Raw genomic sequence first — 67,995 nt, 5'->3', positions numbered from 1 at the left:
TCAAGGGTGGTAACTGTCTAAGCAGGGTTCTTTGCTAAAATTGTATTTTGCAAAAAGTGCACAGATGAGCCTCGGAGAAGGTTCAGGAGCCTAATTAAAGTTTGGCCAAGCGATGAATCTTTGTTGTCATGAAGAGGATATGAAGCTATTGGCTGTTTTCTGCTGATGCCACCAAAATAACAATTATAATATTATTACTGATATATCTCAGCTTTTATATTTGTTCATTTGTGTCTCTTCTCCATGGGGTCGGGGACCTTACCAGCCTTGCTCTTCCCGTATCATCAGCTCCCAGCATAGTGTCTGGCACAAGGCAGGTACTCAATGAACACTTATTAGATGAAGGAACTTTTCAGTGGTATTGTGTAAGTGAAGTACACCTGTGGGACAAAAATATTTGTATGTCGCTTAATTTTCCTCAATAAACAACTTTTTCACCCAAAAATAAAATAAAATAACAATTACACTCTTTGCCCGGTGCTTACCCAAATGTCCGCAGCATTAAGGCTTCATGGAAGTCAAAATGTCATGTTCCTTCCTAGTCTGATGCTGGCTTGTTTTTGTTTGTTTGTTTGTTTGTTTTGTTTTTTTCATGTGTCATTTCTTAAGTTAATTTCTCTCTTTGTAAATTCCATTGTGATCTGCTTTCTACAGCTGCACAATAGTTCACCTTTCTCTCATACTAGACACTCTGTTTTTCTCCCAACTTTATTTATAAATCATACCTCACTTTTTTCTTTAGTTTTCCTAACCCTACAAGATCACTAGGACACAGACTTGAAACCCAACAAGGCAATTTAGCATAATAACAGTAGCTGCTACTTCTTGAGCACTTGCTTACCAGGTACAAGGCACTGTTGAATACTCTGCATGGGTCATCTCATGTAATCCTCAGTAGCTCTGCAGTAGGCATTATTATCGGCTCCATTCAGGGGATAATGAAACTAAACCTTCAGAAAATTAAATAGAGTGTCTGCAGTCACATAAGTAGTGTGTGGCAGGGCTGGGATTTGAGCCCAGTTGTTTAAACTTAAAGCTCATATTTCTAAGAAGTATTATTTCTAAGAATCCACAGGCAAAACAACAGATTTAGATTCAACTAGAACTAGGGTTGAGCTGTCACTTCTATATTGGAGAGCAATTCAGAGCCTCTATTTGCCCACTTTATGGTGGGCTCCCTAATTCCATAACTGTGCTGAATATCCTCTGTTTTGAAAAATTATCAAAGAGTTTTTCCATTTTAGTCATTTATCTTTTTATTTTTTATTATGAAATGTAAGTGCCTACATCATAAACTATAAAAAGAAGAAAGAAAGAGAAAGAAGAAAGAAAGAAAGAGAAAGGAAGGAAGGAAGGAAGGAAGGAAGGAAGGAAGGAAGGAAGGAAGGAAGGAAGGAAGGAAGGAAGGAAGGAAGGAAGAAGGAGTTTCTTTTCCCAAAGTTAGTTTCTTCTACTGTTGGTCCTGCCAGGTCACAAAGCTCCAGTGACAGGGCAGCGAGGACCCCAGCCTGGTCCTGCTGCAGAACCATTTCTTGTTTCAGGTCCCATTCATTTATTTTTATTTTTTATTTATTTATTTATTTTTATTTTTATTTTATTTTTTTTTTTTTGAGACAGAGTCTCACTCTGTTGCCCGGGCTAGAGTGCCATGGCATCAGCCTAGCTCACAGCAACCTCAAACTCCTGGGCTCAAGCAATCCTACTGCCTCAGCCTCCCGAGTAGCTGGGACTACAGGCATGCACCACCATGCCCGGCTAATTTTTTCTGTATATTTTTAGTTGGCCAGATAATTTCTTTCTATTTTTAGTAGAGATGGGGTCTCGCTCTTGCTCAGGCTGGTCTTGAACTCCTGAGCTCAAACAATCCACCCGCCTCGGCCTCCCAAGTGCTAGGATTACAGCCGTGAACCACAGCGCCCGGCCATCCCATTCAAAACTGATACCCTAGGGTTGCCCACTAAATGAGTCAAAGCAGCTTGCCCAAATGGGGCATATGTACCTCCAAACTCCAAGGAGGCTCACCAAGCTTTGTGCCTCGTTGCAAGGCAAGGTATAACAACATGTCTCCCAAGTTACCAGAAATATCCCAAATACCCAGATCACTGGACTCTAGAAACTCACCAAGACACCAAAGACCCAAACTCTCTTGGGGTTTATTTTCCTTCCTGTGGCATACATATGTGTTGCTAAGGCATCAAGGGAGCTTGCCACTTCCTGATCACCAAGTCACATTAGCATAAATTATCACCTATGGGATATCAAAATGATCAATAAAGCCTATAGGATGATAGAAAGCAGGAGAACACACAGCTCTAGGGCTAAGCATATGGGCCAGGATATATATTCCAAATACAGTACTCTGGAAAATACAATCTGCCATATCGTGGCTGAATCTAGATTTTGATCTGCCACTTTAGCACATTATTACTTCAACTCCTAGGAACTAAAGCCAACACATCCAGTCCTAGAATTCTGGGTGAGTGCTCCTCTCTTAATAAATTAGACCAAAAGAAACTTAAATGTTGTCCTTTGGAATCCACTCTCACGTGTGCTCCCCATACTCTGCCAACACTGGTCAGCACTGTCTTGTAACTCTGTGTGTAAGCTCTCCCCTCCCAGACCACCAGGCTTTGTCCCTCTCCATCTGGGCTTTGTTGGGTTTTAATTCTTATTAGAGGCCTAGAGGTGATGAGAGGTACCATTAGCATGGGAGGCAATTGCCAGGTGTTCTCATTTAAGACTTCTAGCAGAGAAGGGCTGGCTCCTGTGCTGGCAAGGGGATTAAGAGGAATTTACAGGCCCGAAGTTCTCAGCCTTGTCCGTATCTGCCCACAAGTCTTCATCCTGTGTCACCTGTGCCTTACCCTCGGGTAAGAACCCTTGCAGGTTTCATCCTTGACCCCTCAGCTGTATCAACCCTGCAAGTACAAAAGATGAAGGATTCTTTCAAAGCCGTCATGGAGGCCTTCCGCTTCCCTATGCTATTCTTAATTCTGCGTTCATAGCTTTTCATTTCTCTTATACCGTCTAGAGCCATCAGAAGAAGCCAGGGGACTCCACAATTTTTACAACACCACCACATCACCATAGTGACAAAGTCCCACGGCCACTGGATCTCCCGGTGCCTTGCTCTCCACTGCACTTCACGGCTTGATACCTTGCAGTGAAGATTTGAGTAATCATGATGCCACCACATGCCACGAATCACCCTTGTCCCCTTCTCCCCTCACCCCTGTCAAGGACATAGTCTCTGTGCTCTTGAACATAGACACAACCCAATCTCAAAATCCTGCTTCAAGAGTCTAAGACTGTGGCTTTCAATATTTTAATTCTATTAACCATTTATGCATGAAGTCACTTATACAAATAAACCATGTAGATTTTATGCTTTTTTAAAATAAGGGTCTATTTTCTGAACATGAAGTGAACTAATATAAATAATAACTGGGCGCTGTCCCTCAGTTCAATAATCCCACACAGAATGCCAGAAATACAACGCAGATGGCAACTGTTCCCTTTTTTACATAGACGGCTGGGTTTTCAGCCCCATGGCAACCAGGGTGCAAAACTTAGTCTCTCTGTTGGTTTCCATTTTTAAAAATCCAATCACAATTATCATTTTTTAGATTTTGGATAGTCTTTGCTCAATATTGTGGCATCAATGAAAGGGATCATACTCTATAGCTTTTCACCCTAAAATCACCAATCCGTCATTCCTTGACTTCCAAACACTCCTTTTCCTCCTACTTTACCACCAGAAATTTCTCTCCACTTCCTACTCCAACTCACCTATTAATTAAGCTCTTTCTTGGGGATCTTGCTTTCCACCAGAAGCAGAATATCAACATACTTGTTCCAAACAAATTGAATGTTTTTCCAAGAAGAATGTGGGTGAATTAAATTTCTTTTCTCTTCTTACTTTCACATCCAGAGTGTACAGATCAATGATTGTCACAGAAAACATCAAAATTGTGATTATAATAATATTTTATATTTTGAATGTTTGGTATGTGTCTAATGTACTTTATCTTACTCAATCTCCATAACAATACCATGTGGTAGATACTATTATTGCCCCCAATATTATGAGGAAATTATGAGGAAGCTGAGGCTTGGAGAGTTGAAGTAATGCTTAGGGTTATACCCAGCTGGTAACGGACAGAACCAGCTCTATTTGATTCTACAGCCATGGGCTCCACAGCTCCTTTCAATAGTGTTTATAGAAAATGAAGAGCCCCAATAAAAGGTACACATATTTTTTTAATTCTTATGAACTTATTTCTACATTATTTTGTTGACCCCAAAATAAAATTCCCTGACATAATCACTAACCTTTTTTGCCAGGTGTCTGCTCTTTATGACTCCATCAATGGTTTCATGTAACAGAAACCAACTCTGGCTAAATTAATGAAAAATAGAGGGATTTGTTGAAAGGTAAAGGGTGGCCCATGGGACTAAAGCAACAGCTGATCAGCAAGTTTTGAAAAAGGCAAAATCCAGTCGAAACCAGAGAATGATGTAGCAGGGGCTAATGGACAGCCTCTTCGGGCCTCCCCCATTGGGATGAGTCAGCTTCAGCTATTTTCAGTTCTTGTGTCACCCAGCTTCAAGCCTCAAATTCCAGCAACAGTCTGAGTGACATCATTTGGATCCCCTGTCCAGCCCTTGGCCAGGGGATAGGGGACGAGGGGGGTGGGGCACTGAGATTGACAGTTCCACCAAGGACTGCATTCCAGAAAGAAACACAGTGGGGCAGTGACCAAAAGAAGGTCTCATGGGCGCTGGGCAGGCAAATACAAGATGTCTGCTGCAGTGGCTTTAACGTGTCCACAATCTGGGAGCAAGATTTATACTATTAAAAATATCCAACAGAATACATCATGGAGTCAATTCCTAAAGAAAAAGATCCCAAATGTTTAGAGCATTGTTTCTCAAAAGGACCACTTTTAACTTAAATAAAAATAAAAATTTTTAAAAGAAAAGCTCTCACAGACCATCTAGTGCTGTCTTAACATACTTTTTACTGCAACATTACTTAGGTGTGTACAAACATAAAACCAAGGCTAAAAATCCTTGGAGTTATAGCACTTATAAAATTCTAAAGCCACAATAAATTTTAATGCAATTCAAACAAAATGACAAAACCAATATAATTTAAGTGGCCTATATAAGTTTATCTTAACCGATGATATTTTTCTGAAACTGATCTGCTGCTCTCAAAGTGAATACAATACAACTGCTAAATTGCAAGTATTTTGGAATTCAGCATCGCTGTGCTGTTGCATGCACTGTGATGACTCCATTCTCGCACCACTTTATCCCTCCAATCCACTGGGAAATCTTGGGACAGCAGGGCCAGGTCATTACTCGGCCTTAATCTGGTATGAAAATATGGCTTCTTTTTTGTTATTAGCCCATGATAAGTAGTGTTATTTCATGTTGAATTGAAAACACAAGTGTAAACAGGCGCATAAAAAACTTGGCAGTACTCAGTTATGAGATGGTCACCCATCCATAACATGCTGATATTAACAGTTTTGAGATTACTTTAAAAATATTAATGCAAATTTTTAAAATTCTTAGGGAGAACTCATGGTTATCCAAAAAGATATCCCTGGAGCACCAGAAATCATGACACTCAGTTTGAGAAATGGTGGGTTAGAGCATTGGCATCATCCTTAGAATAAATGTATGGCCTCCTGAAATGAATCTTTTGAAGGGTATTACAATCATTCACTGCTATAAATTCCTAGTTATGTATTTGATGTAAAATTTCCATATGCATTCTCACAGCTCTTATGTCTTTGACTTTATTATGCATACTGTCATTTAAAGAGGAAAAATTGGCCAGGTGTGGTGGCTCACACCTATAATCCTAGCACTCTGGAAGGCCGAGGCAGGAGGATTGCTTGAGGACAGCAGTTCAAGACCAGCCTAAGCAAGACCAAGACCCCATTTCTACAGAAAATAGAAAAAATAGCTGGGCGTAGTAGTGTGGGCTTATAGACCCAGCTACTCGGGAGGCTGAGGCAGGAGGATCACTTGAGCCCAGGAGTTTGAGGTTGCAGTGAGCTATGATAACACCACTGCACTCTAGCCCAGGCAACAGAGTGAGAACCTGTATCAAAAAAAAAAAAAAAAAGAGGAAAAATGCCTTATAGCCTCTTGATAATCTCTATTAAGTAGGTGAAAGCTTCACTTTCAGTGAATACTTTAGTACATGTTTTTTTCCACTAACATATGTGCATGTAAACTTATTTAGCTTCACTGTCAAATGATATAAAAAACATGTAAATTGAGATCATGGGTATATGTTGGGAATCAGACCATTCCTCTAGTTATAAAATCTGCAACATATAAATATAAACAAGTTAATAAAATTAATTGCTAATAATTATCTAGCTAGTCTTGTGAGTAAATGCACACATGGAGAATTCTACTGTCTACTGATTGTGAAATACAATACTTGATTTTGAAATATTTCTGAGCCATTAAGGCTAAGTTACATTTTGCTTTATTTAAAAAGATGAACTCAACATAACCAAATTTCACATGTATTGACTTTCTAAGTAAAGTATAAAAATTATTCTAAATTTTATGGCTGAGTTAGATTAAGAATTATGGCACTGAAAACTAATAGGGAACTGATAATTGAAAAGAAATGCTTTCATATGTGAGATAAAAATAAGAATTCTACAAGAATATTTAAATTTGGCATTTATATTTCTAAAATAATCTCAAAAAGATTCACATCGATATGTTATGGATTATCTGGGTGCCTACCTATAGTCTAACAATGAGAAAAATTTTGATTGTCACTGGTGAAATCAGTCTCTTTAATTTATAATTATGCCTTACTCACAAGTGTATTGCAAACATAAACAAATAGCACTCAAGAGTATTTCAGTAGAGAATAGCTCTCATATTATCTATGTAATAAAAAGCAATATTTTGTATATTAGTTCCAAATACCAAAATGATTCTGATTATGTAGATTAACAGAACTACTTAATGTACTTGGTTTATGAAGAGTGGTTACACAGAAACCTCTTCCTAATGTTTAGTTTCATTTTACATACAACATAATTATCTTTAATGTCTACAGTCAGAAGTTCAAAGAATTTGCCTTTAACAGTAATACATTTAGGGTAAAATGTTCTGTCAACATTTTCTATCTCTGTATGAAAACTCCCCTGATGAAGCTGGTCACACTCAAAGAATGTGAGGTTGGGCAAGTTCAAGTGTTTGCACAATTCAAAGTGAGTTAATAGTTGGGTAACAAAATTGTTTTAAAGATTTCTGCATCTCTCACTTTTAAATGTCACATTTTGCAATACCTTATGTGAGAACAATTGGAAAATTTTAGAAATATAAGGAAATCTATGGATTAACCCTCTGTTGGTGTTAAGTTGCAGGTGGAGGGAGCATCTTGCAGAAAGTGACAAGCATGTCACGGTCTTCATCTCTTAACTGGACGTGAGCTAGCTCATGAGCACCATGCGAGGGAGGAAAATGGGTCTAGAGGCCAGGTCTAGAGCTGAATACAGGCCGTTACTTTGCCGTTTACTAACTGTATCTTGGGCACGTCATCCTTAATGACTCTGAACTTCAGTTTCTTAACCCAGGTAAAGAGGATGATAAGACGTACCTGCGGGAGTCAGAGGTCTTGGTCTCCTTCCTGGCTCTCTAATTTACTCTGTAATTTTAGCAAGTCATCTGACCTCTTGGGCCTACCTATCTTCTATCAAAAATGGAGATGTTAGTGGTTCTCAACAGGAACAATATTTTTTCCCATCCCAGGTGCATTTGGGAAGGTGTGGGGTGTTTTTTGGTCATCACAAAAATTAAGAGAATCAGGGATGCTAAATGGCCAGTGACGGGGAGGACAGTCCCATACAACAAAGAATTGTCTCATCCTAAAAACCAACATAGCCCTATCAGGAAAATAAACTAGATCATCTCTGAAGTTCTTTTCACTTCGACATTTCATTGTTTTATGTCATTGTTTCTTTACAACTATTTTGGATGAACCAGATAATTAAATGCCATCAGCCAGCATCATGCACATGAGCATGTTTATCAAAATAAAGGTTTATGGAGTATAGAATTGGCTGGCTTTGGTTGGGATGGAGTACTCAAGGTAAGTCTAGGAGTGTGTGAGACAGAAGCTTCCCTAGAAACAGTTCCTAAAGTAGCTCACTAGAAAAGGTAAAAGAAACACATCTAACGACTGTACTTACAGGTACTTTGACATGGGCTGTCCCACTTAATTCACACAGCAACCCTATGTAGTATGTCCTATTTTCCCTATTTTATGAGATGAAACCTATTTTTCTTGTTTTTTGGTCAATCAAGTTGACCAGAATAAAACTTAAGATGTATGTGTGTGTTTCCAAAATCATGGAAAAGAAGTACAACATAGAGAACACATTAAAATACCACACTGTGTTCTGGGTCCCTTCCCATCTGTCTCTAGGTGATAGTCTACCACTCAGCAGCAGCCAGGGCTAAGTAGCCTGGGGCCTCAAGGAGAGGAGGAAGCTCTTCCTCTAGCTCACTCTGAGGCCCCCCCTCTTTGCCCCAACCTCCTCCAGGTCTGACCTCTTCGGATGGCTGGTGGTTAGATGGTCTACTCCTTTCAGGGGAAACTCCACCTTCCACCCACAGGACTGTGGTGTTGTTCTTAGCCCCAAAAGACAACAGGACACATTTTTATATCCCTATGTTTGCCGAATAGGTTATTCAATCTTTCATAACACCATGTGGGGTCAGCCATAATCCCATCCAGGTTCCTTTGCTCCAAGCAAAGATCCTTGGCCCAGTCTCTCCTCCAGCATAAGGAAAGAGAAGACTGTGGCCTGCATGTGTTTCCAGACTCTTGGGGTCTCCGCTCCTAATCTGGGATCAAGGACATGCATTGCTCCAATGTCCCACGCAGTGACATACAAAGCAGCACAGACTGGATCTAGATCTAGAAAAACCTCCACTAAAGATAACAGGCACACGGTAGGTTTGCCCACAATAGTGGCCTCTGTGTACAGAGTTAGACACATCATGTAGCTCTCACCTCTCCATTCCAAATGAGAGTCTCTGCTCCATGTTTCATTACTTAAGGCCTCTGGTGACTAGTGCCCCCAGCCCAAAGGGACAGCTACTCAATAGACTAAAAGGAGATTGGAAATGACATTTTTTCCAGTTTCAGCTCAGCAAGTGTTCAAACATTGTGGGGTATAATATTAGTCAAGATCACTTGTTAGAACTCAACATTCACTTGGGGGTCATTCATCGATAGCCTATCATGTGCCAGGTGCAATGCCAAGTCTTAAAAACTAAAAGTAATTGTGAAACAAAAGCTCCAGACTCAGGAATAAACATGTATAGAAATTCACTCGCAAGTTCCTGATAAACAAATTCTAGCAGCAAACCTTCACAGCTATCCGTCTCTTTGGCAAGCCTGAGAATTTTGATGACAGGGAACCCAAATCAGTCCTGCTAGGCATATGTAGAAAAGGAAGAGTAGGGGTAGAAGTGGATGGTTGAAAATAAAAAATGAAGACAAATCATGCAGGATTTCTGCAATGAAGCCTAGGAAGATAAAGGAAGCTGAGAGACGCCTACTTCCTCAGGATTGTACTCTGGGATTGTGCAGCGGGAAGGAACTAAGACATACATAAGAGGGTCTGACAGCCAGGGCTGAGCAGTGACACAAAGAGGCCCCAGGCAGGCCAACGATTGAGCATGTCTGCAAATCAGTGCTATTTTTAAAAATGGCTCAACATTTATTTAGTGGGGTTCAGAGTTTTTTATTATTAAAAAGTACATGTAATTCTTCTTGTTTCCTTCTCCTTCTTCATCCCTTTCCCTTCTCTTTCCTTCTCAAACCATTCGGTCCTGCAGTGACTACATGAAGTGGAACAAGGTAGGCATCCGCGCCAGAAGGGGAAAGAACCATGATGGCCCATGGCAGGATGCCGGAGCCCAACGAGGAGAACAGCCTTCACACGCGAGGGCAGCCCAGTGGCGTGCATCAGGGCCCTGGCATGAGGCGGAGGGTGTCCCGCAGGGGACGCTCCAGGTGGGGTGTTGGGCAAGGGTGAAAAGGAGGGGCAGCTCGGCAAGGCTGTCGGCACCCTGGGAGGAAGAAGGGACTACAGACTGGTTACATACAGGGGGGTTGATCAAAGGAGGAAATAAAGTGAAGCTGTGGGAGCCAGGCTTCTGGTGCAGACGAGAGGCACAAAGATGGAAAGGAATGGATGATGCCTATGGTATTGGGTTGGAATTGGAGGTATTGGTGTGAAGTCATGGTTTTTAATAAATATAGGTAGATATAGAAATAAATATAGATGTAAATGTGTGTGTTTGTATACATACATACATGGATCAAAAGAAAGAGTATCCACTAAAATGGCCTTAGAGCAGCAACACCCAACAGCAATGAGCACACCTAAGAGCCGGGTCTTGAATTCTAAATACCATTCTGCACTAAAAGGCACTGGGCTCTGGTGGGAGATGAGACAGGGAGAGGGGAAGCTGGATGTAGCTATAAAAAGGCAACCAAGAGAGATCCTCGCGGCCAGGGAAATGCTCTGTGCCTTGCCTAATGTCAATGTCAATAACCTGGTTGTGATGGTGTACCATAACTTTGCAAGATGTTACGACTGGGGAAAACTGGGCAATGCAGGATCTCTCTATTACTTCTTACAACTGCATGCAAATCTACAATGATCTCAAAATTAAAAGCATAATATTTTTTAAAAGGAACCATGGTTCCTTGAGGAAATCACTGATTTCAGAACTGGGACAGGGAAAAAGTATATGATGAGCCTGGAGCCAAGAAATGCTCAAAGAATGAGGGGATATGTTAAAAGGATAGATTATAACCCAAACATATGAACATGGGTTCATGTTCATGAATTATAAGTTTAAGGAAGTACAGGATATTTGCAAAGTTTCAGAGTGTCTCCCCACAAAATGTTTATTAAATACAAAGGGGGAAAAGAGAAGCCTCAGGGTAAAAACAAAAAAAGTTCTCTGTACTATGCTTACAATTTTTCTGTGTTTGTGATTATTTAAAAATTATATATCTATATGTACACATCATGTAGAAACAAACACCCATTCAATTCTGATTGCAACAGAGTCAGTGGTCTGAAAAAATTCAACAAAGCATTCTCAGTTTTTCTGATAGCTATGTCTTTTTGGAATTTTCTAATCCTAGCCAATTACTGGGAGGCATATCAAATAATACAATAAATCATTTCCAAGGAAGTTGCCTGTGCATGCTTCAGTCGGTTTCAGAATTTCAGTTGCCTGGGACTGCTGACTTTCTGCTGACTGGCTGAGACTGCATGTGGGCATTGCAAAAATATTTAGGAGACATAGCTGGCCACTCAAGTTATTTTATCTCTACCCAAGGGTGTTGTCTGTCGGCAGAACCTACTTACCATTGCACGACTGTGTTCCTGCTGCCTGAGCACCCTGTGGATTACTGCCCTGAGCAGATGCATACTTCCACTTCCCCTTCCCAGGCTCTGTTGGGGGCATCATATTTGGAACCATGGGTAAGTGTGAGAAATGACTGCCAACAGTCCTGACTTGCAGACCATCTGAATAGACACAGACACAGAAGAAGAAAAATGCCTGTTACTGTACGTTCTATCTCATCAAAGCCAAACAAGTTTATATGCATATTATTGCAAGTGCAGAGGAAAGAGATCTTAAAAAGTTTCTAGCAAGCAAGAGGTTGCATATTTAAATTGTATTGTATTCATATTACTATTTTAAGATGTGTAAAATGCTATGGATAATCCATCTCAGAGCTATGTATGGTCGGGCAGGTTATGCCCTGCACTAGGGCACCTGACCAATGGGCTGCACCCACCCACACAAAGAGGTGCCTTTTAAATTTCACACAGAGGAGCTGAATGGCCCGACAGCAGCCCTGGATGTATTCTCCTTATTGTTCTAACTTAATAAGCAACAAAAAAAAATGTATAAGACTTTTATATGTTCACTTCTGACTCCATTCCCTCAACTCCATGAAGTCTTATGTTTTTCAACTATCAATTCTCCTACCCTGCAGGGTGTCAGGATGTCCTTGCAATTTTGAAAGACTAGAGAAATAATACAACATGATACTTGCAGAGTAAACGTACAAAGTACTGGAAGACTAGAAAAGAAGAGGTGGGGGTGGGGGTTGGATTAAATTTCTAAATGTTACTTTTAAATTTCCCGTAACATCTCGTGTGAGGCAGAAATGTAGAACTGGTGAAGTTGGATTATCATATGATTATTTTGATAAAGTCCAATTCACTATTCAATATTATCAGAGTGAAGAGAGAATTCTATATTCATTGTAAGATTTTTAATTAACATACTTTTCATCTACTTTCATAGAGAAAAATAATGTCTGTTGCATAAGTTTGAGGGAGAAAAAAATTTTGAAACACTGACTTTATCCTTCAAAAGCAAGTTCATGCTGGACATACTGTACTAGACAGGTTTGTAGCAAGACTTAGTATTGGTATAAAATCCCTATTTCCTTTTCAAGTGGAATTTTGCATAAAAGAAAAACAAGAGAACACATTCTCACTGACCATCCTGTTTAGGAAAACAAGTAGGCAAGTTGCTAATTTACCAATTATATAATAATTGAAGAGCTTGAAGTTTGGATGGTAAATCAGTTTTTAAGTCAGGTGCAGTGTCGAAAATTATAAATCATTAATTGTCTCAGTATGTAGTCTAACTCCATAGTGAAACTAGTTGAATTTTCTTTTTAACATTATATTATAGGAAAAATATTGCTTTTAAAAATAGTCCAAGTAACTACAGTATGCCTAGATTTTTAATGAATTATTGCTTCATTATTAAATATTTCAAGCTATACAGAGAGTAGAGAGAATGATGTAATAAACACATGGTGTCTACCATTTAGCTAATATTTTCATTTTGCCATAGTCACTTCAGTTTCTTGTTAAAGACATGAAATTTACTGACGGGGCTGCCGTCCTCTGCGTGGCCTTCTCCAGTCCCATTCCCTCCCTCCTGTCCAGCCAGGCCCGCTATTCTGAAGCCGGAGTGTTTCCATCCCAGGCATATTCTTATACTTTCACCTCCTGTGTACATATCCGTAAGCAATATAATTTTATAACTTGGAGATTTTTTATTTAACCTTATATTCTTGATATTTTTCCATATCAATATACATACTTCTAATCCATGTATGGTAATTACCATGGGTCTATATTTCTTTGTCCATTCTCCTAATGAAGGAAATTTTAGTTGTCTGAGGCTCTTCACCATTACAAGCAAGACTGTGATCACATATTTTTCTTGGAGCACAGGTATGAGAGTTTTTCCAGAGGGACCTTTCGGTCCCATTTGCTTTTCTATAAGTTCTGCTTAAGTATAACAGATTTATAGGTCTAGCTAGCAACCAGAGGTTGCTGAGAAATTCTTGCCTCCATGAAGGAAAAAGTAATGGTTGAGGAGGTCTCTCTGGGTCACTTAGCAACAGCTTTCACAGAGCCCCCCTCACTCGGGGACAGCATGTACCTTCTAGCCCCATCCTCCTTCACAAGGAGAGTGAATAGATCCAGGGCACACAGCTCCATCCTGGTGGTACCAACCTAAGCAGGTGCTTATAAAACCTGGAACAGACCAATGGATATGGAACACTGTGGATGTGTGTGTACAAATATCCAACAGCAAAGCTGTCTGCGGGTTTAAAGGTGAACGTGACAACTGTGGTGGGCTGATTAATGGTCCCCCAAAGATTTCCACATCCTAATCTCTGACACTTGTGGATGTTTCCCCACATGGCAGAAGGGACTTTGCAGGCATGATTAAGCTAAGGACTTTGAGATGAGGCGGTTATGCTGGATTACAAGGGAGGGGGGAAGGGTGTACTCAGAAGGGTCCTTACAAGAGGGAGGCAGGCGCCCAGGTCAGAGAGAGGTTGGAAGATGTTACGCTGCTGCCGTCAAAGGTGGAGGAAGGGGCCACGAGCTGGGGAACGCAGGCAGCTCTAGGAGCTGGAAAGCACAGGGAAAGGGTGTCCAGAAGAAACACAGCCTTCCGGACAGCTCGATGTTAGCCTAGTAAAACCTATGTTTGAGTCCTGCCCTCTAGGACTAATAATAATTTTGCATTGTTTTAAGCCACTAAGTTTGTAGAGATCTGTTACAGCAGCAGTAGAAACTAACAACAACAAAGGTGGGTGAGGATCCATGCTTTTGTGTGGGTAATCGCAAAAGAGGAGGCACAAACACACTGCTCCTCACTCATCCTGAGAACAGAGCCGGCTAATGCGAAAGGCAGGGGAAAGACAGGCTTGAAGCAGACCTCCCGTCAGAACTGAGGCTGTGGGATGGCAAGTGCCCACGGCATGCCCCATCTGGGATTCGGCAACCCGGTCCTGCAAGTAGTCAGCGCTAACCTTTGGAATATGTGGGTATCATTGGCTGGAGGAAATCAATGTGTTGTTTGTGTTGACTTTCTCTTCTGGCGATTGGAGGAAATTCTCTCTGGCATCACTTGGCTCCACAGTCAACCCCTGATCCACTTGGTACACACTTGCTTCCTTATTTTGGAATCAGAGGCATTGACCTCTGTCTCCCTGTTCTGTCTCTGAGGACTGACAGCTCCCTGACCTCTGCCAGGCTGGGAATCTGCACTCCAGCCCAAATACATTCATCCAGACCTTGCTTTGGGCTGGACTTTCTGCCTGGTTGGACCCTGTGCCCTCTCACTGAAACTGGGCCTCTGGCTTGACCCCTGGCCTGTTCCATGAACATGTCTATGCTTTATGACACATTTGGCTCCTGCTGCCCTTCCCTGACCTTGTTTTGTTTGTCTGCCAGCTTGGCCTGACCTCTCAGACCTAGACCTTGACCTGGCAGCCAGGTCTTTTTCAACTCTGGGACTTGCTATGCAAAGCTGCCTTCCTGGCTAGTTCTCCCACCTGCTTAGTTTAGCATCCCCACATTAAAAGGAAGGTTTCTCTTCTGCAGCCCGCCTAGAAGAGTAGCTATGATGAATCAACGACCTATTCCAGTGCCAGGAACCATGCTGGCCTCTCTACACACATATCTCATTTGATTCTAAAATTCCCTGAGTGTGTTTGGAATATTGGTGCTCCAGGCCCATTCTTCTGGAAAACACACCTTCTTTCTTTCAAAGAAACGCTTCCACTGAGACCATCTGACCACAAGGCCATAGTGGGTGTCAACACGGTGGTTCCTCACAGCCCCCCACTCTCCTGGTTTGTGAGCTGAGCTGGCCAGAACACCCCAACTGCCCCTCCACCCTGGTGCTCATCCCAAGATGGGACACACGACTTCACTCCAGGAGCTGATCATGGGCCTTCACCAGAATATTTTTAATAGGAATTGGAGGGGAGGAGCCCTTTCCTGGGAAGGAGGTGAGGGGGCAGGCTGGGAAGTGGGAGCCAGGTCTCTAAGCTCATGGGTAGAGCTGGTTGAAGAGAATTCAATAGACCCAAGAATGCCAGAGTTACACAGAGAAAATAAACTTTGACAGCATAAAAGTCCCAGGAGAAGCACAAGGCTAGTGGTTCCAAATGTGGGCTCAGAGCCAGACTGCCTGGGTAACCTCGGGAAACTTTACCTCTTTGAATCTGAGTTTCCTCTTTTGTAAAAAGAAGATAATAATAGTGCTTAACTCATGGCACTGCTGTGGGGATTGAATGAATGAATGCATGTGAAGCATCTTGAACAGTGCTTGGCACATGGTCACCTCACAATAAATATTAACTATTATAAGCTACTCCAGTTGTCCATGAGGCTATCTCCACCCTTGTCCTGGCTTTGATTTGGTTACCAGAGCAAATGGTTTCCTCTTTTTGCCTAAGCTGGTGCTTGGTCTCTATTATTTGCAACCAGAAGAGTCCTGAGGAATGTAGTCATATCTCCCTAAATTCCTAAATTCCACGAGATGCTCTATGAAAAAACATTTCCAAAGTTGAGTAAGTTTGGTCACCTCTTAGATATTAATTGCATTTTCATTTATATGTTGCTCCCTTTTTGAGTCCAATTATATTTTAATATTTTAAAGGCTCTGAGGGACCCTACAATTAAAAAGCCATTTGAATTTCTCAACTTATTTAACTACGGTTCCCTTTTTCTCCTGTGATCTTTTTTTCCTATTCTGCAAAATTAACATTCCATGAATACACTTTGGTGTGATGAACAGAAAACCTAGAGGAGAAAACCAAAGGATCAAGTTGAATCTAGATCTGCTTGAATATCTTTTAACAGTTCTGCACATGTATGTACCTATATACACATACACAACACAGTCGTCATTAGTCATTTCAAAGGTAAGTTCTAGACACAATGATTTTGAGTTTGCTTTTCCATTTTAAGTGTAATTTTCCCAGAAAACACAGCTTTAAGTGCTTGCCCTTGCGGGTTCACATATACCATACAAAACTAAGTAGCAGAATTAAGGTTTCTAAAAACAAATTTGAAGGAAAGTTGTCAGACATTCAATGGCCTCTTCAGTGCAAAATTACAAGAAAGATGACTTTCCTTGTGTGGTAGTCAGAGCCAATTGCAGAAGAAATACTAGCTTGGGAGATGTTTTCATTCTAATTCACATTGTCAGATACCTTTGTCTTCATTTGTAAGATGGCCAAATTATTGCACAAGTCATTCACATGTCCCTCTGGGCCAAATTCTAACTTCTGATTATCCAAAACTGTGGGTCTTGAACTGTAGCTCAAATCTGGGAAACAGATATCATTATTATGATGATTATTATTATTGATTGATATTGATTGTTGGGGCCTAAGAATTGTCAGAGGGGACTTTTGGACCAAGGGAGAGACCTGGTTCCCTCTGGCAGCCTTACAATCTAAATTAGACTGAGTTGTATAACAGTTTTAGGCATCTGATATGGGACTTGCCAAATTTCATGGCTTCAGGCACACGGAATGCACATCCCTGTTCCAGGGAGGCTAAATATTTTTCCAAATCAGTAGATAAAACAAACTCCCTGACCTCAACTTACTTCCTGGCGCCTGGAGTCCTGAGTAGCTGATGAAGACTGTCTGTCTGCTATCAAGTGACAGGACACATTCAGGCTGGCTCCTGCGCTCAGGACCATGTGGTACCTGATCCCGTCTCCATCTTCAGAGCTAAGATTTTGGCCACAACTTAAAGATCTAAATCCAGAGGGCAGTGAGCCAGGGTTAGATACCATTAAATGCCATTGAATCAGCCTTGAAGGGCAACTGTGGCTTCTTAGTGCATGAGGCAATGTGCTACAGCCAGAGGCCGGTGAAAGCAGTGATCACAGACCCCAGGCAAATCATGTCTCTAACGTCATCCCTGAAATGGAGAGGTGTCTACACCACAGTCTTAAGTAAATACTATGCACAGATTGTGGACCTTACAGAGCCAACCAAGTAGGGAGTTAATCCGTCAAAGGGAACCTGAAGCTTTTGACCTAAGGGCTTGTGGGGTGGACACCTTAACAGTGACATCTACCGACTGCGTTAAACACTGCCCGCTCACAGATAAAATAAGAATTAACTAAGCCTTGAAGACTCAAAGGAATGTTAAATTGGGGGGGGGGGGGTTTCCCGTGGACAGTCTAGAGACAGATGGGATAAATTAATAGCAGAAGGGAGATCATAAGGATTAGAAAGTGTTTTAGAGTGTTATAGACTTAATAAAAATTAATTTGATAACATCACGAAGTCCTGTGAGTCTTTCCAGGAGAGCTGCTCTAGACTCATTAGGCACTGTGTTACAGCCTTTCTAAACCGTCAGCCCCTTCCGATGGCACTCATCTTGAGGATTTCCCTTTCCAGTCAATTCCATCTGCCGTTTGGACTCTTATGCATCTGCACTGATGTTCATGTGCGTGCATTTCTCCCCACCTTCTCCTCCCCCAGCCCCATCCTGTGAATAAGCCATGTTTGGTCAAGAAGCCTGGGTTCCCATTTCCTCTTTTTATTGAGTCATCTAAATAACTTTCTTTCCATCTTTCTTAACCATCTCCTGCTGAACCCAGGAATCTGTGCAGCCATATTTTCTCCTTCACATCCAACTTCACATAGCTGTAAATCACCCAGTGGCTCAGGTCCTGCAAGACACAAAAGCCCACTTTGTTGCAAACTTCTCTAAGGTGCACAGCCTCCGTTCTGCCCACCACGGCCACTGCGCTGAACCACCTGCTGTGGGCTCCTTGAGGGAACTGTTCTCCCCAGTGTGGGTCCTGACTGTAAACCCTCGGAAGCAAGGAGAGTGCCCCTTGCCTGTCCTGCACCCCTCAGGACCTATCTGGTACACTGCTATTGCATACAGGTGGCCTTTGATAAACGCGTTGGATGAATGAATGATGGAGAGGCTTGTTCTAATTCCAGGACATCAATGGACTGAGGTTTTGCTCAGAGCTATCATCATGCTCAAATACCTAAAATTGGAACCGTGGAAATTAAAAACTTTCAAAGAAAAACTGAGTTTGTTTTCCTGACCTTTTATATCATTGTCTATTTTAAAAAAATACTCCTTTTGAACATTTATCTCGGATCAGAACACAGTGCTCTAAGTTTCTATAGTTTTCTCTTTTAGAAAATGGGTCTAAGTTCTTCAGGAAAATGTCCAGAGAGGATCCTGAGCACTGAGAGTCAGGAGCTGGACTGGACACTGGCATCATCTCCCCAGATCTAAGGTAGGGACCTGCTTTGAAGAGTGGCAGCAGGAAACTAATTCAATTAATTTAGGAAAATAAATAAAACTTTGGTTTTTATCACTAAGATTCTCCTTTACTGCACTAAAAACTTTTCTACTGATTTTTGTGTAGTAGACTAAAATGTATGTATGAAAAACTGGTTTTATTAAAATGTCACAAAAGATTGGATGCTCATAATGTCTAAGTGCAATTATATATTTTTAGTTCTTTTGTTATTGCTTGCAACTAAGGGTAAGCCTCTAGGGGTTTTAGGATGGATTTTCACATTGTCTGATGTTATTTAGCAATTAGGAAAAATAGATTATCCAGATAAGCTCTGTTATAATTATTCAGTCTCGTCCCTTTTGGTATCTTTATTGGGGCCACTGGATGTCTGCCATTTGGTGGGAAGAATGATGTAAGAGTGACTAGATGGAAGTTTAAAGGGAAGATCTTCTAGGGCTCAGATAGAAAGATGACACGTGAACAATTTATTCCACAAGGGGTACCCAGCACATCTTGGTGCTTAATCCTGAACACTGGAGAGACAAAGATGACTCACCCTTTAGCCACATCCGTGGGTACAAGATAATGATGACTCCCAGGAAATGGCCATCCTGTTACTAAATGTTGAGGGCATTCTGACATGTTTACCATGTTGAGCTTCTGCCTCCATGGCCGACTGTGGCCTCCTCCTCTGAAGAGGGGTAGGTGGTCACTGCTTGTGTAACCAGCTGGGGGAAAACAGGAAATAGGGGAAAAGAGCTTAGGCGTTCTCTTGGGACAGGACTTGGAAGGTTTAGGTGTCGTTAGAGTCGCAGGAGCTGGGGAGTGAGGAAGCTCACTCCAGTGAACCATAAACAGGGCAGATGTGTCCAAAGGTTACTGTGCTCCCTGCTGCAGTCAGTAACGCTCTGCCTTTGGTTACATTGTACCTTTCAGGAAAGCCTCTCCTAAACAACATAACTTGGCTTGGCTGTGCTATACAGAGCATGAGTGAGAGGCCATGCTTCCCTGTTTAGGCCAGCTTTGTTAACAGGGAAGTGATGATCCCCCACCCAGAGTGGAGGTGGTGGCAGGGGAACATGGCAGACATCCCCCATAGGACAGTGACCCTTGAGGGACAAACATCAAGGATATGAGATTCTGCTGCTCCTCGCCCCCAGGAAATTCTCTTTCTAGCATTAACCTTGAAGGATCTGGTTACTATTGATTATAAAATTGAGAGTGAGAGGTAATTACTTAATAGGCACTACTATTTCCTAAATGAAATGATCTAATATGTGAAATAAAAGAAAGCAAGTCCCAGAGCAATCCTGCCCTGTGCTGAGTGCCCATTAAAACTTAATGTATTCATGCACTAATGTGAGTTCTCCCAAACACTGATCACACTGGGGGAAAAGGCATCTCAGCAAACTCAGTACTGGTCTGAACAAAGCACAGTACATGCTCCAAGGCTCCAAGGGGGAAGGGACCCGCTATTGAAAGATGATAGCATGTTTGTGGTTTAACAGCATTTCCTTTTCCAGAAAACATCAGCATTCTGAGATAGAGTTTAATTCTTGTATCTATAAACACCTCGGTGGTATCTTATAGCATTGCTCAATAAGCTACATATTTCATTTTGTATCCTATAATGATTTTCAAATCATTGACTGTCACATGGAACACACTAGGCCCCCAGTCAGTATATGTTAAATTGATTTGAACTTCAAAAGAAAATGTCAATGATGGTATTTCTGAATTTCAAACCGGCCCAGAGCAAAAATGAGAATTTGAATTTATCCCCATATGCCAACCCAAGGGCACATAATAGAGGCTATGCAATAGTCACTCAATAAATGTTGGCTCATGCAATGAAATTTAACAAAACAAAAACCCAGACTTTTGAAATATCTGATGAAAACTCTGAGTTCCTTCCTCATTTGGATGAAGTTTGCTCATGCTTGCCTCAGTTTGACTCGAGTTTCTCAATCTGTTGGGTTTTGTCTTTTTTTATATAATGTTCCTGGCATCATGTCAAAAAAAATCATAAAACAGCAGTCTTAAGACAATCAGCAGAACATCTGAATCATAACTAAAGCATAATTCAGGAATTTGAAATGCAAATAGACCATTTTTCTTGAAGTATCTGAACGAAAAAACACACAGTAAGTACAATGTGACAATACAGAAAGTTAAAGAGACTTGAACTTTAAGATATAGCAATTTTTTGCAGTGTTGAATTAATAAAACGGATACTTTCTGTACAATGATCTTTACTTTTGGTAATTTGAAAGCTGTCTCTAACCCTTGTAAATCAAAACAATGGATTAAATTGGATATGTAATAACTGATATCACCTAACAGAGGAATGATTATTCATTAAGATGACTGACATCTCTGTAACCAACTAAATCATTTTCCCCACATCCATCCCTTTTATTGAAATGTTTGTGTTGTTATTTTGAGATGTATTCCTGTGCTATGATTTGGGGTCTTATAATGAAAATTTAGGGGGCAACAAATAGCTATAGCATAAAGTTCTATTGGACAGTTCTGGTCTTGACCAAGAAAGATTGGTTTCCTGATTGAGAGATTTCTAAGATTGAGAGATTTTGTTAATCACATGCAAATGTTGGTCTATTTTATTTTCCCTGGGATAAGAACAGGCATCTTCATTGTAGAAGCTGTTCAGGTAGCCCCTCCATGCCACAAGTACTCCATAGCTTACTGAGCAGAGAAGCTGGTCAGGCCAAACAAACACCCCAAGTTTTCTTCCTCCCTCTTCTACTCCCAGTGACCACTGCACAGAAAATCACAGAAAAGTCATTTACATGTTGAACTTAAGAGCAGACAAGATGACAGATCTTCAGAGCCTTCCTTCCCTACTTGTTTGCCATCTTGCCTTCAACTCGCTTGAGACCACAGAGGGGATCTGTCGGAAAGCGGAGAGGGAACCTGGGAGACATGATACATAGACCTCTCCTCACTTGCCGGGCTAACCTGTGCCAATATGTATTCCACATACTAGCCTAGAAAACAGAGTAAGCCATTAAGAGAAAAAGACAAAAGACATTTCTATGAAGCGGGCATGGGTTGTTCTTGGGCCTTTTACTGAGGGAAGCCAGGGTCTGAATGGGACACCAGTGGAAGGCAGTGACCCTCAAGAAGCAATAGCAGCATGGGGACAGCCCCAAAGGCACAGCGGAGTGCTCAGGGAAAAGAAGAGATCAAAGGCAGACTTGCTTTACAATGCCGCCTGCACAGAGCCCGTGGTTTCCTACAGTAGGGCAGTGCTGTGCTTCCATCAAAATGCTTGAAACGGAAGCTCCTTGGCTACTGTCGCCTCCTGCTCCTAAAATATAACCAAAACCTCTTCTCTCAAATCCTTCTGGGTAAGTATAAAACAAGTTCCAACCAAGGAGGAGTTGGAGGATAAGTTCATGAACACCGGTGTATATGGGAATATCGCTGGTTATGTTACATATTGAGTTTGTTTGATTAGCTGCTTGTCTTACTCTATTATCCTAGCTCACTGAAAAGCAGAAAAGAAAGATTAATCCTTTATACAGTATCTATTATATATCCTCCTATAGGATAAACATTCATTTCATGTATCCCTCAATAATACTATTACTAATATCATCCCCTTTCCACAGCTGAGAAAATTGAGGCTCTGAGAAGTTAAACAACTTGACAAAGGCCTCACTGCCAATAAGTGGCAGATCCAAGACTCAAATCCAGATCTCCTGACTCCAAGTCCTGTGTTTATATCACAGTGAGGACACTGTAAAGAAGACAACACTACACAGGCAAACAAAGTTCTCCTCTTATGAAAGCGTGGGGTCATTTCTGAAAGCAAACGCCAGGAGTATACATTGAAACCATGTGGATGAATTCTAAGGCATTCTAAAGCTCCCTAATGTCTTGAAAGGCAGACTTGGTCCCTGCAATGCGCTGGAGTCGAGGCAGGGCCTCTATACTAGCCACTGGGCACTCACACTGTATCCTACGTCCCTGAGAGCTGTCGCCCCACTCCTGACTTCAGGGAGTCCCTGCAACTCTGAAGCAAAGCACATGCAACCTCTTGAGTTTCATTTTCAGAAGTTTTCAACTTTCCCTTAAAACATTCCAGCTGCTGGGCTGAGAATTCGCATTTATTGAGTTCACTGACGCAGAGAAGCATTCTTTAATACTTGGCCCTCCTCACAGCGCACATCCCAGTACCCTGAAGGAACCTTGCCTTGTGCACATGCTTGGAAGTGTACCATGGATTATAGCTTATTTTCTGAAGATTTCCACGAAATTTCCTCACTCTAAGACTTGTGAAACATTGGAAATTGAAGTTCTGTTGCCAGAGGAGTTTGTGGAATTCTGTTCTGTGAAAATAGAATTACAGAATTTTAAGGCTAAAAGAAATCTTCCAAGTCCACTCCTGCCAAAGGCAGGGCTGAATTGAAACCCTCACTGAGAGATACTGTATTTATTAACACGCTTCTCCTTCCCACCCTGTATCTTTCACGGCGCCCCCCCCATAGACACATGTAAAAAGAAAATACATAAATATTTTCTTTACTCAATTCTCTGCTTCATCTTTTCATTTCATTATTTATTTTCCTTTTGGAAACAGCAACTCCACTGTGATAGGTTTTCTAAGTGGATTTTGCCTTGTCCCTGCCAAATCAGAGGAACTATGACGTGACTGAGAAGAGTGGGGGTGGGCAGGCTGACTCATTCCCTCACTCCACTCTTAGCCTCCCCCAAGGAGGACGTTCCCATCTCCTCTGAACCCCCAGGTCTGTGAAGCACTACCAAGCCAGAGGCTTGAGTCTGCCTCTTCCTTTGGATGGATTGATCACGCTGTGGTGGCCTCAGCCAGAAGCTTTGAGGGGGATGGAAGCAAGACAGAATTTGAAAGAGAAGTGGGTTTGGAATAAAACCTTTGAGCACGCTCCTCCCTGTTCCTTGGCCTCCTGTGTGGATAGAATGGGCCTGAGGCCTCCAAAGAGCAAGTGGGAGACATGGTTGCAAATCACTGTCTACCAAAAACTTCTGAATAGTAGCAGGGAATTACTCTTGGTCTTGGCAGTGCTCTAGGGAATTAAGGGACATGGGCAGTAACACTGATGTGTTGGGGTGGGGGGTGGTCAGCATGGCTCCCCATAATGCCAGGGAAGTAGTGACAGCCATAATTAGCAAGAAAGTCTCCAGGGAGAAATGCACCAGCCAAGGGGCAGCCCTGCAGGGAGATTTCCTCCATGCCACCTCCTGGACAACCTGGGTGGACTCTATCCAGGACATTCGTGGGTTTTGTGACAGGTCCTCATGTGAAAAGAAGAGTAGATCTTACCTTTTTAGCTCCCAAAGCATAAACTAGGGTGACCCTATGGAGCAAAAAACTATAGCTCAATATAGAGAGAGTCATTTGAAAAACATTTCCAAAAATAGAATCGTCTCATGAAGTCATAGTGACCTCCTACTGCTTCAAATGTTCAAACAGAAAGCCAATCCAGGGGCTGGGGGCAAGTAAGGGAGGAATAGGTGAAGCACAGAGGATTTTAGGGGAGTGAAAATACTCTGTGTGACACTGTAATAGTAGATACATGTCACTATACATTTGTCCAAACCCACGGCACGTACAACAGCAAGAGTGAAGCCTAATGTCAGCTCTGGGCTTTGGATGATTATGATGTGCCAATGCAGGTCCACCAATTGTATCAAATATTCCGCTCTGGTGGGGAGTGTTGATAATGGGGGAGGCTATGCATGTGTAGGGGCCGAGGGTATATGGGAAATCTCCATATCTTCCCCTTAATTTTGCTGTGAACCTAAAACTGCTTTTAAAAATTTATCTTGAAAACAAAAACTCGATCTGACAAGCAGGTAAAAGAAACAATTCCTGGGTCAGTTGCGAGTTTTGACTGGTTGGCCTGTGAGTTTCCTACATAAATTAAGTGAATATTGGAGCTAGAAAAGTGTATCTTAGAAGGTAATCCTTCGAGATAAGTTGTCTGAAAACTTTGATCCAGTTTTTCTAAACAACTAGACTTCTTTGTTTCTCTTTACCTAGCTAAAAGGCATGTGCCCTTCCTACTCTGCTCATCAAACCCCAGGATTAATTGGTCAGCCCTGAAGAAAAACCATGAAGAGTAAAAGAAAAGACAGACCTTGTATGGGACTGATTCTTGCCTTCGTGTCTTGAGCATAGAGGAATCCAGTCACCAGAAACTTGTTTGTTGATTGACAGCAGAAAGTAGACTAGGTTTCACTGAAAATTTTTAAAATCTCATGTTATATAAGGTTTTAGGTAATAGGCTTATCCTCTGAAAATCTTAAAGACTTAAAAATATCTGTTATACTCCTTGTTAAAAGTGAGTACTATAGTAGGATGACTATAATCAAAAAGACAGATGATAAGAGTTGGTAAGGATGTAGAAAAGTTGGAATTCACATACATTTCTGGTGTGAATGTAAAATGGTACAGCCACTTTGGAAAGCAGTTTGGCAGTTCCTCATGTTAACTTAAAAAAATCACACAGTTTATAAATTTGGAAAGGAGAGGTTTATTTCTTATAAAGGGCTGCAGCCTGCCAGGTGGTCACTCTGACAAGCTGGGAAGCACAACCTCTAGCAGAGCCTAAAAACAGGCACTTCAAAGGAGGAGGGGCTGGGGATTTATGCTAAATGGGTTGACCAAGTATACATATTTAACAGGTGACAAGAGGAGCTATGAATATTAACAAAAGGGGGATTCCTAATGCCTGTGCATTGAACAAACATGCATGTTACACATGACCCATGTTTACCTTGGGGTGGACACCTAACATTTAAATGTCTTACCGTTAGGCCCTGTATATCAGAAGATCCTTTCAGGACACAAAGGCATTCAAGTGTGCCACCTCTATAAACCAACCAGAACCAGCCCATGGTTGGTCTCTTATCAGGAGTAAGTTACTGAAATCAGTCTCTTGTCCAATCAAAACTGTAGCTATTGCTTATGGAAGGGGGCGTCAGTTAGTCAGCCTCTGCGGTAGAAGAGCTGCAAATTGTTTTAGTATTGCTTATCTCAAGGCCAGTGCTTGTTTAGCTGCTAGAGAAAAAGAAAAATCTTGTGGCAGTTAAAATATAGTTTACTCTGTAAGTGTAGGGGTGTGTGACTTAACCCTTGCCTGGCATGGCCTTAGGTCCTATTTATAATTTGGCATCTTATTGCCATGAATAATCTATTCTGTCAGACTTATGATCTCTATTTTAAACATTAATGCTGATTAGTTGTGTGTTTAAATCTCAAAAGGGTCAGAGTATAACTAGGCATGTCCAACCTCTCATCCCATCATGGCCAGGAACTCAATTTTTAAGATTTTTCTTGGGTCCCCTTGGCCAATAATGGGTCTGTTTAGTTGGTTGTGAGCAAAGGGGATTAGAATTTTATTTTTAGTTTATGCTCAAAATATTAAGAGTTACCATATGTTACCATATGATAACTGTGTTAGTTATCTGTATGGGTTTGCTTACTCTAGCCATTCCATATAAATGGAATCATACAGTATGTGAACTTTGTGACTGGCTTCTTTCACTTAGCATAGTGTTCAAGGATCATTTATGTTGCAGCATTTACCAGAGTTACCAACAATTCCACTTCTAGGTATATACTCAAGAGAACTGAAAATACATGTATAAAAAATACCTGTACACAAATGTCTATTGCAGCATTGCTCGTAACAGTCAAAAGGTGGAAACAAACTAAAAGCCCATCAACTTAAAAATAAAGAAAATGTGGTATATCTATACAGTGGAATATTATTTGGCAATAAAAAGGAATAAAGAACTAGTAAATGCTACAACATAAATGATCCTTGAAAACTTCTTATTGAGGTGATGAGAATGTTCTGATATTAGATAGTGGTGATGGTTACACAACCATCTACTAAAAACCACTGAATTGTATACTTTTAAAGGGTAATTTTATGGTATATGAGTTTTATCTCAATTTTTTTTTGAAGCCTCCAACGGCTTCCCACAATACTTCAGATTTTATTCTAATTCTCTGTCATGGCCTACGAGGCCCTGACTCCTAACTCTCCTCACCACACTCCAACCATGTTGCCTTTCTTTCTGTTCCTGCAAAACAAGTTTATTCCTGCACCAGTGGCTCTCTCTGCCTGGAACACTATTGTCTCCATTTCATCCCACAACTGGCTTCTGTCATTCGGTCTCACCTCAGTTGTTGTCCCTGTAAAGTCCTTCATTGGCCACTGGAACTAACATTGCCCTCCTCCCCATGTTACTATCACATTATCCAGTTTAATTTTTTTGTATCACTTATTTTCCAAAAGTTTCTAATGTATTTGCTTAGCCATTTGCTGAATGCTCTAATGTATTTGTTTAGCAGTCTGCCTCAGCCACTACAACTTACCTGTCCAATACCAAGGCCACTAGCCACATTTCAAGTGTTCAGTGGCCACATGTGGATAGTGGCTACTAAATTGGACAGCACAGTACAACCGCTGTCATCTCAGAAAGTTCTGTCGGATAGCCCTGCACCAGAATGCACGTCCATCACAGCAGGTTCCTTATTTGTTTTGCTCACTGCTATTTCTCTGGCATCCAAACAGCGCCTGGCAAATAGTAGGCTCAGTAAACGGTAAGTGATAAATGAATCAATGAACTGGAGGGTGCATTTGGTGGGCAACAGTGGGATAGGAAGTGAAGGAATGCTGAAAACAACCTGAATGGGAAGGAAAATAGGAGCAAGAAAACAAAGTATTTATTTAGGTTCTTCTCATCTCTTTACTCTAATATTTTATAAATTAATCATGATAGTCTCAACAGAGAATGTTTTAATTATTTTAATTAGATTTTAGTAATTTTCCTGTTGGGAGAATGTGTTGAATAATGTAATTTGATACCAAATGGCATACCATTGTGAAAATTTATAGAACACTATACATTTTTTAGTTTACCATTAATTTTATTTTCATTTCCAATCTCCAATTCCAATTTCCAATTTCCAGTAGAGAGTACTATTGACAGGGTAGAAATTCAGTTTGATAAAGAGCCTTTGACGCTTAAAGAATTTTTTAATAATCATTCATTTTATCAAACTTAAGAGGTATGAACTGTATTTACTCTATGACCTTTTTTTTCCTTTAAATCATACTGAGTTCTAAAAACATGACTTAGCAGATAAAAATCATATGTTAAATAAACAGGTGACATTTCTTTGTTTTCCTAGTTTGTTCTCATCTTTTGGTTTGGTTTGGTTTGGTTTGGTTTTTACTGAGTGCTGACAATTTGAAAAGTCATTACCCAAAGTCTGATTGTAACTTTGCTACCACCTTCTGGCAAAATAGTGAACATCTTAGAATCTGGCTAGAATGAGTTTCCACAATTTTGTTTCTTGTTGTAAACTGCTTTCACTTGCATCTGCTGCAGCTAAACATAAAAGCTATTAAAAGGCAAAGATAACAGAGGAAAACAAGATCACAGACTATTCCGTCTCCAATACTGAAGAAATAAAGTTTTAAAATGTTTTTAATACCCAATATTCAAAAGTGGCAATATAAGAATAAAACAGAGGCCAAGAAAACAAGAAGAAAATTCAGAAGGAAACATTTTGAGGAAAACTCTCAACTGCGGAATCCCCCATGGCAGACTTGCCAGAGGCAGAAGTGATGCCCGGCCTCCTCCAAGGACCTGGGTTGAGCTGGGGGAACAGGTGAAGCCCCTGGGGTGGAACACACCAATGGCTGGGGGGGATGAGTCCCAGCAGGACATGTCAATGGCTCAGAAGAGAACGAAAGCTCAGGACTCCCACCAATGGCTGCAGTTGGTTCCAAAAGAGCTGACCCTGCCCACCACACCCTCCTCTCCACAGTGAACATGTACTGTTGGTATACAGAAAAATGAAGGTAAAGCAATACTCAGCTATCAAATTATCATTCAAAGGGAGTAAGACAAGTGGGTCCTAAACGAGATGGAGAAAATGTCAAGGAGAATTTACCCACACTACATAAGAGGAACTAGTTTTGGACAGAACTGCCCACACTATACATTGTATACAGAGAAATGCCACAGTGGTATACTAAAGCAATCTATAGCTACACACAACATGAACGAATCTCACATACAAAATGCTGAGTTAAAGAAGTCCAATGCAAAAGAATGCATCCTATAGATTTTATTTACATATCATAAAAACACACAGGCAAAATTAAACTATACTATTAGAAGTCAGAATACTGATTTCTCTGGCAGGAAATAGATGGGAGTAGGGCATGTCTGTCTCTAGTAACAGCACATACAACCCTCCCAATTCCTGACAATTTCACTCAAGTTTTTAATGGCCTTCCTATTGGCATTTCCATTAAAAAAATTCTAATTTTTGGTGCATATCAATTCTATAATAAATGCTTTACCTATTAAAAATACTATAATATGGTATTGTGTTATCCACAATTCACTCACTATAAAAAAGACCTCATTGTGCCGTATAAACAGTGTTGATTCTTGAGAAAGTCACATGTGGAGGGCAGCTACAGGAGTGAGGGCAGTTCAGCAGCGGAATCCAATTGTCTCCCTCCTATGAACTTGCTGGATCCCATCTCTCAAAATTGCTTTGTCTGTGGTCCCATTAGGAGAGAATCAACCAAGGCACACCCACAGGTTGCTGCCCATTTCATCTAATCATGGTGTATTGCCGTGTCTACTCACTTTGAGAGAGGAAGTATAGTGGTCAAAGTTCTTAGTTGCAGACAACAGAATCCAGTCCAGGTGGTTTTAAGCAGAAAGAGATTTGTTTGTGGGTATGTAGAGCTCACAGAATCATTGCAAGGGTTACAGAAACAGGGTGTAGATTGAGCTTCCAGGAATGAGTGCCAAACCACACCGTACAACCACCAAGGAAGCTGCTACCTCTCTCATGATCAGGAAATGCAGAATCAGAAAGCTACTTCTCCTGTTGGCCAAGAACGGCAGATTGCTTGACTCACTGATGCTATACTCTGGCGCATAGGCTGTTGACATTAGTGACAAGCCAGCAGCATAGCTGCCTCTTAAAGTGTTTGCTCAGAATTCTCTTAAGACAGTGCTTTTAAAACTTTAAGATGCTTACAAATCACCTGGAGATCTTGTTAAAATTGTAAATTTGCTTCAGAAAGTCTGAGGTGGGGCCTGAATTCTACATGTCTAATGAGCTCCCAGGTAAGGCAGATGCTACTGCTCCCAGAACCACACTTGGAGGAACAAGTCTAAGAGACGACCAGCCTAATCTCATCAAGCCTCACAACCCTTTCACCTTAGCCACCACCAGCGGTCCAAGCCCCCAGAGGATCTGTCATTATGGTCTCTTACCTACCCCTCCCCATGCTGGCCTATACACCCCCCTAATCTGACCCAATCTTTCATTTCTTCCACTGGGCCCTCTTTAATCAGATTCTGTCAGCAGTAAACTCTCTGGTATTCTAGTCTTCCCCAGAGTAGGAGACTAGGAGACAGGGCTGAGACTGGATGCAGAGGCTTAAAGATTGGGTGCAGGTGTTATAACCAGAGAGTTGATAACCACAGACAAGAACCAGCTTCAACCAGCTTGTCAGCTATCTCTGTCACCTTACGTGAACTCTGGCTAATTATAATATCATTTACATTGTGGTTTGAAAATTTCCCTGCCCTTGAAATCACCATGACCATTCCAAAACAACCATATATATAAAGTATGAAAATGAGAGGGAACCCAATTCTAGGAATTACTACCCAAATTCTTAGTAAAAGCCAACCCCTTAGCCTTGAATATTCCTCCCTTCAATTATTATAGGAAGACTTCAAAAGACCAAAAACTACTTTCCAGTGCAGCTGCTTTTTTTTCCCCTCCTCGTTATTGTTGTTATACAGCTGCTCTTTTTGAGCCTGCTTGTCCGCTCTCTGGACAGTGCACTTTAGCTTTCAATTTAAAAAAAGCTGGCGCTTGCTTGGCTTATGTGGTGCATCCTGAAATTCTTTTCTCCCAACTATCACCAAGAACCTGGAAAAAACCTCCACGTGCAGGGCACTAACACCCTCATTTGCCATGTATCTTGGAGGCAAGAGGCAAGACAGAGATTCTCCTTGCTTCTTCCAAAGTACACTTCTTGTCACAGTTTTCCTCCTTGGCCTCTTTGAAAAATTACACTGGAGAAATCTGTATCTTTTTTTTTTCTCCACTTTTTCCCTTTCTGGCAATACACTGGAGAAATCTAGCAGACACCACCTTAACCAAGCTATCCAAGTTGTCACCAGTAATAGAGCAAGTAAATATCATGTACCTCCTGATAAGCTATACTAAGAACCTACATCCCTTCTGTGGTATCCTTGCCAAAAATGCATAACCTGAATTTTAATCATCAGCATACATCAGACAACCCAAATTGAGAGATATTCTACAAAATAAGTGACCAATATGTTTCAAAAATGTCAAGCTCAAGAAAGATTTAATACTTCAATTTAGAGAGAACAAAGAAGACACAATGAAAAAAAGCCACTCCAAAAATTCTTTGATGTCATTGAGATCTCCAATCCACCAACATTATCATTTTTCAAGTATCCATCACTTAACCAGGCCCCCACATGTACTATCTTCCTTCTTTGCCCACCTTATATTCCACATCCAACACTTTAAATAAATATTCTCCTGTAAACACTTTTAACTTTCTTGAGTAGCTCACCCTCTGTGCCACTCACCTGCAAACTCAGTACTGCTTAAATCCACCCGAACAGTTGCATGTTGCTGGGAAAAATAAAAACAAAAACAAAAACATGCTGACTGGTCACATTTAAAATCATGAACACAAATCAGCACTAATACTCAAGTGGGCATTAACACTGCCAGATAACCCCTCGTCATGTCCCTGGCAAACGTACAATCCCACTGCTGAAGAAATCAAGTTTGGATCACATTTGGATCAGTACTTTTAGAGACACTTCATTGATGACATTCCAACAATTGTCGGGAGAGGGAGAAAGTGAAAGTTTGACATATTAATAGAATGTCTATGTGCCTTATTTTCTTTCTTATCCTGTATAATTGTAGTGTATTGTCATGATGCACACACAAAAAAACTGTCCTCTGGATTTGTAAAACATAAAATTCCAAAACATTTAGGTTACATGTTTGTCTTTATTTTCATGCACCAACCAGTCTTTCTTAGCAACGCTGTCTGATATTGCCTCCAAGATCAAGTCCCAAATTCAGAAAGGTCTCCTGGAAAAGATAATGATATTCCTTACACCAATGCTGATCAACATGTGTTACTGATGCAAAAGGAATTAAGTATAGAAATTGAGGTAGTGCCTAGAAACACTTACAGTAATTTGATATTGTTGCAACATCAAGCATGGGATCTGTTGTAAAGGACATAGACCAGTTCAGGTGTTGTCTAGCACTCGCATGGAGAGCTGCATGTGTGAGCTGAGTAGTAGGCATGAGCAGCAGGACCCTGCTACGTGTGATATTTTACATTTTTCTTCAGCTGTAGAAAAATGTTAAGTATTTCTTTTGATAACTTATTTTTATAATAATTTTAATTTGTAATCGAGTTAATTGTTTTAATTTATGGTTTACACTACCAGCTAAATCAAGGAAATAATTATATTAGCTCTTAATGTATTTGTTTATAATTTTTACCTTTTTATTAATGTTTACAATAATGATAGCATACAAACATGTTGGCGGTTTGGTTACTTCTCAGGAGAATAATCATCTATTTTTATTTTAAGTTTGAAATTACCTCAATCTTTCAGAAGAGTTGCGTGAATAGTATAAAAAATTCCCCATATATCCTTTACCCAATTTTTAACATTTTGTCAGTTTGCTTTACTATACATACACATATATACACACACACACACATAATTATATGCATGTGCATGTGCATGTACGTATGTTTTCCCCTAAGCCACTGGAGATCAACATGCCTTTCCCCTTTATCCCCTTGAATTTCCTCTGGTCACCCCTGTGAGCTGGTTTCTCTACTATGCATGGTATTAAAACTTAACACAGGAACAGTTTAGATACACATTATCCACTGGGAGTAGCACTGTCATCAATTCAATCTAGAACACATAAGTTTTAACAAGTAAGAAACAAGCTCATTTACCACATTAAAAACCAAATATTGAAAAAAATAATAAAAACCAAATATTGGTATATATGACTTTTATTCAAAACTACATTTAAGCATTTAATATGGGGAAATAGCTATCTCACTCTAACTTTCTGTTTAGTTTTGTTTACACTTAAAACAAACATGTAGCTTTTATTTTCTTTTTCCTTATGTTTGTTCTGATTATATTTATCAAAATGTTATTCCTTGTGTTTAAAATAAAACATTGAGACTTGTATCTTGCATTTTTTATATATTTTTCTAATAATTTTTTGTTGTATAATATTTAACAAAAATAGTGGTCCACGACCAATTGGAAATTAAGCCTTTCACCACAGATACTAACAATTTAGGCAGCTGCGGTCACCTTTAACATCTCCTAAACGGCCACCAGGTGGAGCCCAGGACCTTCTCCCTGACTGCTTGCATGACCCTAAGAATGGCATACTCCAGTTGAGTAATAATAAGGCATTTGGTAAGCTACAAAGTCTCCAGTGTAGACTGGCAGATTTGTCAGACCTTTCCTATCTATCATATCCACAGAGAAGGCACTCAGTCTTCCTTTTATGGGACGTTTGTAAATACTGAATATACAAATGAGGACATGTATTTTCATATAAGTACAGGTTTTGCCAATTGTTGGGAGGCTTCCCAAATGAATAGAATCATATCTATACACCAAAGCTGTTACAACTATTGTTATATCAAGAAGGCTGTTTGAGAGCCCTTTGTTCAATAAGTGACAAGAGCCAGCTACATCTATGCAAAATTATAAAGGAATGTATAAATAAAGCTTTTTCAATGCCCACTTCTCCCAGAATCAGGAGGGCAGTGGAATGGCAGAACAGAATTCTGAAAAACAACTAGCTGAAATCAGTTTATAGACCTTGAGAGGCCAGATGCCTTGTATGCAGACCTCATAAATATGAGATCCACAGCCAACAGAAAGACTCTCCCCCACACAGTATTAATAGACAGCCCAAAACACTTCCTGTTTTTCCCTCAGGAGCCACTCACAGGACATTCCTATATTCAATGACATGTTGAATGCTATGAAAAGGCACAAACAAAATATGTCGAAGCCTTCCATTCAGAGGTATAAGGATCCAACCCTGACGAGCCCTGCTATAGCTACAATCTACATGGACGTTCGTTCTCTGGAGAAATTCATTCCTTCAGCCTCACTGGGAGAATGATAACTAAGACCTATCTATCGCCAACACTTTTAAAAATTGCCAAGGCCTTTAGCTCTCTATACATTCTTCCTCTGTAAAAGACTTCTGCACCACTGGGGCAGACAGCAAGAAGAATGAAAACCTCTCTATGGCCAAGGTTGACACTATCTCCTGTGATGCATTGTCAAGGTTTCCAGGCCTGCCGCTGTGACTGGGAGTCTAATTTGCAAGTTGTATACCTACCTTGAGGGTTTGCTCTGGTCATGCTTCAAGCCTACCAACACCTAAGTACTCAGAAACTTCCGCATCTCCCTATCCAACTCTGATCTTGTTTTGCTTAGGCCACCTGGCAACCAAGTTTGTGGGTTGAACATGCTAGGAATGCCCACTCTGTCAAGGAAGAACACAGTGGAATGGCAGCCCATAGTAATCATCCATGCATAGAAATGGCCGGTAACTCATTGCTATTGCCAAAAATCTCAATCTCATATTCTTCCTCATCTTGATTCTCTCTTTGGGCTTGAGACAGTACAAAGAATATGTGGGCTTGGAATGGAGAGGAGTTTGCCTATTAAATTAGTGGGTCAAACTTTGAAGAACCCTTCTTTTTGGATTTATTCACTACATGATAACTTTAGCAGGTGGTTTTGATCATTCCTTGACTGTTTTTAGAGGCCTCACAGGGCAAGGAGGACCAAACCCACTAAAAATAACCAAGCAAAGTTCTTTTGCAAGGCCAAAGACAGAGGTCTGAAGACTTGGTCATTTGATTGTCCTTTGACTTTAACCAGGAGGGCCAGGTAACACAGGTTTTTAATCTGATCCATAGCAATTCTTTCTGCTAATCTTATTTGCCCATTATTAGGTTCCCAATTTGGAAAGACATCCTCAAATTAAGCCAATTCAAGGAGTGTGATTGATTAAAATATGCCATTTCCAAAGATACGGGTGAAGGTTTAGGAAAACCAAAGGGTAACCCAGAGTAACATCCCACAGCTGAAAGGCGAGACGAAGGAGTAGCTAATGGCACTCAGAAGAAACTCATTCAGAGGAAGTCACCTTGAGAGGAGTGGTGATAAGAAACACAGCCAGCGTGAGGCGACCCCACCCCACCAGGCCCTCTTTCACCATGAACCAAACTCAACCATATACACGTCACCCTCCCAGGATAGACAACAAGGTAAGAATGGACCAATGGGGACAGATGGAATATATATACAGATGGAAATTATATACAATATAATAATAATGTATATATTCCATCCAAGCCTTTTTGCCTTCAGCATCCTCTCTTGTCCTTCACCTGGTGGAAAGACTGAGTCCCTAACACAGAGTGGGAAGAAGTTTCCACCAACTACCATTTCATTGCAAGTTGATTATCAATTTTCTCATACATCCATATGAAACCTAAAACTTGAGCCAACATTGGTGTTATCCATGTAACTTTTACAAGAAAAGGAAGGAAGCCACAGAAAAAAGGGAGGGAGAAACAAGTGACATAAAATGTTGTTGCAACAATCCTGACTTCTGTGAGGTCATTCTATGTTGATCATTGTACTTCATAGCTGCCTTTTCCCATTGCCCATGCCAGGTTCTCCTTAGCCTCTCCCTGCACCTTAACGGGCCAGGGTTCTGTACCAATGGGCATTCCAAAATCTTCATTCTTACAGTGTCTGCATCTTTGAAGGTCTTCTATTCATAAATTACTGTTGCAGATTTTCATTCATCAGGACAATTGGTCTAGGAGTAGAAAAGGTGACCAATAAATCCCCTGGCTACCAAACATAGTTCTCCTTGCCACCATTGTGTAACAGTCCAGTTTCCCTTAGACAATCAAGATCAATTAATTCAAACAGTACAATAACCTCCTTCTTTGCCAATGTGACATGAGAAGCCCAAGACGGCCAAAACGCAATCTCCACTGCCAATGCATTGGAAGCACCCCTCTCTTCCACGATAGGTTCCCCAAACTTACATGCTTTTCAAAGAATTAAACATGAAGGGGCAAAAAGACATCTTTATAATAGAGAGATCAGGCAGTCACCACCTTAAATAACCTAGTGATCAAACCTCACATGACCAGTTGTTAAGCAACCAGGCCTGATGTGCATTCTGGTGTGAAGTAATAAGAACGCCAGCACACCCTATATAGCATTTGTGCATAAGACATTTGACCTGATCTGAGCCATGAAGAAACACACAGACAAATCCAGAATGTGGGACAAGTGGCCTGGACTTCTAATAAAAGTCCATCTTATGGAAAACAAAAATAGCAGGGAATTAGTCTAGATTAAAAGAGACGAGAGATTAATAACCAAATGAAGAGCATGAACTTTGATCAGATACTGGATCAGGGAAAGAAATAAAGAACATTTGGGGGAACTAGGGAAACTAAAATATTTACTGAATAGATGGACTTCTAATAAAAGTCCATCTTATGGAAAACAAAAATAGCAGGGAATTAGTCTAGATTAAAAGAGACAAGAGATTAATAACCAAATGAAGAGCATGAACTTTGATCAGATACTGGATCAGGGAAAGAAATAAAGAACATTTGGGGGAACTAGGGAAACTAAAATATTTACTGAATAGAAGAAACATTATTGAATTAATTTTTCTAAGTTGTGATAATATTGAGGTTAGGCAAAATGTTTTTATTCTTAGGAAAGGCACAGTGAAGTCCAATGGCTATCTCAAGGAAAAGCATTGGCAGAAGTGTTTGAATTGTGAACTGAACTAGTTGCTTTTTCCATGGAGCATCATTTTTACTTGCAAAAATGACTGACAAGCTGGTATTCAGACATGGATGTAGCAAACATTTCTCAAAAATGAACTGAGCCTGTCATCTCAAGGAAGACAACTAACAGCATTTATTGCCAATGATGGATTTCAAGTTTTCAAGGGAAAAATTACATACGGCAATTAACCTTTAAGAAACTACCACTGGCCGGGCGCAGTGGCTCACACGTGTAATCCTAGCACTCTGGGAGGCCAAGGCGGGAGGATCGCTAGAGGTCAGGAGTTCGAGACCAGCTTGAGCAAGGGAAAGACCCTGTCTCTGCTAAAAAATACAAAGAAATTAACCGGACAACTAAAAATATATAGAAAAAGTTAGCCAGGCATGGTGGCGCATGCCTGTAGTCCCAGCTACTTGGGAGGCTGAGGCAGAAGGATGGCTTGAGCCCAGGAGTCTGAGGTTGCTGTGAGCTAGGCTGACGCCAGGGCACTCTAGCCCGGGCAACAGAGAGAAACTCTGTCTCAAAAAAAAAAAAAGAAAAGAAACTACCACTTGTCAAGTTTCATGGTTGTTATCAAAGAATATTCACAATTACTTGAGAAAGCTATTAAAAAATTCCTCCATTTTCCAACTACTATCTCTGAGGCCAAATTTTCTTCACATACTTCAACCCAAACAACATATCACAAAAGATTATCTGCAGAAGCAAATAGAATCTAGCTATCTTCTATTAAAGAGATTGGCAAAATGACTATAAACCTAGACTTCACAACTATGCACTATATCCATGTAACAAACCTGCCCTTGTACCCCCATATATCTATAAAAATAAAAATTAAATTAAAAAAAATAGATTGGTAAAATATAAAATAATATCATTCTGATTTGTTTTAGAAATTAAGGTTATTTTTTATTAAAAAATGCTAACATGCCTTTATTCCTAGGAAATGCATACTGAAGTACTTAAAATGAAGTACAATGTCTACAGTTTACTTTCAAATATTCATCAAAAGATTATATGTATGTACATCCATGTGTATATGTGTATAAATACGTGTGTATGTCTAAGTGGTATCACAGATATTTGGTCTTTATCCCTGGTTCCTGGCACACAGCTCCTAAAACCAAATTTCTTGAGTGAGAAGTGATAAGTATGTTTTGGTCTTTCATTCTAATGAGGTGACTTTTGGCAGGGCCCCTAGATAACTTCAGGGTTGGAGCTGGTTGCCAGAAAGACCAAACCTTGATTAGAAGGTTAGAAGTTTCAGCTCCACCTCCCAACCTCTGGGGAGGGCAGAGGGACTGGGAGTTGAATCAATCACCAACAGCCAAAGATTTGATCATCCAGCCTATATAACGAAGCCTCCATAAAAACACCCTAAATGATGGGGTTCAGAGACTGAAGCTGGTGAACACATACAGGTGCTGGCAGGGTGGCACTCCCAGAAAAGGCATGGAAGCTCCACACCTCTTCCTCCATACCTTGCCCTATGCCTCTCTTCCACTTGGCTGTTCCTGAGTTGTATCCTTTATAATAAACCACTAATAGTGAGTGAAGTGCTTTCCTGAGTTGTGTGAATCATCCTAATGGATTATTGAACATGAGGGGTTTGTGGGAATCCCCTGAACTTATAGCAAGTGAGTCAGAAGTACCGGTGACAATCTTGAACTTGTGACTGGCATCTGAAATGGGAGCAGTCTTGTGGCACTGAGCCCTTAACCTGTGGGATTTGACACTAACTCCAGGTCAGAATTGAATTGAAGGACACCCAGATGGTGCCGGAGAGTCAGAAGTGGTGTTGGAAAAGACACTACACATATGGTGTCAGAAGTGTGAGTAAAAACAGCTCTGTATGTGTGTACACATGTATCTACAATTTACTTTCAAACAGTTCAGCAAAAAAGAGAGAATGTTGCAAAATATTAGCAATAGGTGAAAGATATGAGTGTTTCTTATACTAGTCATTCAACTTTTCTCTGGGTTTGAAATTTTCAAACTACAATGTGGGGGGGAAATCAAGTCCAAAGTCAATGAGATGGGAAGCAAGCATTCTTTAAGTAAGAGTGTTTGAGAGTGTGAGGGGCCATTTCCACCTATGACCTGTGGTCTAGCAGCCTCTAGGCTCCTCCAATAGATTGGAGAGGTCTTAAAATTCCTTCCTTCATTTATAGGCTCTCCTCCAAGCCCCTATAACTCTAACAGGGAATTCTTGAGCTCTAATTTTAGTAATGGAACTAGAAGCATTTGGGAGTGGTATGGCCTGCCTCTGCAGGCAATGAAGGTCCAGGGAAATTTTGCAGTTCAAAGCTCTGATCCCAAGTGTCCCTATCTCCTTTCCCAACCAGTGCCCTTACTTTAACACAAGAGATCTAGTGGGGCCAGGAGTGGTGGCTTACCTGTAATGCTAGCACTCTGGGAGGCTGGGGTGGGAGGATGGCTTAAGGCCAGGAGTTCAATGAGACCAGCCTGAGCAAGAGCAAGACCCCATCTCTACAAAAACTAGAACAATTAGCCAGGCATGGTGGCACATACTTGTAGTCTCAGCTACTCAGAGGCTAAGGCAGAAGGATTACTCGAGCCAAGAAGTTTGAGATTGCAGTGAGCTATGATGACGCTACTATACTCTAGCCTGGGTGACAGAGGGAGACCCTATCTCACCAGAGACAGAGAGAGAGAGATATCTAGTGGGACTGAGTACTTACCTGGTGCTGCAACTCTGTAGTCCTTACAACTACCCCAGGCTTGTCCCAGAACTTCCCCACAACCACAGAAGATGAAAGACTAATTCAAAGCTGCCATGGAGGCCCTCTAGCTCTTTATTTTTTATTTCTACGTTCACAGCTCTTTTCTTTCCCCATGTGCCTATCAATAGGGCTGGCAGTAGGTGTCTACAAAATCTTTATAGCCACAACTCACTATAATGATGAAGTGCATAGCCATTTGATCATCAAGATCTTGCCCTCCAACTGCATTTCATTCTGTGATATTACAGTGATAGTTTTAGCTGTGGTGCCACTATAGGGTTGCTCGTGTCCCGTTGCCCCCCTGCTCCCAAATAACATTAGCCCTGTCTTTTCCAAATACAATTTTGAGGGCCAGTTTCCTGGGGCCATTCCTGGTATCTATTACTGTAGCAATCTTGGTGCCAACAGGAAGATGTCACACTCAAATCACAAGGGGGGTGTAGTAATTAATTTTTGTATCAACTTGACTAGATTAAGGGATACACAGATAACTGAAGTATTACTTCTGGGTATGTCTGAGGGTGTTTCCAGAAGATACTGGCATTTGAATTAGTGGGCCCACTAAGGAAAATCCACCATCACCCATTGTAGGCAGGTACCATTCAATTGGCTGAGTGCCCAGACAGAACAAAAAGGTAGAGGAAAGGCAGATTTGCTTGCTCCCTCTCCTGGGGCTAGGACACCCATCTTCTGCCCTCAGACATCACAACTCCAGGTTCTGCAGCCTTCAAACTCCAGGACTCGCACCAGTCGTCCCCAGGTTCTCAGGCCATTAGCCTCAGATGGAGAGTTATACTATCGACTCCCCTGGTTCTCAGGCCTTCAAACATGGACTGAGCCATGCTAGCGGCTTCCCTGGATCTCCAGCTTGCAGACAGCATATCATGAGACTCAGCCTCCATAATTGTGTGAGCCAATTCCCCTCTTAAATGCCCTTTTATATACCTGTATCTGTATCCTACTGGTTTTATTTCTCTGGAGAACCTAATAAAGAAGGTGTAACGGAGACCATTTAAACATATGAGTACAGAAACAGTAAGGGAAGCAGGGTTAGTTAACAGATTAGACCCAAAGGGACAGTTAAGGGAGTAGCTACTGTAAATCAGGAGAGAACTGGATAGAGGTTGTCTTTAGTTGAGGGACACAGCCAGCCCAACGTGACCTTGAAGGGCGGGAGGGAGCCAGAGGAATAAATCTCTGAGCTCATGTTCCTCTCTCTCCAATTTCCCAGTGGGGCTTTGCACTGGCCAAACCCAACCAACAGCCAGAGAGCTGGGGAGCATGTTGCTGTGCTCACTCTGGGCAGCCTATCAGGGCCAGGAGATGGAGCGTGAGTCAGGAGGGGCACCAGGAAGACACCCATCACAGTGTGGAGAACCTCTGGGTCCAAACCCTATGACCTTTTCACTGCACCTGTTAATAAGTTAAGAGGACGGGAAAGAATAAGGTCAGAGATTTTATATTTCTCTTCCTTTTCCCGGTATTATCTTACAAGTTAAGTTTTTCCCACTTAACTTCCCATGGTTCCTGGAAGTTGGCAGAGACCAAGCCAAAAAGAAATCCTAGTCTCTACAATCAAGAATAATTCAACTTACCTCTATTTCAGGAGTTCTGGCCAGAGACAGAGCCTGACAGGTGCAAACCAACACAAATTTTTTCTTAGAGTAAGCCTTGATTAAAGGGCTCAGCAAAGTCACCTGTGCCCTCGCATGCTACCATGTGCTGGGGATCCAAGTGTGGACAACTGCCCTTCCTGCTGCTGCAGGGAATGTGGTGAAATGGTTATAAGAAACTGAACAGGATTCACTGGGTCAGATGCTAATCCTAGTTTACCACGCAAGACAGTAAGAATCAGGGTGAAGGTTACTTCAAGAGTCCATTACTAAGTCAACGAACAAAAAAAGATTTTGCCATTTTCCAAGATCTATTACATAGAGCACAGATAAATATGGGCTCAGGTTTTGGAGTCAGGCAGTTATGGAGTTCAAATCCTGCCTCTGCTACTTACTGTATCACTCTGACCAAGGCAACTACTCTCTGGAAACTTCAATTTCCTCACCTGTAAAATGTGGGAGGTACAAGTAACCTTTCTCATGAAAATGATGATGGGGAAATAAATGCCTACTATCTGCCCCTGTCCAGGCTTCTCCACCCTGACAGTCAACAAATAGGGGCTGTTAAGCCACATCTACCACATGCCAGGCTCTCCATTGGGTAGTTCATAGTAAGGGATGGTTTACATAAACCCAGTATAGTGCTTCTGCCTTTGTTAAGATAAAAAATTCCCAAACCTGAGAGTCTAATCCAGACTTTTTCAATACTTAATAGGAAAGAGTTCTAAGTACTCTTGAGTCCCCCTACCCGCAACCTTCCAGAGATTGACAGTTGAAAAGGTTGCAAAACATTTCTTCAATGCATTTTAGTATTTCTTTAAATTTATCCTGCCCATCAACTTTTTGGAGGCAATTTTATAATGAAAGTGCCTTGCTGACAATACGGCTTTGAACACCTCTTTACACCAAGTAACAGCTTCCTTTCTACTTAGAAATTCAAGAACCACTGTTATAGGACTCAAATGCTTTGAAAAGGTTCTCAATTGTTTCTAAGAGCTTTCTCTGCCTATCAATTAATGGCTCTATAGTGAGCAAGAAGCATTTCCTCATATGCAGACGAAAGAAAAGTCATAGGTCAAAAAAAGATCCATATATGAGTGCTTGGACACCAAAAGACCTTTGTTTCTTAATCAAGAATTTTGAAGAAACTCATTGGACTTCTAAAACTATTTTTTCAATTAATAATATATGGAGGATTGGTGTTCAAATTTAAATACCGGGAAATATTCTTGATCCCGTATTGAGGGCTGAAATCCTCAAAAACTTCAGAACTCTGCTACATATCTACCCTTCTATCCTTTTGTATCTCTCAAGTATGAATAAAAAAAAACATTTTTTCTATTCACCTTCCAGAGCTAGTAGTAAAGAAGCAACAGAGCTCACTACTTAAGAACAATAAAAAGGAGTGGCTCACAGCTCAGCATGACTGATGCCAGCTCCCGAACCCAGGCCATAGTCTGCATCTGAGCTTAGCTGTGGAGGAAAAGCTACGAGAACCAAGTGATCAGACTCATGTTAAAATGGAGTAAAATAGGTCATACATTTTTTTTTTCTTTAAAATCATTAAAAGTACTTACGGTTCAGGTGATACTTAGGAAGAAGTCACCAGAATAGAAGTTCGTGATTGAAATTCCCAACCTTTTGTAGCTGACACCAAAGGTCAATTTAAATATGTGCTGAAAGAAGCCAACAATGTACCCTCACTTGAATGCTGTATGCTATATTTCAATCACACACTGTCCTTGATCCCACATCCTTCTCACCACCATCCCATTTTTCTTTATCCTTCATAGCCAAGCTGCACAATTGACTTGTCTACATACCCTGTCTCCACTCCTCACAAAACCAGCCTCTGCCCTCCCTACCCTTGTTACAATCACCAATGGCATTCTTATTACCAAATCTTCAGAAATGTCAAGGTTGGAAAAGTCAAGGAAAAACTGAGGAACTGTCAAACCAAAGGAGACTTTTGGAACTGGAACTGTCAAAATCTGAATGGAGGTCTCTAAGTACAGGGGAGTTCTCTGTACCACTCTTTCAACAACTACATATTTGGAAAATAAAGCCAGAATAGGAGATATTAAAAAACTCAGGTTTATGTAAACAAGGGCAAAACTAGAACCTCATGTCACTTTCCGAGATACGAGTTACTTACATGCACAATTTCAGCTGAGTTCTGGGCTTGGCATGCAGTCTTTCAGTTACCAAGGGAAGTTACAGCATCCAACTGGTGATATTCAGGAAACTTTTTTCTTCTCTAGCAGAGTCAGACAAAGGAAGTGATGTAAATCAATTCCTAAGTTATTCAGCTGGAGGATAAACCACTTAAACTCTCTATCAAGAGCCTAAAAGTGAAATGAGATGAGTATTTCATTAACCCAGGACTAAAATGGCTGTGAAAGCAGGTCTGAGAAAGTCTGAACTCTTTAAGGGAGTTACATGAAATGGGGGTGGGAGGAAGTCCTATATAGCAAGATCTTTTACTAAAATGGACATAAATCTTGAACTGTTATATAATAATTCCCCATAAATTTTCATATACATCTTGCTTTTCAAGTCTTTTCTGTCCCCATAACACCTTTGAGCCATGCTACAATTGTCAAGTCAGTGTAAATTCCAAGTACTACTTTTTCCTTCTTCTGAATGGATTTTTGACCAATATGTTTTACTAAAACCAAATTTACAGTTGATTTAGTGGAATAAAATAAGAGTCAAAAGTAGTGTTCCATGGATCTTTCTATTCCTAAACAGAAATTTAAACAAGACCTCAATATATAACTACATAAAAATACTAATCAGCAATGGCTCACGTCTGTAATCCTAGCACTTTGGGAGTGGGAGGCCGAGAATGGCTTAAGGCCAAGAGTTCGAGATCAGCCTGAGCCAAGAGCGAGACCCCATCTCTACAAAATAGAAAAAGGCTCTGTTTCACAAAAAACAAAAAAGGCCCTAATCAAAAAGAGACTTCATAAATGAAAATACAAGTTTGAAATACCCAAAAGTGTCCATTATACAGTTCGGTATACTAAGGAATCATCAGCCTGCAAAGCACTTAAGCATTACCCAGAGAAGGAAAAAAGAGGCAGTGTGCACCTTGGTATTTGCATTTTTCTATTTGGATCAGGTAGATAGAAAAGACAAGCCCACACCACTCAGTTCCAGAGGTCCTCAGAAGATTTAACACTCTAAGGCATTACTCCACATTCCAAAGCATTCACACAGAAAAACATTCTATTTGTTAATAAAACCCATTCAACAGATCAAATACCCATTCATCTTCAGGTTTGTAAAACTGGGATAACACAAAGAGCACATTTCTTATTTTTATTTCAACATTTAAAATATTCACAGATGGAGTATTATATTCAGACATCTCCATGGAAGATGTATCAAACAAAACATACAGGCATTCCACAATTACAGAATTACATTATTTGTGACTATGTGAATGTTTACCCTAGAGTTTATCTCGAAAAACATTAGTTAAAAAAAAAAAAAAAAACTTTTGAGTGTTTCACTGGATTATATTTCCATAAAAAGTGAACTGCAAAGAATTTCAGGAAAGATACTTAAATATTAATCAGCACTTTTATAAAATTCCAAACTTTTATAGTACTTTTAACATACCTCTGTCAGGAACACTTAAATAATTTTTAGTACTCAATCCTTTCTCTTTTCCCCTCAATAGCCAAGCCAGGATGTACTTACTTTCATTTTCTTTTTCCTTAACTCTTTGTTTCTAAACACATTATGTAGGATAGGTTGATCACAGCATCTTGACTAGCCAATGAGGTAGGAGTATTCTTCAAAAAAAGTTCTTAGGCATTTATAAAGCAAAGTAAAACAGGATAATCAAATTATAAAAAGTTATTTTTTAGTGGTTGTTCTTTAAATAAGATGCTAAGAGCATTGGAAATTGGTCAAATGCTGCTCATACTTTAAAAACAAAGAGGAAAAATCCATTAGAAAGCCCTGATACAGAGTCTATTAAAGGGCAAAACCTGAGTACAGGCATTAATTAAGTCCATTTTGGCATTACAAGGTAAGATGCTTATCCCTCAAAATGCCAAGCTTTCTTCCTGGGAGAAATCTTACCAAAGACAAAGTTTAAACAGAAAACAACAGTACTCTATCCTTTCCTTTCAGTACAAGTTAATCTGTTTCTTCTTTTAACCCAGTTCTCATCATTTCACACACAAAGATTAATAATTTCAGTACATAGCATATCCAATAACATATTTAAATGAAATTAGCAGTCAACTTACCAACTGTGCCAGAGAAACACTCCTTTAGTAACAGAATGCTAAACTAGAAAATGCCTAGATAATAGATTTCAGCACCATCCCTATGTTAGATTTGTTTCAAAATGCACACACCCCCTAAATTCATATAAACCTAGGAAATTTACCCATCATTTCATCTTCATCTACATCAAAATCAAAGTTCTGTGTTCTAACTACCCTTTCTGTGTGTCAGAAATAAGGAATACTTGAAAAATCTATCCAATTAATTTAATAGGACACACATGTTCCATGTGGGACAAGCGGGGGTATCAATCAAGCATGTTTGTCTAAAATATGTATTTTGAACACACTGTACCTATTATTTGATGAAGACTAAACCACAAATTTATTTTAACAATTTGTATTGCTAAATACACTAAAAAAGTCCTCTAAAGAATGTTAAAAAAAAAAAAAAAAAAACCCACACAGAATAGCTGCCAGAAAAAACTGGTACCTATGCTATGTGGCCTGGCAGATTGGTTTTGAAATTAAGTCCTTGACGATTCTACTACAAAATGCTTTAGATGTAGGAATCAAACTCGGTAGCAAAATAGTGCAACTCTCTGCTATGGCAGCCCTTAATGGCAGTAGCCGTTTGAGATTTGCTACCAAAAATAATAATTTGTCAACACGAATTTTTTACATCTTTAAACCTTTATTTTTACTATTCTATCTAGAATTGTGTCCTCCTGATGTTATAAAAATCTCAAAATATGTGTTTATCATTTAGTTAGATGAGAATTCTTTCCTCTTCACTGCCACCTTCTTTCATTTGTTATAGTTCCCTTTACAAACATTCTTTTCCTAAGGCACACCATGCCCTATTTATTGCTGCAAAGCCCCTGAAACCTGTGCCTCAATCTGTCTGCTTCATCATTAGGTTAAATGAAAACCACTTACGAGTGTCTGCTAAAGCTTAGTAACATCAAGTCTAGAATGCCACTATCCAGTAGATTAACTGCAAAATAACCAAGTCTACTGAAGCAAAGGCCAAAAAACACAAGTATATGCTTGATAAGCTCTTTCCCCTACAAACTACCTACATTACCTACTATGACAATAAAGCTCAGTGACATCTCTGGCTACATATAATCCATACTCAATGTTATAAAATAAAATGTTAGGCCAGTAAGCTTTCACAATTTTTATTAAATTCTAGTCTAGTTTAATATCTGATTTTATAGACATCATCCCACAGTGAACATGTTTAATAAGTGAAAGTAAATCAGACATCTTACCTAAGTCATTATTTTCTGCAGACTAAGCAATAAGATAACTACACAGAACACTATGGGTGGTAATGACATACACTTGCTCAGAGTTTTCATACGAGCCATGTTGCTTACCAAACTGTATCTGCTAATATTTAACAACAGTAGATTTAGTGGTTGTAGTTCTCATATAAGTACCTTATTGACATAACATTTTGACAGTTTCACTGACTTTTCAAATTAGAAGATATTCAAGGAAAATAGTAAAGAGTGAAATGAAAACTGAACTGGAAGAGATTGAGTTATTAAAAGAAAATGAAATAAAAAAGAAAAGAGTGAAATATCCTTGGAGTGAAAAAGTCAAACAAGTCTAAAAATTTGGTCAGAAGAGAACAGATCAAGTATGGATTTCACAAACCAGAAGTTTATAAGCAAAAATCCTTCTTATTGTAAAAGGTGAACTGAAACTAAAGGATCTATAAAACTGTTACTTTTGGCCTTAAACAGTATCTTCTGATCAAAAAAGGCCACAACAGCTGAGATTGTATTATTCCATTTTATTTTACACTAGGTGGTGGGCACAAAGCAATCCTCCTTATTAATAAACATGACAATTAGCTTCACTCAGAACATTTTTAATAATGCACATTAAAAAAAAGTATTCAACTTACAAATTGTTCTGCAATCCAAACATACAATAGCTTGGAAAACAACATTTAGAAAACAAAAGCCAATGTAAAAAGACAGATTAAAACAACTACAACAGTACAGGTTTTATATGGCTCGGACTTTACAGTTTTCTTACTGCATCATCAATGTCAGAAATCTGTTCCTTCAGCTGGCTCCACTGCTCCGGATTTAAAGAAATACCTAAAACAATGTTTAAGAATTCAAAGGTGAAAATCTATTAAGCTTTCTTGAGGATTTTCATACTTCTAATTTGAACACTGTTTTATCAAAACTGCCATTTACAATGGCACAATGCTACAATATTGAGAGTCAAATCTCTTACATTTGTTAAAGATTCATCATAATTTCCTGAGCAGATCTTATATGCACAATGCACCCTGCAAAATACCTATTATAAGCAGTGAGAACAAATGATGGTTTGAAGATACACATCTTAAGACACCCACAAACAAGCAGGCAAGTGGTCAGGCCCGTATTTGGCATGTAAACCCCTTTACTACATCCAGTTAGTTCCAACATTTACCCAAAATTTCCACAGGAATTCAAGGTGACTATGCTGAGTTCTTCCAGAAGCATTCATTTCACTCCGGAAAAATCCCCGAGATGTGATTCATACAGGACTTCTTAGAATGTACACACTAGTTAAGTGTGCATTCTGGATTCAACCTATCAGGGTTCAAATCCTAGCCTATTGCTAACTGTATGAACTTTAAAATAAATTCCATTACCTTCTGAGCCTCAATTTCCTCACCAGTAAAATAGTACCTACACCCCAAAGAGTTGTGAAGAGCTGTTGTAAATAATTAGGTAATCTGCATAAAGGACTAGCATATCACCCAACACACGTAAGTAAGCACCTAAAAAATATTAGGTGATGACACCCATCTTTCCTAAGTAAGATGTAAAAGTATGAACAGAAATTTTTAGATCTTTTCTGTATTTTAAACTTACAGCCTTCTATTATCTAACACATGTAAACAGAGAAATAAACTAGAATTGGAATATTAATGTATTTCTCAAGAAAGTGCTGGAGGCCATTAAATTGTAAAGGAGAATAAACTGGGACAACACCTAGGAAGGGCTTAAAAAGCTAATCAGATTATTTCACTAAATAAATGTTTGCACAACACAAAATCTGGCATCAGCCAGCCACTCTGGAACAAAGTGAAATGACCAATCCATAAGTGACTTGAAGCAAGAAAACATGAAAGAGTACAAAAACAGAGGGTGAGTTTAATAAATCAAAAAACTGCAAACAAATGGTATTTTTCAAACTTCAAACTAATTAGCTAAGGATCAACTGACGGTGGCGATCCAAATTTTCAAATTTATAGTGGTTCACAAATGCTCTCTGGCTATTTGGTGAATGAATAAAGTATATTTCTACAATGCTAACAGGCCTGAGAATGGATGAAGGACAAAATGGAAAGTGGACAGAAACCCACCTGAATACTACCCTAAAGAACAGCCATTAGGAGCTGCAAATCAAAAGAAATTCCTGTAAACCAGGATTTTTCCATTCCTGATTTAACAACTTCCCAGATAGTGCCTAATCTTCAGAACTATTGTAATTTTTTAATTATTCAAGTAAGTTAGCAGCCAATTAAAGTGGTATCAGGGATGTTATTTTTCTGAGTTTTATTCCCAACACCTACATTTAAGACAGCTCCTTAAATATGTCCAAAACAACTACAGAAGATAAAGAATCAACTGAATAGTGCTCTTCCTTGCCCTGTGTGCCCTGCCAACAATTCAATTTCAAGTAGGTTACTTTAAAAAGTTTTAATTTAATCCCAACATTAGAACCAAATTGAAAAAAATAAATCTCACCTTTTCTTCCTGGTTTCATTTCACCTTCTGGATCCATCCAATATTCTCTAATATCAATTAGAACCTTCCCTTTAAAGTCCCGAACACTAACATACCTCATTTTCCCAATCTGCAAAAGAAAGAAAAACATAAAAAGAGTTGTTCTTTTTGACAGTCGTGTCTGTTCCGATCAAATTCATACTCACAACTTGCACATTCACTCTGCTTTTAAATCATGAAAATGACTACAGTTGACCCTCGAACAACACAGGTTTGAATTGTGCAGGTACACTTATAGGTAGATGTTTTTTCAATAAATATGTTGGAAAATTTTTTGGAGATTTGCAACAATTTGAAAAAACTCAAAGATGAACCTCATAGTCTAGAAATATCAAAAATATTAAGAAAAAGGTATGTTATGGGTGTGTAAAATATAGGTAGATACTCATCTGTTTTATCATGTACTATCATAAAACATACACAAAACTATTATAAAAAGTTAAAATGTGCTAGTACTCTGGGAGGCCGAGGCGGGTGGATCGTTTGAGCTTAGGAGTTGAGACCAGCCTGAGCAAGAGCAAGACCCCATCTCTACTAAAAATAGAAAGCAATGATTTGGACAGCTAAAAAATATATATATATAGAAAAAATTAGCTGGGCATAGTGGCGCATGCCTGTAGTCCCAGCTACTCGTGAGGCTGAAGCAATAGGATCGCTTGAGCCCAGGAGTTTGAGGTTGCTGTGAGCTAGGCTGACGCCACGGCACTCTAGCCCGGGCAACAGAGCGAGACTCTGTCTCAAAAAAAAAGTTAAAATTTGGCCAGGCGTGGTGGTTCATGCCTGTAATCCTAGCACTCTGGGAGGCCAAGGCAGGAGGATCGCTCGAGGTCAGGAGTTCGAGACCAGCCTGAGCAGGAAGGAGCGAGACCCCCGTCTCTACTAAAAATAGAAAGAAACGATTTGGACAGCTAAAAATATATACATATATATATATATATATATATATATATACACACACACACACACACATAGAAAAAATTATCCGGACATGGTGGCGCATGCCTGTAGTTCCAGCTACTCGATAGGCTGAGGCAATAGGATCGCTTGAGCCCAGGAGTTTGAGGTTGCTGTGAGCTAGGCTGACGCCACGGCATTCTAGCCCAGGCAACAGAGTGAGACTCTGTCTCCAAAAAAAAAAAAAAAAAAGTTAAAATTGATCAAAACTTATGTATACACTTACATACTGTACATGGTGCCATTCAGTCACGAGAAACTTAAGCCAAAAGATGCAGCATTAAATCATAACTGCAAAAACTGTAACATATACTGCATTATTATAATTTCACAGCCATCTCCTATTGCTATTGCAGTACACTAAAGTGTTGCAAGTATCTGTTTAAAATACCATGTGACTCTAATCATCTCCATGTGAGCAGTTCACCTCTCCAATAAATTGCATACTGCAGTAAAAAGTGATCTCTCCAGGTTCTTACATATTTTTCATCGTGTTTGTACAATAAACTTTGAGTAACAGCATGAGACCTACACAAAGTGCCACTGGTGATGTGGAAGTGCTTCCAAGAGGTCATGACATTACAAGAAAAATCTGAATTGCTTGATATGTACCACAGATTAAGATCTGCAGCTGTGACTGCCCACCATTTCAGACACATGATTCATCTTGTAAACAGAGACATAAACTATAGTATCGATGAATGTAGGACAGTATTTAAATGTATTTTTTCTTCCTTATTATTTTCTTAATATTTTCTTTTCTCTACCTTACTTTATTGTAAGAATACAGTATATAATATATATAACATACAAAATGTGTGTTAATTGACCGTTTATGTTATTGGTAAGGCTTCCGGTCAACAGTAGGCCATTAAAGTTTTTAAGGAGTCAAAATTATACTCAGATTTGATTGTGCAGGGGTCAGACCCCTAGCCCCTGCATTGTTCAAGGATCAACTGTACTATTCTCAATATCAAAACTGCAGCCAAAGAAAATCACTGTTTTAAAAAAGTTCTTTCTAAAAAGACACAAATTAAAGTACACTTAACATTTCCAATCATTTTTACATTTATAAACATCATTAGTAAAATAGTGCAACTGCTACGGAAAGCAGTATGAAAAGTTCCTCAAAAATTTAAAAATAGAACTACCATATGATCCAACAATCCCATTTCTGAGTACAATATCCAAAAGAACTGAAGGCACACTCACGTTCACAGCAGTATTCACAACAGCCAAAAGTAGAAGCAACCCAGATGTCCATCCACAGATGAATGGATAAATAAATTTTGTGTGAATATATATTATACACAATGGAATATTACTCAGGCTTTAAAAAGAAAAATCCTGTCACATGCTACAACATGGATGAATTCTGAGTACATTATGCTAAGTGAAATAAGCCAGTTACAGATAGGTAAATACTCTATAATGCCATTTACATGAGATAACTAAAGCAGTCAAGTTCATAGAAACAAAAAGTAAAATGATGGTTTCCCAGGGCTGGAGAAAGGGGGAAAGGGAAGTTGTTTAATGGGCACAGAGTTTCAGTTCTGCAAGATGAAAAAGTTCTGGAAATCTGTTTCACCACAGTGTGAATACACTTTTGTTTTTTACCACAATAAAATCATTAGGAAGCAAAATCCTGCAGAACAAACTACAACCAAAAGGAAACCACAGATGCAGCTAACAACTTTACTAATTCCTGTAACCATTCTGAATATAGGAATCCAGAGTTCCAGTCAGTATTAAACATGACAAAGTTTTTCTTTTGACTTTCATTTCAAATAATGTCTTTAATGCACTTCACTCACCGTCACACTGAGAATTTAAAAATATTCACGGAAGACTATTTTTGCAAAAAATCTTCTACTGCTACTTAATACAAACTACAAATTCCAGCAGAAGGAACAGACTTTCCTCAACAAAGTGTCTGTTAGCACTTTCCAAGACTCACTATAAAAATACAGGAAAGACGACAACGTGGTACTGGAGTAAAGACAGACACATATGGACTAAAATGGAGTTCAGAAATAAATGTATATTTTATAAATTCACTGATTTTCTTTATAAAAATCCAAAGTAATTCAAAGGAAAAAAGAATAGTCTTTTCAACAAATGGTGCTGAAACAACTGGATAACTGTATGGAATGTGAGGAAGAATCTCAATCCCTATTTCATACCATGCATAAAGAAATTCATTTGGGTCACAGACCCAAACATGAAAGCTATAATTATAAAAAGCCTTCTAAGAAAAAACACTGGCAAAAGTTTTTAAGCACAGAGTAAACAAAGTATGTCTTGGATAAGAAACAAAAGCATTAACCTAAAAAGGGAAAAAGTGATCAAATGGACAACCAAAATTAAAGCCTCTTTTAAAAGATGCTTCAGAAAATAAAAAGGCAAACCACAGACCTAAAGAAAATATTTATTCAAGCTACAGCTGCAGAGGCCTTGGCCTTTCAGGAGAGCTTAAGGACAAGGCGCTGAAGATGACTGTGCAGCACAGAGAAAACAATGGGCCAACTAGAATCTGTGATGCTCTCATCTCCAAGATGGAGAAGATCTGACATGGAGGCCACTGACCAATAGCTGGCCCTCCCTCCTCCTGTCTGTCTCAAGTCTTAAGTTTCATGTTCTTTCTTCTCTCTTAACCTCAGCTTCTTTTTTAAACTAGATTGCTTTAAAAAAAAAAAAAGTTAGAAAAAAGTTTCCCTCAACTAAAAAAAAAAGAGAATATTTACTATATTTACTTCTGACAAAAGACTTATCTCCAAAATATAGCCTTACAACTCAATAAATCAAACGACTATTTTTTTTAAAAAATGGCCAAACACACGGTTCACAAAAGATATAAAAATAGTCAATAAACACAATAAAGTTGCGCAATGAATTAACACATTAAGGGAATGCAGAGTAAAACCACAATGAGCTACTGCTACATACCCATTAAATAAAATGGATAAATTTAAAAAGACTGACCTTACCTAGTAAGGATGTGTAATAACTGGAATCTCATACGTTGCTAACGGGTGGATAAAATCGTACAGCTACTTTGGAAAACAATTTAACAGTTTCTTACACAGTTAAACATACACTTATCCTATGACCTAACAAATTTATCTGGTATCTACCCAAAAGGGAAAAATGTCCACAAAAAGACTTGGAAAAGAATATTCACAGCAGCTGTATTCCTTAAATAGCCCAAGACTCAAAACAATCCAAATGTCCATTCAAGGTGAATGGATAAATAAGTTGTAGTACAATCACACGATATACTACTCAGCAATAAAAAGAAACAAATTACTGATACAAGCAACAGGATTAATCTCAAGGCATTATGTTGAGCAAAAGAACCCAGACACACAAAAATAGACTAGAATGCTTCCATTTATATGAAGTTCTAGAACAGGCAATATAAATCTATACTGATACAAAGATAAGTGGTTATCTGGGGCAGAGAGATGACTGTAAAGCCAAGAGAGAATTTTCTGAAGTGATGAAAATGGTCTGGCCACAAGGGTGGGTACATTTATCACAGCCCATCAAAGTAGGCTTTTAAATTTGTACATTTTATTGTACATAAATTATACCTCAATAAAGTTTATCTTAAAAAAAAAGAAAAAAAACAAAAGAAATGAACTTGCCCAACAGTCACCTCTCCCTTGAGGAGAAATGGACACAACTGACAAATTCTTACCAAAAATTAAATATGAAAAGTAAAGAGTCAGTAGCGTAGGGATAGAAAAAAGGTAGAAAGAATAAAAATGACTGCAATAACACTTCATAGGAAAAAAACAGAATCAGATGACAGAAAATATATTTCATATGCATATAATTTGGAGATTAGCAGGAGGGGAAAAAAAGCATGTACATCATACAGAACTGTGATTCTTAAATTTGATTCCTTGTCACCTTTGAAGATTTGATAAAGGTTATGAATAATCCCTTCAAATAAAAAAAAAACATAAATTAAAAAATACACAATTTCATGGACTCCCTAAAGTCCATTCATGGGCCCTATTAAAAACACTTGACTCAATAATGATCATTTTAAATTAAGGGGTAATTTTAAAGTATCAAGTTTTTCCATAAATCATCAAATCAACTAAGGCAGTATTACTGACCATTTGCGCCTAACTGAGTAACAATATGGATCAAAGTCCCCTACACCTCAACCATTCGAATCTTTTAACACATAGGTACTACCGTAATTACACAGTAATTCTCCAGTCTATGTTTAATATCACAGATGTCACTTGGGTAGGTTATTTCCCTATGGGGCCACGTTCTTAAAATCCAGAGCTAAAGGAACCAGAATGCCAGCATCTAGTATTTCCTCTCTAATCAGGATTTTGCCCAAATAATTCCAGAGTTTAAAAGACTAGTGCAGTGATTTTTCCTTTGGTACAACTCTCTTCAAATATTACATTCAGAGAGCTGCTTATGTTTGATGTACATCATCTTATCAGAACTTAAGATTATTTCCTCTAGTTCTAGTCTCAAGAGATGGGTGGGAAAAAAAAAAAAATCCTGTCTTACAGGTACTAGCCAATACCCAAACAATTTTAATTTGGATTTTAGATCTATTTGTTTTTGGCAAAATATATCTGCTACCCTGGGTCCTGAAAGATTCTAATACTTGATGATCCAGCAATGTCTAAAAACATTCCACTCCATAGGAGCTGTCTTCAAAGCACTTTCTTGGTAAATGAAAAACACAGATTTAAAGGAAAAAAAAAAACTTATAAAACACAATGGGGGTACTGTTTTTCCTTCCAAAAACCCCATCCTTCATCATTCTAAGACAATTATCAAACCATTATTACTAATAAAAATGAAGGTCTCACTTAATATTATGTATATACTCTAATGTGCTCTTAAGCCAATTAAAATTCAGTACAACCACTAAAATATTTTTCTATGGCCAAACTACCATTTAAGGAAAAATCTATAATGCCAACAAAATTAAATATCATATCTATGACAATGCCCACATTACTAGATCTGTGAAAGTCACTTTGAAAACAAAGTCTATGTTCCTATGCAGAAAATAAGGCCTATGTGGACTTTCAAAAGGTGAAACCCTTAGGAGGTTTAAGAACCTTTCCAAATGAGGGGTTAAGAACTGAAACTTCTTTTTTTGGTAAGCAAACTACCCCCTAAAAATAGATCTGGTTTTCCCAAAACTAACAGAACAGAATCTCTACAATGTGGGTCCCTGGTTTATCTATAAAATTAGCGGATGGGATGGACAAGATAAAATCCATTAAAATGCCATAGATGCTCTATAATTACAGTAAAAGTAGGCATACAGTGAACAGAACTGATCAGAGAAAACCCCAAAACAGTTGCCCAGCAAATACACACAATAAGTTAAAATATTCCAAAGCAGTCCTTGATTCTACATGGGAGGAAAGTCTTAAGAAAGCCAGAGAGCATCTCTTGCAGATTTTACATTTCATTCTGCCCCTTAAAATACCTTCCCACCACACTCAGAATAAAACCCAAACTCTTAAACACAGCCTCCCAACAGGAAAGCTCTGCAAGATCTCGCCCTTCACTCTCCTCTCCAACTGGATCTCCTAGCTATACTCTCGGCCAGACTTTCCAGGTTCCAGCCACAAAGCCTTTATATTAATAATTCCTGCACAATCCAAAATCTTTCCCACTTCAAGGTAGTAACACAATTCCCTCTACCCAAAAGTGTTTCTCTTGTCCATACACTTCACATGGCTGGCTCCTCCTTAATGTCTTAAGCTTTAAAATCCCACTTCCTTTGGAAATTTCTAGAACACATACTCTCTCATAATAATCTACACTTTTATTTCTCAGCCTTTGTCATAATTTTAATTACAGACATGTTTATCTATATAATTATTGTCCCCATAAATTCCATAGCTTCATAGAAGCCACAGACTACATCTACTAGGTTCATCACTGCAATCTAGAACCTGGCAGGCCTGAATGAAATACACAACACAGTAAGCACTCAATTTATCATCCACTCAAAGCAATGAGGGCCCTTTCCTAATTCTTCCTTACATACGTTTACTTATGTTCCCTACCAAATTAATCTAGTCTGCCCCTAGTTTCTCTAAATTACACAAAAGTCAGAGGACTTAAACCCATAACTAAATAGTTCATCTGTACTTTGCCTATTTTCTTTATTCAGAAATATAAGGCAAAAATGAGTTAAAAAAAAAAACAAAAACACTTCCATTTTCCCATTCTCACTTTACTCCTGGCACTCCACCTTTCAAGGCTATCAAAATGCCAAAAATACACATATGCTAGCCTCACTTTCTAGTCAAGTATTTGCAGTCTCACTCTGTCCAACCTCTGGCTTCAATAAAACTTATGCCTCGTGGAAACACTCATCCTTTTCTTGCTTCCATTACTGTACTCTTCTAATTTTCCTTCACCACCTCTTGATCTCTATCCTCTTTTTCCTTCCATCCTCTATCTGAATATCACTGAAGACACACCCTCATCCACTTCCTCTTCTTCCTCTGGTTGATACTTACTTCGGTGGATGGCTTCAGTCAACCATGCTGATAATCCCACATGCACATTTCCCAACTAAACCCTCCAGGTGCCACAGGACAGAGACCCTACTTATTTTATCACATTTATAATCAGGTCCATGTCTTCATTAATAGCTAAATTCCTCTGATCCATTCTTCCTCACCAGTATTTCATAATCCTCACTATTCTTTGGGGAAAACCATCTAAGCCCTTATCTCACAGATTAAAGCCTACAGATTACCTACATAATCTCACCGGCATCCATTTATAACCACACAAATCTCCCCTCACAAATCCTTCTTGTACAGTGATGCCAATAACAAGTCTCCCTAAAACAAGATAAGGAATCGAAGAAAAGAAGCTAGACTAGTCCCCTCCAGAAGAGTTCATCAACTCCCTCTAATGAACTTACTTCATTTTACCTATTCAATCTACTCCCCTTTTCTGTTTCTCATCAGGCCAAAATTAGGCAAGTTCATACTGCCACTTCCTCTCCAATAACCTATTCATACTTCACAGCCCAATACATGACCTGCCTTCTCCAAGTTGCTTTCTAAATGTGCAGTTCTCAATCTCTTTTGGATTTCTGTAACATGTAAATTTGCATTGTTTTAAATACAGCAAAACTAGACTTCCAGAGACTTCAGCAATAATACAGCATTGTATAAATTACTTTTACTGCTACTAACTTATTCTTATATTTTAATAAATATCCTTAGTTAAGAGGATAATAACACACATAAAAGATTATGCAGTATCAGATCAAGGTAATTTTAACATTCTTCAGATCAACCCATATAATAATTCCTCTGGATCTAAGGAAATAACTAACTTTACCTGAAACATGTTATCATCTCTGCTGCTGCTGCTCTGTTTGGAAGATGACAGAGCTCTTGAAGTTTCACCAGTCTTTTGCTTCTTCACAGGTTTTTCTGGAGCAACTTGCTTTTTCCTCTTTAACTTGAAAGAAAGCAAGAATATGGTTAAAATCTGCACACATAATAAATAAAACACTTGTCAGGTTCAAAAGATTTCATTACTTTTTAAGACTTAAACAACCAAAAGACTACTCTTACTCATTAAGAAACAATCATAAACATATACATATGCAAGTTTCATGTAACAATAGAACTATGACTTCAACCTACACTTACACCTAACAGTGTTTTTGAATTGTGTTCTCAGGATCCTAAAAGATACCTCATGCACTAGAGTGGTATTAACCACAGCAACAGTCATTTTGTGGTTTGAGATCCCACCTAAGATTTCTTTGGGAGGAAAAAAAATGAAGGGGCTTGCTACTTATGAATAAATTTGGAAACCACAGGTCTACTAAAGCTAGTCCATTTTTTTTAAACAAAACAGACACACTAAATAAGAATACATCCAACTTATTCCATTTCTAGGATATGAATGTTTATGTATGCCCTGCCTATTCCAAAAGGGATTTAGACTGGCTGAAGGAATTTAAAATTATGCAAAGCCAAAGAGAACTATTTTGTACTGGACACTGGAAGTCAACAACTCAAGAACTTCCTCATCACAAAAAAAAAAAAATTACTTAAGACAGCTATGTGTTAAACTAGCAAACAAAAATCACAATATTTTAAAAGCAGCATTACTGCAAAAGCTTTTTATATGGTCTCATTCTAAAAATGAGCTAACAGCCCATAAAAACATCCAGAATTCCCAACCCAAACCGTAGAGGGCAGTCATGTTCCTTCTTGGTGTAAAAGTATAAATATTTTAATGTTACTAAATTAATTTAATGTACTAAATCAGATGAGGCTAGGAAAAATATTATACACATATGTATAACATGAAATAGAAAACATGGACATATATAATGTAAGTATTTACAGGATCAATATTCCTATTTGGGACAAATGCAAAAAATTAACTCAGCTCAATAAACAGAAAGCAATTATTCTTTAAATCGTGGGTCCTAAGTATTCCCTATGGACTAATGTAAGTCTGGCATATAAAAGCTCAACGCACGTTTGTTACATGAACACATTCAAATACTATATTGAGTGCAAATTTAAAAATTAAGAAATTTCCTCAAGTACATATGCTCTTTGAAGCCTTATTTCAACCTTCCAGGTAGTACAACATTTTGTATTTACATTTAAAGGTTCCAACTTCTCCAAGATTCGCCCATAAGCTCTCCCCCTTTTTTTTAGCTAACATTGCAAAGTTTTGGGGGCAAGAAAAAAAAGATGGAGGGGCTGCTGCTTTTGAACAAACTTTTGGAAACCACAGATCTACTAAACCTAGTCAATTACTTATGTACTTTTTGGTTTTGTTTTTTTTTTTTTTACAAAGGAGATATACAACTAGAACAAAATACAACCAACTTATTTCATTTCTAGGATATAAAGATGTATTCATATATGTAAAGGTCTGTGAGATAAAAGACAGTTCTTCACGGAAGGAAGCCGTGACCGCAGCGTGAAATGCTCAGTTATGCTCCACTGAGATGCTCAATTAAGCAAAATACACCACTTTTAGTGCAGTTATCATCTAATGCAGAAAAAGCCTATTCTGTCAAAATAGGTCCCTTCATGTTAGCTTTGCTGGTGCTAATTTAACTAAAAGGAAGGCACCAGAGCATATAACATTCAAATTTAAAATGTACCAAGCCTAAAATTCAGAAATCCTTGTGAGCAGAATAAACAACAATGGCTGAGAAAGCTGTCAAAATTAACATTATATTAACACCTTCAGGTAATCTGGCCCAACTACTACAAACAATATCTCCAATTAGGTAGATTTCTAAATAATGGCAAATAGTGGCTTTGGCCTAATTAGAATTCTACTCCCCTGGGGCCTAAGGCAGTGGTTCTCCAACTTTAGGGTTCCTAAAGGTCCTCTATAAAAGAATTATCTGATTTAGGTCCTGTGCATGTCAATGTGTAACAAGCATCCTAGGTAGGCCCTTCTTATCAAGTGATCCAGAGGCCATCCAGATTCACAATTTAAGATTCTAATATGCCTTCCTTTATCCTTCAGAATGGGATTTGGACAATTAAGTATCACAAAACTGACTTGGTGCAGTAATAGTCACCTTTTTGTCAACTTCACTGTCAGAATCACTGCCAGAAGAGCTTGAAGAAACAAGTTCCTTTGATTTAGGCATTCTGAAAGAAAAATACATCACATAAATAATTTACAAGTTACTCTACCTTCAACATAACTCTCCCTCAATCAAAAAACCAAGGACAAATTCCACGGTTCTTTCTACCATTTTGTGATACTAAAGTTGTTACACTGAGTATAAATTTTAATCTATGCTCTTCTAAATTGCAAATAATGTGCTGAACTCTGTAAGGAAAAAGAACTAAATGTCATACACTCCTACACCTCTTTCTCAAAGCCAACAGGTCTCTTTCTATACTTCATTTTAGACAGTCAGGGGTTAGATGTTTATAAGTAGGGTAGATTGCAGAAGGCAGCTGATAACAATTACTGTTAAAACCAGAAGAAATGTGAATAATTCTATTCATTACTGCTTTATACTTCTCTCCAATGAGATCAAAACCTAATGTAAAATTATTCAATGTGTGGAACTGACCACATTATTCACAGAAGAGGGAAACAGCTGTATTATGCAAATGTGATCTCTAATTAATTTTACCACTATGATAATTTTTTCATGTTTTGTATATGTTAATTTTTACTTTTTGGACATATCACCACAAGAACAATACAGGTACTAATTAATTCACAGCTCACAGTTACACATAATTCACAATAATTCATTACATTTCACACTGATTTTCTACTCTGGAATACAATTAAAATCTTAAGAATGTGTTTATGAGAGGGGCAAAATCTTGCCTTAAATTCGTACCATGCCTCTAGTTCCCCAGGTCCCCCAAGAGTTACATAGTCTAATCCCTTGCTTACAAGTGGATTTTCACTGAATGCCTGAGCACAAACTGGAAAGCAAACTATCAATAAGCCTAAACTACAAATTTCAAGGAATTCCAAGACATGTGGGTACCTCTTTTCAAAGCAGTTATATCACCAGGTAGTAAAACACTAATTATCAAATTATCTTTTGCTCTCTCCACCTCAGAAGACTAGGTCCTATTAATTTTTGTATGCCCTAAAGGGACTAATAAAGACCCTGTAAATATCTGTTCAATAAAAGAAAACAAGACTTCAATTTCTGCCCCCCCCCAAAATAAACCATAAATAATCTAACTCTCTAGACTAAACTTGCATTAGCACTGGCACTGAATGTGTTCCACAATAGGAGGTCAAGGTAAAAGAAGTGGGCCATCCCAATCCTGGCCATTAAATTCAAAAAGCTCAAACCATGCTTGACCCAGACATGCTGATTTTAACCAGTAATTTCTTGAAAAGGACAAAAGTAAATTTACAGGGGAATAGTAACGTTCATAACCATGTTACATACGTTTTTAATGTTACTGTCATTTTACAACCTTATCTCCAAAATCAATTGATTTCAGCTTTTAATACAATTTTTACAGAACTGCCAAAAAGTTGTTTAAAAGGTAGTTATATTAAACAATCAAACGTAACTACCATCTGTTATTAAAAACTGCCTGGGGGCCTCTAAGATCACTTCAAAGAACCACCTCGTATTCACCCAAATAAGAACTGTATTCAGGAAGAAAAGATAATGGTAACTAAACCCAGCTTCTTTAAACTTCTGACAAAATATATTTTTACTTTTACTTAACGAGACTTTACTGTTCCCAATGGGGGGGCCAGACTTGTATTTTGGGCAAATGATATTGAAAGCGTTGGTGTAGAATACACACAAAACGCAACTTAAAAAAAAACCCAGATTCTTAGGGCTTTGCTAATTGCGCGGGGGACGATTAGGAAAAAAACTAGGTGAAAATAAACTAGGACTGAGGGACACAAGAATTTGGTACAGCACGAGGGTGATTAGCACCGAGACGAGGGAAGGGGTCCCGCGGCGCCAGGATAGCTGCCATTAGCCCGGGGCTGGCAATAGCTCGGAGGAGGGAAGACAGGTTGGTCGGAGGGGGCGTGGGAGGCGGCGGAGTACGGAGAAGACCTTCTGGGAAGAGGCGGGACTTGCACCAAGCGCCATTTTCTTCCCTCGAAGCATTCCCTCCCCCCGCAAACCAGCCATTCTCCCCGCCGCCCCCTCCCGACCATATGCGCTGTCCCCTCCCCGGAGCGCCCCCGGCCTCCAGGGCAGGAATGGGGGCCCGAGCGAGGCCAGGAAGAGAAGCAGGCCGCGCACGCGCCCCGCTCCGGCTGGCCGCCACCGCATTGTCCTGGGGGCGCCACGACCCCCTCCCCGCGGCTCCTCGCCCCCAGCCGGCCGCGACCCGCCGCCCAGGGCTGCCACGCCCGCTGCCTCGGCTCCGTCCCTGGGGGCGGGCATCTGACGCGGAGGGGCCCAAAGCGCTACGGGAGCGGGGTCGGGAACGGAGGAGGGGTCCCAGGGACGCGGAGGCTGGGAAGGGGGAGGTCAGGCAGAGCCGCCATTTCCCGCAGCCGTCGTCGGCAAGAGGAGCAGATGGCCGTGGGCGGCTCACGGCCCGGCTGGGAGGGTGGGGGTCGGCCGGGTGGTGGCGCCGAGGAATCGGGGCTGGGGTACCGCACACTCACGCTTCGCTGGTGCAGTCGGACACCCTCCTGCTACCTCGCTCGCGACTGACAGAGAACCGGAAGTGACGGAAGTCAAGAGACGCCGGCTCCGCCCCGCTGAGGCCGCGGACACGTGACGGGGCGTGGCCTCCTCGCCGAAACCAACACCTAGTCGAGACCCTTTCCAGGGCCTTAAAGGGACCGCCCCTTGCCCCGAAGGGATGCCAGGAAAGTGAGATGCCCCAAGATGGCATCCGGCCTGAGAGTGAGTGAAGGAACTGCTGAAAAATGAATGACAAGCACCGATCTTGCACTTGTTCAATAAATTTTGTTCTGGTGAAGCGAAAGATCAACACTCTGGCCCATTTTCTCAGAAATGATCTTCCTCCTACCCCAACCCACCTCCCTCGGTGCACGATTCTGGCAGCTGAAATCCAAAGGAAGGAAGCCAGAGTCACAGCGTTTAATTCTAGAAAGGGCAAGAAATCTTTGCGGAAGTACTTTGCCACACAAGCCTTATTCCTAAATTGAAGTCCTGGAGATGTAAGCTTGTTCACAGAAGGCAAGACAAATCCAGAAATATAGCTAATAGAGTATTTGAATATATAGTTAATGAATGCCTATTACAACCAAGAATAAATATAAGGTTATTTATTAAACAAAGGTTTATCAAGCACCCACTATGTGCCAGACACTGCATGAGGCACTTCACATATATTACTCATCCTAATAAGCACCTTCCAAAGTAAGAATGATTATTCTCTCCATTTCATAGATGAGGAAACCAAGGTTAAATAAGTTGCTCAAGGTTATAAAGACAGTATGATTCAAACCCTTCCAACTCACACTGCTACCCACTAAGGGAGAATGGAAAAGCTTTAACCCATTCCTACTTGGTACAGTGTCAGGCTAGATAATTACTTTTAAAAAATGAAACACTTGCTGCATAATTTCTTTTATATGAATTTCCAAATACAGGCAAAATTAATCTATAGGGATAGAGATCAGTTACCCTGGAGGATATCACGGGGAGACAAGTATGGAGGAAACTGCTGAGGTGCCAAAAATAATCTTGGCCTGGGTGGTGGTTACACAGCTGTATATGGAGGTAAAATTTCACCTGCTTTATATGCTTTACAGTATATAAAATATTTTTCAATAAGAAGGTTGAAATATAAAATAAAAAATGAAAATATTAAAATTAAATTGTAAAAAGATGGAATGCACTCAATAACCACTATTTCAGCTTGGTAGCCTGGAGTTCCCACACCCAAAGGCAGTTAGGGAAGTTCCCACATGAACACTATGGCCAGATGACCAAAGTTTCCTTGAGGACATCAGTGTCCTTGGGCATTGTAGGGGAACCCAGTGCTCAGGATGTCTGGTTGGACTGGCCTCACATACTGGGGTAACTAGAGGATTACCAGGCTGTCCTGGCCCTGGGAGCCATAGATGTGATTCTCTCCAGAAAACTGGGTGCTGGCTAGCATTCAGAGCAGTGATCACAACTTTCCCTCCCTCTGTAACTCCAAAGGATGTTGGGCATCTGGGAACTGCCCAAAGGTCCTTTCTCAGTTCATTTACTCATTCAATATCAGTGAATATAAGCCCTTCTGAACTCTTTGTGCACATGTCTGGGTCCAACAGAGGGAGCATTAGGAGTAAAGAAAGATCTTTTTCTAAACTCAAACCCAGTGGGATTCCAAGCAACTCTGCTTTGAGATCGACTTGCCTGTATTGAATGCAGAGGGGAGAGAGTCAATCTTCCGTCTTGGCACAACTGTGAAATTGTTCAGGTGCATGGTGGCCACCAAGAATAAATTCCTAGGCCTTAACGAGCAGCAAGAGAGGACACCTGGTGTCCAGGTGGCAGAAGAGGCTAGCCATAGTCCCTAGCAGAAAACACTTGGTAAGAACAATGTTCATGTGTGACCACCAGGCCCTCAAGCAATCCCATTCCCTATAGTAGGAGATCATATGTGGTGCAGAATCCCAAAATGTGAAGAGGAATAGCACATTTTAGAATGATAAGGGATTTGGCAAAGTAGAAGGCAGAATCCTGGAGAAGCTCAGAATGCAGACCAGAGGTGCCACAGAAGGCTGAAGAAGGGCAATGGGTTGCAAAAAAGGGGGAGTGTTTGAGTCTATATATGGTGCAATTAGACCAGTGGTTCCCACCTACCCTACCCCCACAGGAGAAGAGAATTATATACTCTCTGGAAAAATTGGAGCCAGGGTGGAATGTGTGAAGGGGGCAAGGGGCAAAGAATACAGGAAATTGAGTCAAAGTCTGAACACTACATAGAAAAGCCTCCTTCCCCAGACCCTTCCCCCTTCCAGCATTACTTAAATAAAAATTAATTCCTTAAAATAGGCCGGGCGCGGTGGCTCAAGCCTATAATCCTAGCACTCTGGGAGGCCGAGGCGGGTGGATCGCTCGAGGTCAGGAGTTCGAGACCAGCCTGAGCAAGAGTGAGACCCCCGTCTCCACTAAAAATAGAAAGAAAGTATCTGGCCAACTAAAATATATATAGAAAAAATTAGCCGGGCATGGTGGTGCATGCCTGTAGTCCCAGCTTCTCGGGAGGCTGAGGCAGTAGGATCACTTAAGCCCAGGAGTTTGAGGTTGCTGTGAGCTAGGCTGATGCCACGGCACTCACTCTAGCCTGGGCAACAAAGCAAGACTCTGTCTCAAAAATAAATAAATAAATAAATAAAATATTTCACTGTAAAACCCTTAATCATAATGAAATAAAAATAGTCATGAAAATAAACACTGACACTATGCACTGTCTCAGGACCCTGCACACCTCCACTCCTACCTAAAGAAATTGTGCTTAATATCCAACGTAAACCAAGTGCACTTAAATTAATATGGCATCTCCTGCATCTCCATCCCTTCCCACTTTAACAAAAGTTTTCATTCAGATTCTGTGTCACTGAGGGAACTGGGCAGTGTGCCTGCTGTAGGTTTGAGTTTCCATTCTCTAAGCCTCCGGAGGTGGAGAGCTATTAAAGAGGTATGCATTTTTAGAAGCAGGGGGACCCAACGCTTTGCATGCAAATTTACTTGGCTCCATTTCCTTGGGTGTGATACTTTGTAAAACTAGTAGAAAATCCTTGATCCTAAGTGCTGTCCATTTTTTAAAAAGTAATAATTCAAAAAAAGAAACAAAAATAACTCTTTACACTTGGGTAAAAGAAAGGAAAATTTTTATTTTAAACAAAATAAGACTGTACTTGCTTTCAAATAATGGAAATGAGGTATAATTCACATGCATTTGTACAGTGTGGAGTGGGCAATAGCTCCTTTTATAGTAAAATACCTAGAGGGCATCTTTAAATGTGAAAGGACCCCACACTCCCTTCTCTAAGCCTTGGTCTGGAAGAAATGGATAATACAAAAAAGAAGCTAAATAAATGTACTGAATTTGGAGAATCTGTAGGTATCCCAGAAAGGAAGGTGGGCTTGGGAGCAGTAACACACTAACTATGAAAGGGCAGAGCTAGAGGAAGTGACAGCCAAGGAGCAATTCCTGGTGGCCTGGAGTGTACCTGGGGACTGTCCATGGATCCCTGCAAGCCACTGTGCTGGTGACACCCTCCAGAACTCACTTCAAAAGCTTCAGAAAAAGACCTATTCAACTAGTGGGATATTATTTTGAAATGTTACCCAACGTGGCTCTTGTTCCCAGCTCTTCCTGCTTTCTGACCACACCCACCACCCCCTCCATTTTCTCAGCTACAGCCTTACACAAGGAGAAAGATGGTATAGCAGAGCACAGGGGTCAGGTGTTTGGCTTTTGACTTTTAAAATATTAGGATTCCGGTCATAAATCATAGATTTAAAATAACATGTGATTAGTCAAAAACAGTTCTTTCTACCTTCCTTCCCACCCCCCCCCCATATTCTTAAGACTGTGAAAGGGAAGAGTCAGAGGAGAAAGGAGATAAGACTCCTCTTCCTGTCTTTTTTTTTTTTTTTTTTTTGAGACAGGGCAGGCTGGAGTGCAGTGGCCTGATCATAGCTCACTGCAACCCCAAACTCCTGGGCTCAAGGGATCCTCCTGCCTCAGCCTCCTACAGCTGGAGCTAGAGGCTCACGCCACTATGCCCAGCTAATTTTTGTATTTTTTGTAGAGATGGGGTTCTCGATATGTTGTTCAGGCTGGTCTCAAACTCCTGACCTCAAGGGATTCTGCTGCCTCCACCTCCTAAAGTGCTAGGATTATAAGCGTGAGCCACCGTGCCCAGCCTCTTTAGTGTCTTTGAGGAGTTGCTCTGCTCCTTGTCCCCAGATTAGCCCAGAGGAAGGAAGGAACCATCAAATCTCCAGAGGGTTTGGGGATCTGAGAGCAAAGGAAACTAGTGCTTTGCTTTCCAGGTAGGCAAGCTCTCCTCTCTCCTCCACAACCCCCCAGAGGGTAGAGTGTCTGTGTGTTGTGTCAGGAAGGCAGGCCTCAGGCGGCCTCACAGAGTTGCAGGACACCCCAGGGGGCTGCAGGACTCAGTGGAATGTCTTTCTCTTTGGCCAAGAGTGGCACAGATGTGTCACTGACAGCCAGCAGATCTGGGGAGACCTTGCAGTCAGGACAAGGAGATCTCACCAGCCATGACTTGCATAGAGTGGGCAAAGCAACAGGCATCTCAACAAAGACCAGTGTGAAGAAGTGAGAAGGACAAGAACCAGACAAGCTGAACTCTTAAGCCAAGGCCAGAACAGACAGATGGGGACAACAGGCTACAGTCCTCCACTACCCTTGATGTTCTGACACCATGTAAGCCCACCCCACCCTGCCCAGAATTTAGAAGGAAAGAAAAATGGAAGGGGAGAAATTATGAGTTTGCCCTGAAATTGGCTAAGATTAAGCTTCTGCCACTAAAGGAAATGGTGATCATTAAACACAATCATAGAAAAATCAAGAAAGTCACATTGCTCAAGAGCCTGAGTTTGTAGCACAGAAGTCATAACAGTAAGATACAAAGAGAAGGAAACAAGAAATAAAGGAAAAAGAATAGTGTGATATGCCAGGGACATGATGGGCACAGAGGGGATAAACAGCCTCTGGTTTAGCATTCAGATTAAAACAAGCAAGCAGATCACAGCATGAATGACTAGGAGAACATAACTCCTTCCAGAATATTTTGGGAAAATTTAAGGAGAATGCTGTAGGTCCCATGGCACATGAAATGCCAGCACCAACCTTTCCATTTAGATATTAAAGGATATGGTAGCTTTTGATGTCTAGAGGTCTTAGGAACACCTAGAATGGGGCCATCTGAATCATACATGCAAAAGGGAAAATAAGTAAAATAAAACCCTGGACATCCTCCAATTTTGTGAATCTGAAGAGTTGGGAGGGAGACGGTACAATGGAAGTGGTGGGTTATGGACTGAATGCTTGTGTTACCCCGCAGATTCATATATTGAGCCCCTGACCCCAGTGGGATGGTATAAGGAGATGGGGCCTTTAGGAGGTAATAGTCAAGACAATGCAGCTCTTGTGAATGGATCAGTGCCCTCATACGAAGAGACATAGAGAGCTTGCTTTCTCTCTCTGTGCTCTCTGCCACGTGAGGATACAACAAGACAGCCATCTGCAAACCAGGAAGCAGGCCCTCCTCAGATATACAGGCACCTTGCTCTTGGACTTCCCAGCCTCCAGGATTGTATAAAATAAATGTCTGTTGTTTAATCCACCCAGTCTATGGTACTTCTGTATAACAGACTACAACAGGGGTGGTAAACCTTCTGGCCAAGAGGAGACACAGG

At 40.0% G+C, this 67,995-nt stretch overlaps 1 protein-coding gene and 2 long non-coding RNA genes across 4 annotated transcripts; all 3 read right to left on the bottom strand.

Annotated features, from left to right (window-relative positions):
* Positions 1-17,951: 17,951 nt before the first annotated feature.
* LOC123648080 lies at positions 17,952-27,394 on the bottom strand. Of its 2 annotated transcripts, XR_006738481.1 has the most exons (5): positions 27,101-27,394; positions 25,525-25,723; positions 24,852-24,952; positions 19,265-19,436; positions 17,952-18,114 (listed from the first exon to the last, which is right to left on the bottom strand). It is a non-coding gene; the product is annotated as an uncharacterized LOC123648080 (long non-coding RNA). The 2 variants fall into 2 exon arrangements; XR_006738480.1 differs by lacking the exon at positions 27,101-27,394 and having other exon boundaries at positions 25,525-26,191.
* A 4,424-nt stretch (positions 27,395-31,818) lies between these two features.
* Positions 31,819-32,204, bottom strand: LOC123648079. The gene is made up of 2 exons (XR_006738479.1): positions 32,023-32,204; positions 31,819-31,918 (listed from the first exon to the last, which is right to left on the bottom strand). It is a non-coding gene; the product is annotated as an uncharacterized LOC123648079 (long non-coding RNA).
* A 14,916-nt stretch (positions 32,205-47,120) lies between these two features.
* On the bottom strand, positions 47,121-62,360 carry SUB1 (SUB1 regulator of transcription). The gene is made up of 5 exons (XM_045565800.1): positions 62,244-62,360; positions 59,692-59,764; positions 57,462-57,584; positions 49,104-49,212; positions 47,121-47,453 (listed from the first exon to the last, which is right to left on the bottom strand). The coding sequence occupies exons 2-5, from the start codon at positions 59,761-59,763 to the stop codon at positions 47,374-47,376; spliced, it is 384 nt and encodes a 127-aa protein (XP_045421756.1). The 5' UTR covers position 59,764; positions 62,244-62,360; the 3' UTR covers positions 47,121-47,373.
* Between the last annotated feature and the right edge of the window lie 5,635 nt (positions 62,361-67,995).

Source organism: Lemur catta, chromosome 12 (genome assembly GCF_020740605.2).
Source record: "Lemur catta isolate mLemCat1 chromosome 12, mLemCat1.pri, whole genome shotgun sequence".
NCBI lineage: Eukaryota > Metazoa > Chordata > Mammalia > Primates > Lemuridae > Lemur > Lemur catta.
Note: the sequence above shows the minus strand (reverse complement) of the source record. Positions and strands in the feature narration are given on the sequence as shown.

Excerpts from the sequence above, each read along its gene's own strand:
- SUB1 (XM_045565800.1), bottom strand. The coding sequence starts at position 59,763 with ATGCCTAAATCAAAGGAACTTGTTTCTTCAAGCTCTTCTGGCAGTGAT. Across the intron at positions 49,213-57,461 it reads GAGATGATAACATGTTTCAG|ATTGGGAAAATGAGGTATGT; the intron begins GTAAAGTTAGTT and ends TTTCTTTTGCAG. Across the intron at positions 47,454-49,103 it reads AATGAAACCAGGAAGAAAAG|GTATTTCTTTAAATCCGGAG; the intron begins GTGAGATTTATT and ends ACATTGTTTTAG.